General features: G+C 31.6%; 4 protein-coding genes and 1 pseudogene across 4 annotated transcripts; 2 read left to right on the plus strand and 3 right to left on the minus strand.

The window, feature by feature from the left end:
* Window positions 1-10246: 10246 nt before the first annotated feature.
* LOC107896425 (adenine/guanine permease AZG1) lies at window positions 10247-13138 on the minus strand. Its single transcript, XM_016821589.2, has one exon. It carries the CDS (start codon window positions 12116-12118, stop codon window positions 10388-10390), a length of 1731 nt encoding a protein of 576 aa, XP_016677078.2. The 5' UTR covers window positions 12119-13138; the 3' UTR covers window positions 10247-10387.
* On the plus strand, window positions 12867-26116 carry LOC107895444 (5-formyltetrahydrofolate cyclo-ligase, mitochondrial). The gene is made up of 10 exons (XM_016820723.2): window positions 12867-13006; window positions 13219-13225; window positions 23239-23443; window positions 23523-23660; window positions 23782-23943; window positions 24607-24648; window positions 24733-24778; window positions 25216-25286; window positions 25402-25528; window positions 25905-26116. The coding sequence occupies exons 1-10, from the start codon at window positions 12867-12869 to the stop codon at window positions 25918-25920; spliced, it is 954 nt and encodes a 317-aa protein (XP_016676212.2). The 3' UTR covers window positions 25921-26116.
* A 1070-nt stretch (window positions 26117-27186) lies between these two features.
* On the plus strand, window positions 27187-27959 carry LOC107896426 (germin-like protein subfamily T member 2). Its single transcript, XM_041077905.1, has one exon. It carries the CDS (start codon window positions 27187-27189, stop codon window positions 27847-27849), a length of 663 nt encoding a protein of 220 aa, XP_040933839.1. The 3' UTR covers window positions 27850-27959.
* A 785-nt stretch (window positions 27960-28744) lies between these two features.
* LOC107896427 (CBL-interacting protein kinase 18-like) lies at window positions 28745-31745 on the minus strand (annotated as a pseudogene).
* Window positions 31746-32924: 1179 nt separating this feature from the next.
* Window positions 32925-35236, minus strand: LOC107896428 (WEB family protein At2g40480). The gene is made up of 2 exons (XM_016821594.2): window positions 34841-35236; window positions 32925-34559 (listed from the first exon to the last, which is right to left on the minus strand). The coding sequence occupies exons 1-2, from the start codon at window positions 35105-35107 to the stop codon at window positions 33135-33137; spliced, it is 1692 nt and encodes a 563-aa protein (XP_016677083.2). The 5' UTR covers window positions 35108-35236; the 3' UTR covers window positions 32925-33134.
* Window positions 35237-72089: the final 36853 nt, after the last annotated feature.

Genomic DNA, 72089 nt, shown 5'->3' on the forward strand with positions numbered 1-72089 from the left:
CCTAAATTGATTAGTTATCGAAAGGTAGTTTTGGGGTTACTTGAGGAATTTGATAGCATCACCTTCAATTATCTCCCACGAGACAAAAATCAAATGACAGATGCTTTAGCAACCTTGGCCTCAATGATCAAGGCAAATAAAGAAGAAGAAATGAAGCCAATTCAAATGAGTGTTTACGAGGCTCCAGCTCATTGTTGTAACATTGAGAGGGAGGGAAATGACAATAACCCCTGGTATCAAGATATATTACGATACGTGAGAGATCGTAAATACCCTGAACAGGCCAGTGAAAATGACAAACGAACCTTAAGGAGGTTAGCTTGCGACTATGTTTTAGACGGAGATATCCTATACAAAAGACGAAAAGACCAAGTACTTTTTAGATGTGTCGATACTGTGGAAGCTAAGTTAATTCTAGAAGAAGTTCACGAAGGTGTATGCGGGACGCATGCAAATGGGTTCACGATGGCAAGGAAAATCATGAGGTTTGGCTATTATTGGGCCACTATGGAAGGGGATTGCATCAGTTACACCAAAAAATGCCATAAGTGCCAGATTTATGGGGATAAAATTCATGTACCACCTTCACCTTTGCATGTTATGACTTCTCCATGGCCCTTTTCCATGTGGGGCATGGATGTTATTGGACCAATATCACCGAGAGCTTCGAATAGACATCGGTTTATCTTTGTAGTAATTGACTACTTCACAAAATGGGTAGAGGTTGCTTCTTATGCGAATGTTACTAAGTCAGCTGTGAGTCGATTCTTGAAGAAGGAGATCATTTGTCGGCATGGAATGCTTGAGAAGATCATATCCAACAATGCATTGAACTTAAATAACAAAACGATAGCAGAAATTTACGACCAGTTCAAGATTAAGCATCACAATTCTTCCCCCTATCATCCAAAAATGAATGGGGCGGTAGCTAACAAGAACATTAAGAAACTAGTGGGGAAGATGACTGAGACCTATAGAGATTGGCATGAGAAGTTACCGTTTGCACTCCTGGCCTATCGAACATCTGTCAGAACCTCTACTGGGGCAACTCCATTCTCGTTAGTTTACGGGATGGAAGCAGTATTACCTATTGAAGTAGAAATACCTTCTCTTCGAATTTTGACAGAAGTAAAGTTGGATGAAGCTGAGTGGGTTCAATCCCGGTATGACCAGTTGAACTTGATTGAAGAAAAGAGGTTAAAAGCCATTCGACATGGTCAGATGTATCAGAAGCGAATGATGCAAGCTTATGACAAGAAAGTTCGACCAAGAGAATTCCATGAGGGAGACCTTGTACTGAAAAAGACCCTTCCTATTCAAAAGGATTTTAGAGAAAAATGGATGCCGAATTGGGAAGGGCCGTATGTTGTGAAGAAAGCTTTCTCCGGTGGTGCATTGATCTTAGCAGAAATGGATGGGAAAAATTTACCTAATCCAGTGAACTCGGACTCAATTAAAAAATACTTTGTCTAAAGAAGAAGAGAATCTAAGGTGAAAACCCGCAAAGGGCGCATTGAAAAAAAAAATCAAAAACGGAGAGGCCAAGGTGAAAACCCGCAAAAGGCACCTTGTGACCAAAAGGTTTTTGAGTTGAAAACCTGTAAGGGCAGCTCAAATTTTGAAGAGTACACAGTGATCTTGTTACAAAGAGCGAATAATGCTACAAACTGGGGCATCAACAGAGTACTTAGGATCTTTTAAACACATTTTGAACTCAAGAAAGACTTCATGGAGCTAGTGTATAGACACTCAAGCGGTGATATCTGGAGGATCTAACTTCTATCTTGTTTTCCATCTTTAGATTCTATTCCTTCCTAAAGATAGACCTTCAGATTAGTTTCCTTTGTATTCTTTCTTCTTAATTCATTCAAATCCAATTATTCTTAAAGATTTATTCATCTTCCATGTTGCATTGAAATAATGGTAGATGAACTAAATATGTTTACAAACGAAGTTTTGTGCATTACTCTGAAATTTCTAGACAATACAAGAAACTAAAACAGGACAATTGTTCGAGAAATTCACGTAAGTAAAGGATGAAGGAACTCGAGGAATTTTTTTCATCCAGTCTAAAGGGAAAATGAACAAAATCAATGATTCAATTTTAAGAAAAGATTGTTTTACAAACATCCTCAGTGAATCGTAGCATTGGAGGAAGGGTACAGGCCTACGGGCTGAGCGTAAATGAAGCTTTGAGAAAAGAAAGGCAAATGAAAGAATGAATGATGACGTCTAGGATAGGGGTCATATTCATGACATTTTGCATCATAACATGTTTAATTAGGAACATTTGACTCACTTCGAGCATGGCATCCTAATTATCAAGCATAATCATTCTACAGGATGACGCGCCTTAATCCCTTAGGCAGTAGGGTAATAGGCCTCAGCATAACAGATCTGGCCTTCAGATGTTATACTGAAGCAGATCTAAGATGGTTTGGCATTCTTGTGTTTACAATGAGCAAATCGAAGACATAGCTGATTTGGCTTTCACGTGATTACGATGAAGCAAATCTAAGATGATTTGTCGTCTCTGTATTGTCAGAGAACGAATCGAAGTTTGGCATCTTCACTTTGATGGAGAGCAGACACATAGCAGATCTCGCCTTCAGATGATTTCACTGAAGCAAATCCAAGATGGTTTGGCATCCTTATGTTTACAAGGAGCAAATCGAAGACATAGCTGATTTGGCTTTCACGTGATTACGATAAAGCAAATCTAAGATGATTTGTCGTCTCTGTATTGTCAGAGAAAGAATCGAAGTTTGGCATCTTCACTTTGATGGAGAGCAGACACATAGCAGATCTCGCATTTAGATGATTTCACTGAAGCAGATCCAAGACGGTTTGGCATCCTTGTGTTTACAAGGAAAAAATCGAAGACATAGCTGATTTGGCTTTCACGTGATTACGAGAAAGCAAATCTAAGATGATTTGTCGTCTCTGTATCGTCAGAGAACGAATCGAAGTTTGGCATCTTCACTTTGATGGAGAGCAGACACATAGCAGATCTCACCTTCGGATGTTTATGCTGAAGCGGATCCAAGATGGTTTAGCATCCTTATGCTTACAAGGAGGAAATCGAATCATAGTTGTTTTGGCTTTCACGTGCTTACGTTAAAGCAAATCTAAGATGATTTGGCATCTCTGTATTGTCAGGGAACAAATCGAAGAAATAGATTTGGCGTCTCTGTAGTAGACGAAGGGCAGATCAAAGATAACAGATATCGCTTTCCTGAGTTATAGTGAAGCAGATCGAAGATTTCAGCATGGCATCCCTATGCTTATAGGGAACAGATCGAAGATAGCAGATCTGACATTCTTGTGCTTAGAGTGAAGCAGATCGAAGATTTCGCATGGCATCCCTGTGCTTATAGGGAACAAGTTGAAAACAGCAGATTTGGCATCCCTGTGCTTATAGGGAACAGATCGAAGATAGCAGATCTGACATTCCTGTGCTTACAGTAAAGCAGATCGAAGATTTCAGCATGGCATCCCTGTGCTTATAGGGAACAAGTTGAAAAACAGCAGATTTGGCATCCTTGTGCTTATAGGGAACAGATCGAAGATAGCAGATCTGACATTCCTGTGCTTACAGTGAAGCAGATCGAAGATTTCAGCATGGCATCCCTGTGTTTATAGGGAACAAGTTGAAGATAGCAGATTTGGCATCCCTATGTTTATAGGGAACAAGTTGAAGACAGCAGATTTGGCATCCCTGTGTTTATAGGGAACAGATCGAAGAAGTAGATCGAAGAACTCAAAACTCGGCAAGCCCGAGCAAAATTGGGTCTTTTTAGTCTTTGCTCTATTCCTGTTAACACAACAATGAGCAAAGAGGGGCAGCTGTAGAACCCATATTTTGCCCGGGCCTTAAAATAAATAAACCAAATTTTGAAAAAAAAATAAAAAAAATCAAAATACCCATTAAAAGTCCATTTACAAACAAAGCTACCAACCCAATTACAACCTAAAAATTAAAACCTAAAAGAAGCCCAAAAGCTTAGAAACCCTAGCCTACAACCTATTTTCGGAAATTAGAAACTCTAGCCGCAAGCCTCAACCACCCACTTCCAACCACTACCAAGTGGCACATGCCTCCACCACCGTTTGCTTGCCATACAAGAAGAAGAAAAGATAACAAATATATATAATAAAGTTTGTAAATGGCTATAAAGGCCATACTAGAACCGATTGTAAGGGAGGGGGATCGATGGTATTTTAAGGAAGAATCGATTGTATTTTGGGGAGAGAAGAGATTGTATTAGAGGGGGTTGTATTACAGAGACTTTTGGGAGAAATCAAAAGGAGAAAACAAGTTCAAAAGGCGTGTTTGTCCTTATTTTTATTTTTTTGATCTTCTTTCTATTCATTCGTTTTATCTATTTTACAAATATTTTTAACAAAGAAAAAACTTGTAAAAAATATAAAAAAAAGGGAAAGAGGGAAGGATCTTACCGGTGTTCAGTTTTCCAACATCGTGGACGACCGAGGAAGCCACCGCTGAGGATCGGTGGCTAGAAACTGAATGGATTCTTGAGTTCTAGGGTGCTTCTCATTAATTTTTGAAGGTTTTTGGGTCATTTTAACCCCAAATCCGGGCTCTACTCGAGAAGAGAAGCGAAAAAGGGCCTCGGAAGATTTTTCGGTCACCGTGGACGGCGCCGCCGCCGTCGGTGGCCGGTGACCGGCGTGACGGTTGATGGCCGGTCTGATGACCGGAGGAGGGGAAGGGTTGAGAGATTTGAGAGCCTTCTCTCTATTTTGAAAAATGAATGTAGGGTTGTAAGGTGGTGTTTTAACTCTCTTTTTTTGTTGTTTTTTTCTTTAAAAAAAAGTTTTTTTATGATAAAAAAAAAAGAGAAAATAAAGTATGGTTTTAATTAATAATAAAAACAAAATAGTATGGGGGAATGATTTTAATTAATAATAAAAACAAAATAGTATGGGGGAATAGTTTTAATTAATAATAAAACAAAATAGTATGGGGGAGTAGTTTTAATTAATAATAAAACAAAGTAGCATGGGGGGAGTGGAATCAACTTTTTTGCTTGGGACCATGCATGTTACCTTTAATTGGGTAATTTGCGCAATTGGTCCCCTCCTTTGTGCTAGCCTTCAATCGGGCCATATTTAAGTTTTATATTATTTTAAATTGGCCCTGCAGTCTGTGTGCTATTTCAATTTGCCCCCTTTGCGCGGTATTTTAAGATTTGGGGCATTTTTAATTTTAGATCTCGGACATTTATACGCAATTAATTTTAGCTCAAAATTTTGTTTCAATAATTTGTTTTACTTGTAAGTTATCTCTTGGATTTTATTTCTTCTCTCAATTAAGTTTCAGTTATTCTTTTTAGAATAAACATGTTTCTACGTATTATTTTGATTTCATACTTTTGTAATTATTATTTTTCTCTTTTTTTTTTCACGTGCATACCTGTTTATATGAAATACCTTTATATTATTATTACTACTATATGTATATATTTATAATATTACTAATAGTTTATTTTTTACATTATTATGTATATACCATGTAAATATTTTAATATTATATTATGTATACATTATATATATATATATATCTTTTAATATTGTATTTTTATTGTTTTGTATATGCCCTAATATTATATCGTTTATATATTTTTTTTATTTCCCATATTATCTTACTTTATATATTTTTTAACTATATCATGTATATGCTACTACTATATATCTATTTATATAGTATTATTAATAGTTGTTTCTAATAGTATGATTATTTCTAATATGTATATAGTATGTATTTACCTTCAATATTATATATTGTATATTTCTAATACTATTACGTTATTACTACTATTACACTATTATTATATTTTTACCCATTACTCTTTAAATACACTTGTTTTACCTTTTACTCTTCACTCACTATATATATTGTTTACTTATCTATATATTCACATACATATATATAATTTCACACATCATTCCAAAATTTTTATTTGTATTATTACTATTAATATTATTATTATCTTCACTATACTATCATTCTTTAGTCTTACATAATGATTGTTTATTTATTACTAGTTTTTTTTAATCTCGAATATTTCCTAGCTTATTTGTTATTATCTTTTTATTCGTTTTATTTATTTATTTGTTACCTCGAAATAAGATTTTTTGCAAATAAGGCAATGCTTGGTGTTTGAAATTTCGAGAAAGCAGTGCCCTAACTTATTGGGTTGCCACTTTTCTCGTTGAATTCGAATAATTAAGTACCCTTCTAAGTTTTTAGAGGTTTTCTAAATGCAAGCCACTATCTTGGAATTTCAAAGCAATATGTCCTAACTTATTGGATATAGCGTTTTGTTGTTTCAAGATAGGAATTTCAAAAAAGGGATAACTTAATGTCAATACTTTGACGCTAGTGAATCCCAATTTTCAAAGTTAAAATATTTTAAAGAGGATTACATCTTAAATTTTTTTTTTCTTTCGACATTAAAGACATTTGATAATCAATTAGGTACCAATTTTTGGGCGTTACGAGGGTGCTAATCATTCCTCGTATGTAACTGACTCCCGAACCCGTTCTTTTATTTCGTGGACCAAAACTAATGATTTTAAAACAAAATGTTTTAAAGGTGATCCAATCACACCCAAAAAGATTGGTGGCGACTCCCGTTTTCGTTTTTTAAAATCGATTCCCATTTTCCAAAACTCGATCTGATAATGGTTTCGACAAGTAAATTTGATCAAATTACATCGTGTCCAAGTTTTGAGTGTTGAAATCTAAGCTCAACCCGTATTTTAAACGAGTCTACTTTTTATCTAAATACTTTATTCAAAATTTCTCAAATATAGAATAAAATTTGATGTTGAAGTGCATATGAAATATAAAAATATAAAACTCAAACGACGGTGGAAATGATAATTTTATTTTACTTTAACCAGACTTTTATTATTTTATTTTGTCTTTTTAGAGTCGGGTTGGATACGTATGCTGTTAACATGCAAAATTAACCTCGAAATTATAATCTAATTTGGATTACAGCTGATGACTGAGTAAAAAAAAAAAAAGAAATACCTTGAATCTTATCTAGTGGCCAATTTATTAATTTTAATGTTGCCATTGTTTAACAGATGTGCAAAAAGAATCATAAATAAAAATAAAAAGCAACTAAAACGACCTTTTGTGACAACGACAGATCTTAAATTACATCATACCAAAACCAAACACATTTCATATTTTTTTAATTCCATTATTTTATACAATTTATTTCTCATCAAAATTTATATTTAATTTTCTAATAATAATGAATTGGAAATAACTTGGATGGTGTAACGAAAAAAAGAAGAAAAGTTGAAAATAATGTGAGTAGGTTGAAAAGTATGTAAAAAAGTAGTAGTAGTAGGTGGATGAATTGGGGCCAAGAAAATGAAGGTGGAAGGCATCAAATGTTCACTTCAAATAGTCTCCTCCTATCTCCAAACTCTTAGCCCATCCTTTTCCTTTTCATAAATGGGAGCATTATTTTGAGGAAAGAAAGTGACTACCACTTTTCAAAAACACTTTGACATTCAATTTACTTCCATCAATAATCTCATAATCCATGTGCTCATGTATTTTGTTGTGTTGCAATTGATTTTAAAATATTTTGTAGTAATTAGTTTTAAGATTGTCTTTGTATTGTATATGGTGCATCAAAATTGTTTTTTAGTACGGTATAATATTATTAGAGGACTGGTGTATTTGTACTGCACACGTATGTTCTATATTCAAATGGAATTTTCTAAATAAAGACTTATCACTTACTTCCCAAAGATTTGAACTTGAATATATTTTATGGATAAACAATCCTTAACTATTAAACTATCATAGGAGTTCTTCAGGAGAACCTTAATTACAAGGTAGCGCCAATGATGTTCTACACTGTTAAAAGAGTATTGATGATAAAACGTTATTAACTATCACATTTAAGCTCTTACTTTTAACAAATCCTTAACTGTTTAGTTTGTATTCTAATAAACCTCTAAACTTTAATTAATACTAAGATAAAGCCTTCTAGGGCTTTGTTAGGTTTAATGAAAAGCAAAATTACCTATTTGGATGTAAAAGATTATTTAAATAAAATGGAAAATTTTAAGATTTTTTTTTTGAGATTAAGTATTTAATGTTTTTCGCGTGTTCTCTAAAAATATAAATGATTGATTAAAAAATGTACTCTATTCCCATGAGCAAAGATCTAACCACATAATTAAAAAACGATGTGAAAAATTACCATGCTACACTTGATGATTAAAATTTAGAATTTTTTTTTAAAATAGAAATAAGCACCAAATAATTTACATTTATATACATGTGAAAAATATCATTTTCATTTTGGTTAGGAAGTATTCATTTATTATGGTGCTATTAATCATATAAAATTGATACATAAAATGATAAAATTAATTATGAATATACTTTCAATTATCTCTTTCATGTTAACGTAGTAGATGTTAATGTTCCTACACCTCCTGTTCGGAAATTACTTATAGAAGACAGATTAGACGATTCACATGTACAAATAATTTGATTGTAGGTAGTGTGTAACCCTCTTTTATCTATAAAAAAAAATCAAGTTACGGTTTAACTCAATCTCTATAATTGATTATAAATATTAGAATCTCAATCATATATTTCTATAAACATTATTTTAAAATCTCAATCATATATTTCTGTAATAGAAGTTATTGGGGGATCAAACATCAAGTCTTGAGTGTGGGAGTGATATGAAAAAGTGGTAATTGCCCCACTTTTGATGCTTTGAGCTTCTTCATACGACACATGGGTAATGATTCTAACACCATGGAACATGAAAAACAATCCCTTATCTACAAGTAACAATAAATATTGGTCCCAATTTGTTTAGAATCAAGCTTCTCTGCTCCTTCTTTCAATCACTCTTAGGAATCCTTTAATATGAGGTGTATAATTAAATAACTTTTGCATGCATTTTTATGTAGTGAGTAGTACAGTGTAAAATTAAATGGAGTAATGCGCAGTTGACCTATTCATAAATTGATTTCTCGAACAAAAAATGATGTTAGTAGCTTGACTAAATAACAGCCACAGAGCTATTTTGCATCATTATAATCGAGACATTTTATTTCTATTTCAGTGGATGAAAATTCTATTTAGAATGGAAATTATCATTTCAATAGTGGCCCTATCATGTGTCTAATTTTCAATGGAAGATAACAAAATAGAAAGCTGCTCTTTTATGCTCTTCTTTAATTAATTTGTTCACAAAGTTTTCTAGAAGAATATTTTAAAAGATAAAAGAAAAAAACAATAATTATTATTTCATTTTTTTCTTCTAATTCACGGTTAAAATGTTCGTGATATAAATTCTAATCCTATTAATTTTATTTTTATTATTATTTATTTTGAAATTATTGAATGATAGATTATTATCCCCATAGTATGGGGTCATTTTATTTTTTAAATTATAGAATAATTTTTTTGAGTTTTTTAATGATAGATTATATTTGTAAAGCTTGTTGAAGTGTATTTTATATTAGAGATTTATTTATCTAATTATTTAATATTTTTAAATATTTTTAAATTTTAATGATAAATTCAAAACAGTACATTAAAGCAATCTGACACAAATATTTATCAATATCAATAGAAAAATAATATATTCATACTAACTATGTTACTTCAAACTTGACACTTTTCACGAGTCAAAACTTATATTAAATTTTATTTAGGTATAAGGGAAAAGTACATATACTTCATATAGGTAAAAACTCCTTGAATAAACTCTTATCATAAACCAACATTTTGATTAAAATAAGAGTTTATTTAGGTACAGAGGAAAGACCATTTTATTTGAGTGTCAGAAATAAATTATAATATTTTCAGAGGATAAAGGAAAATTTTATGTAAAATTTTTTTTAAAGTGAATTAATAATTTTTTAAAGGATTAAATTTATAATATATTTTTGAGAGGGATGAAAATGTAATATTTAAAGAACCTATTTCCATTTTTGGATTTGCTCTTGCATTAGTACAATTGAAAGGATTAAATGCTTATTTAAGTAGAATAATTAAAATATGTGTCTTAACTATGAGATTAGAGGTTTGCTTACTTCAGATACTGTTATCAGGAGAAATATCTTAATTTTAATTAAAAAAATATAAATATATTTAAGAAAATAAAAAAAATTAAAAGTTTGGTTTAATAATTTAGCAAAAAAGAATTACTATCAATAGTGTTTGTAAGTGAAAAGGGAATCCATTTGTTATCCTACTTCTTCAGCTTGTTTTTTGGTTCTTTACAAATATTGAAGACTACAAAGATATTGTCCAAAAGAGACAAAACAAAAGACCGAAATTCGTTTCAATCAGAGCGCTCTAGTTCTAGACATGATCCACTTCAACTGCTTTCACACTTCCGCCCTCAATTGCTGCCTCATGTGCTCCGTTGACCGCATTCCCTCTCCTTTTCACCACCCCTTTTCTCACCATTAGTTCCGCCGCCCAATCCCCTGCGTGCAACACTATGTATGTTCCGATCCCACCTATTAATCCATATGCTATCGAATATGTCAACGGCATCATTATCAATGTCACAAATGCAGGGATTGCCTGCCTCATGTCCTCCCACTCTATCTCCACCACCGCCCTCATCATCAACACTCCCACCAATATCAACGGCGGCCCCACCGCCCACGCTGGTATCGACGCCAACAACGGCGTGAAGAAAAACGCTAGGAAAAAGTAACCCGCCACCGTCAACGCCGTTAATCCCGTCCGTCCACCTTCTCGTATCCCCGTTGATGATTCGATGAATGCCGTCACTGGGGATGTCCCCAGCAATGATCCCACCACGATCGACGTTGCATCCGACATGAAAGCGAAATATTGACCCTCGAAATCGCCGTTTTGTTCGGTGGAACCGGCGAATCTCGCCATGGAATACAATGTACCGGTTGTATCCAATATGTCAACGTATAAAAAGGTGACCAAAGCCTCCCAAAAGTAACCTTTACCTAAATTTTTAAAACTTAATGCCCCGGCTGTGGTTTCGATTAAATGGACGTCAACGACTTGCTTGAAATACTTGTAAGCAGAATTCCCGGCGTCGGTGTTCGGAAAAGCCGTCACCCTAGTGTTACGAAACCAAGACACGGCCGTCACGAATACTATACCATAAATCATAGCACCTTTTATATTTTTCACCAAACAATATGCTATGATCACAAACCCCACGATTCCAAGCCATAATGTGGGATTCTCCATTCTGTCACGTAAACATAATATATCACCTGAGACGGTGCCGCCGGGTATCAGAGTGACGGTTCCGTTAACCGCCGCTAGAACAGGGGCGACTGAAACCCGAGATGAACTTGGGCACCCGCCTAGAGTAACAAGGGTCGACGGATTATACCCGATTAACCCAATTCCTTGGTTATTTTGTAACCCGATAAAGGCGAGAAAAAGTCCGATACCCGCGGAAGAACTGATCCGAACCGGTTTAGGTACCAACTTAGCTAACTTGGCCCGGAACCCAATTGCTGAAATGAACAGAAAAATTAAGCCTTCTATAAAAACTGCCGCTAAAGCACTTTCATATGGAACATTACCCGACCCGTGAAACCCGACAACTGTATAGGCAAAATACGCATTTGCCCCCATACCTGGAGCCAAGGCGAGGGGCAAATTCGCGAAAGTACCCATAATTAAACAGCCAATAAGAGAAGAAGCAACGGTGGCGACTATGAGATCTTTACGTACTGTTTCCAAGCACGAAGCGTAACCCGGGTTGACCGGGTCGAATTTGCATGACGAATCGGGCTGGATGATTCGGAGAGTCGACCCGGTGCAGTTGGACAACAGAACGGATGGGTTGGAACATAAAGGAAGACAATCTGAGACGCCGCAAGGGCCGCCTGAGTCGGCGAGGATGGAAGCGTTGACGGCTAAGATGTAAGCCATGGTGAGGAAAGTGGCGGTGCCGGCACGTAACTCGGTGGTGAAAGTAGAGTTCCTTTCCGCTAGTTTGAAACGTTTCCCCACCCGGCTATTGGCTAAGGCTGAATTGAGTCGAGTTAAAAAGTTTTTCGGTGGTGAATGATGATCCATAACCATGGGAAAGGAAAAAAAGAAAAAAGAAAGAAACTAGGTTCAGAATGTAAGAAGAAAATAGTATTTATATATAATACATATGGATATTTACCGAAAGAATAGTGAAATTTTATGGGAAAATTTGATGGCAAAAGATGATTAGAGGAAAAAGGGAAGAGATTCTATAGAAAGAAAGTGAGAAGAAAGGATCTCTTTTTATAAGGAAAAAGTATCTGAGAATTTACACAACAAATTAATATAGATTACGACCGCGACCATGATGATGATGATCATCATCAAACTTTTTTATTTTGCAGACAGGTTTTATTTCTTTAGTTTGAACCACGACCAGATTTATTCACGCTTACTTGCTACTATTTGTTCCTCTTTTCTAATCTATAAAAAGGTTTAATTTTCTCTCGGTCTCTTCTGTATTGTCTAGACTTTTCAAATTAGTCCCCATGCTTTTATTTTTAGAATTTATGCTTTGATGTGAAAGGTAAAGTCCGCATGTTGGGATTTAAAATTTTCTAGAATTATAAGTAGAAGAAGTAAATATTAAAAAAGTATAGGGAGTGAAAGAAAAATTAAACCAGGAAGAAAATAAAACATGGCCAACGTAAAAAACCATAAATATTGCGACTAACCCACGTAGGCTTGTCATATATAGGGTTTTTTGTCAAAATAGTACAGAAAAAAAAAAAGAAAAATACGAAAATAATATGGGGAAAATATTATGTACCAAAATGGTACGTCAGGGGTGGAACCGCCTATGTCAGAGGTGGCACCGGTGGTGCCTTTGGCAGAGGCGGCACTGAAGGTGGAGATGTCACAGGCGGCACCAAGGATGCACAGGACGAGAAGGAGAAGAAGAAGGAGAGGGGGCACTAGTGAGAAGCAGCAGCAGCTCAGGTGAAGCAAGAAGGAAGGAGAAGAAGAGAAAAAGAAAGAAAAAGAGAAGGAGAGGGGGTGAGAGAAAAAGAAGAAAGAAAAAGAAAAAGAGAAGTAGAGAACAGAGAGGAAGAAGGTAGGAGAAAGAGAAGAGAAAAAATATAATAGAGAATATATTTTTTTTTAACAGCTTTTTTTTATAGCTTTTTTGTTTTCTTTAAATTTTTTGTCAGATTTGGGGTGATCATGCCCCTGACATAGTACATATTATTTTTCCTACCCTATTTTGGTTTTTTTTGTATTAATTTGATAAAAAACCCTCATATATATATATAAATATTTTATGTTTTTGATCAGAATAAGAACGTGAAGAAATTACAAGTGTACCCCACTTTTTTATTTTTATTATTTTTTTATTTTAGTGCAGAAGAATCCAATTAATTAAGCAAATTGAAATTTGGCAGTCTGAAATATGAAAACATATATATAGTTTTTATTTGATTTAACATTGGCCTTTTTCTTCAAAAAAAAAAACCTATCATTATTATATATTTTGTTTGTTTCTTAAAAGAGAAACCACATTCCACCTTTTGCATTTGTTTTGATTTACTTAATTACATTCATAATGTACATATTTATTTTAAATTTGTTTGGTGTCTTTTATTAAGATGATTATGATATTTATTTTAAACCATGAAACTTAAATTGGAAAAAATGGTTTGAAATTTGGAACAATTGTCGGCAAGCAGCAACCAATATCTTTGCTAATAACTTTCAAACATGTTGCCTAATTTGAAAGAAAATTAGAGGGAGAGATTGACAATAATATTACCATTAAACACCTAAAGTTGACTTTCGTTTACAAGGTGTACTTTTTCTTCTTCTTTTAATTAAAAGTCATAATTAAGACTTCCCATCCCAAATATTTCATTTAACTTTTTTTTTAAATGTTTTTGGTTTCACACCTTATTTATCTTACTTTTTTTATTTTCATATTTTTCAATAATAAATCAAAAAAAAATGTTTTGCTTCTTAATCACCAATTAAATGCTAATCACACTTTTGAATATCTGTTTTTTATGAATTATTCATTAAATAAGAAATAATATATTTTAATATACTTAAATTATATTATGTCCTTTTATATTAATAATAATATTTATATTAATCGAGTTAAGGAAGAATGAATTACTTAAAATTGTAAGAATTTAAAGCCTTACATCCTTTGCACATTTTCCAAGCTAATCTTAGTCAGTAACAAAGCTGTCATTGTTAGTTCATCTACCTGTTTCCTTTTTTGGTCAATTAGTCAGTATTTATTTTTCTTTTTTTTTTTAATTATTAAAATTACCATTGATATAACTTTTAACTTCAAACAGTATATTCCAATGCAAATGTAACGTTAAACGAGTTAGCATTTTTGAGTTTTATAATCAAAATCATAAAATTATAACTCAAACCCCAAAAAAAAAGAAAAAATAAAAGAAAAGAAGAAGCAGTTCTAGTTTGAAAAATCTACTTTGAATAAAATAATTCATAATTTTAAAAAAATAATTCATATCTGCATGTTTCACCTTGTTCTCATGGGTTAAAGATTTTGTGTGGTTTAATTTTGAGAAGTATGGTGGATAGAAAAAATATTTTTTTAATAATTGGAAAAAATGAGTCAAATCATCAATTTTTAATTTTAATTAATTTTATTGATATAATAATCGATTCCGTAATAATTAAATAATTAATTAAAATTTTATAAAAATAATAAATTATTAATCTTAACTTCCAATTTTATCGATTTCAAGCCGTTCATTCAATAGTTAATTCAATCTTTATATTCTAAATATTAAACAATTCTCAATTCAATTAATTGATTCAGTTTAATTCAAATAACACTAATAACTAAAGAATATATTGAAAATTTTTATTCCTCATCTGAAAATCCGACATCCAAAATATATTAAATATGATGACCGGAAGTGACCCTATTTAGCAGAGATGTTTTAGGCTGATTTTTCAATATATGCCGGAAAAATACCATTTGAGTATGTGTTGTTTTTTTTTTAAATTTATCAATATATGTTATTTTTTGGAAAGAAAATTGAAAACGTATTTTTATTATCATGCCAGTGAAAACACATCTTACAAAGTGCACTTTGAGCCACATAAGCTAAAAACATGTTCTATAGGGCATGTTTTTACTAAAAATTAACAATTTAATTCTTTTAATTAAATGGCTAAATATTAGTGTTTTTGTTATTGAGTCTCGAGTTTAATTCCTCTCCTACTCACATTTGTGTTTTTTTTTATTTCATGTTGTTTTAAGTTTTTTTAAATTTAAATTAATATTTTCGACACATTAGTTCTTCTGGTTAGATAGTTAGATAATTGTGATTGCATCTTTAAGTCCTAAGTTTAATTCCTCTTATAAGTATTTTATTATGTATTTTTTATTTTATGTTGTTTCAAGCTCTTTTATTATTTTTAATTAAGGTTTATAATTAATAAATATATTGTTTTCAAGTTTTTTTATTTTTAATTCATCTTTTTAATTAATAAACTCTTTTATTTATAAAATCAAATAATTATTACAAATATCATTATTTTTTATAAATATAATTTTTATATGTGTAATATTTATCTTTCAATCCATATCTTGAGTGTAGTTAATTGACATATTATATATTTTTGTATGTGTATTCAAAATAATTAATTGAAACATTTCACATATAAAAGTATTTGAAATATCATACTCACAAGGCAGATGAAAAAACAATAATATCAGAAATATTTTATATATTTGAAATAATTATTTGATTTTATAATATTAGAAATCACCATACCCCATAGTATAGGTGGAGAAAATTAATATTTGATATATAAATATTATATATAAAGAAAAATATATCTAAATAATTACTTAATATTTTTAAAAAATAATTACATATTTATTATTTGATTTTATAGATAAAAGATAGATGAATTAAAAATAAAAAAAACTTGAAAAATATATTTATAAATTATAAACCTTAATTGAAAATAATAAAAAAGCTTGAAATAATATGAAATAAAAAATACAAATTAAAATGCTTATAAGAGAAATCAAATTTAAGACTCAATGATAAAATAATAATTATTAACTATTTAGCCAAAAGAGCTAATATGTTAAATCTAGGACTTAAAGACAAAAACACTAAGATTTAATTATAAGACTAAAATACTATATTTTTATTTCTCTCAAATTTTAAAAAAAAAAAACAGAACATATATTTTTTAAAAAAAAAAGTCAGCCATTGTTTTAAGGAAATAAAAAAATGAAGAGGCAAAGGGGTGGCAGGCAGGCAGACAGGCAAAGCACCAGACATCGATGCCCTCACTCGCCTGACATTGTACCTTTATTTATTTATTTTTTAATTCAATGTTTCATCTGCTCCCACTGCATCATTATTAATATCATACCATCAATTCTTACTTAGGGCTAGTTTGGATGGGCGATGTGTTTACCACCGGTGAGATTAAAAACAGCGGTGGCGGTGAGATTAGTTACTGTAGCGGTGAGATTAGAAACAATAGTGGAGTGTGTGTTTGGATTCAAACGCAGCTGTAGCAGTGAGGTGAGAATGAAAAATGACTATTAAGGACATCAGATTAGAATTGATATATAATAGAATGAAAAATCGGCAAGAACTATTGGTTCACGTTTATTGCTTAAAAATCTATCTACAATACAATTTCTTCATGTTTCTGTCAAATAAAATTAACAAATGCTAATTTTTTTATCTATTTTAGAATGATTTGACAAAAACTATAAATTAAAATACTCAAATAAATTTTCTTCTAAAGTTGGAGGACTAAAAAGGTTATTATGCCGAAAAAGAATAATAATAAAACAGATAAACGTGTAATTCACAGGAAAGATAATGGAAGGCTATTTTGGTCTGTTATAATGTCAACTGCACTGAAAGCCTCTAACTGCTGCTATTTGCTCCAGCTGAAAATCAGCTGATTAGTGTGGTTGAAAATGAACCTCACTGCACTGATACCCCCAACCAAACACAAATGCAGTGAGTTTGGCACCATCTTTTTCTTTCAAACGTGACTCACTGCCTCACTGCCTCAATCCAAAGGAGCACTTACTAAACCAAAATCTATCCTTTTCAATTTACTTCTATTTTGTTTTTTTAAAATATAATTAAATTTCAATAATTAAATTAATTTTTTAATTATTAAATGAATTAATTTAGTTCTAAATCAAATATGTTTAAAGAGTTAATATTTATTGTATCATACATGTCTTAAAAATTATATTTTTCTAATTTTAAACAAAAAATTTTATTTATAAAATTATAAAAACTTTAAAAATATATATTAACTCAATTCTATTTAATCTTATTTAATTATTTTTAATAATATAAAAATTAAATTAATCCATTTAAATCTAAAATCTTAAAATTTTGAATATTTCAATCTCCTCATCAATAATATTACCTATCAGTCGGTCACACATAAGTTGGTCTAAAAATAATAAAATGGTATACTCAGAGGGGTTTCTATAAATTATCATAGGACCAAAATGGGACCAAAATTTTGGCATACCTCCCCTATATACTTAAATAAATAAAATCCAGATATTATAACACCTGCACCCTATTTTTCTTAGTTTTCTACCCTACCCTACCCTCCAGCAGCGTATGTTGGAGAGTTCTTATTAGGTATAATGATCTTTTGGTCCTTTAACTTTAAATAAAAATCATTTTTGTCCTTTATTTAATTTTTTTATCTACTTTGAGATGATTTGATAAAAAATACAAGTTCAAAAGTTAAAAGAGACAGAAAATTAAAAAATAGACTAAAATGATTTTTCTATAAAGTTGAAGAGTCAAATAAGTCACTATGCCTTTTATTATTCAAAATAATATTAAAATTTTCTGTATATTTTACATTTTATAATTAAATCAGATTAATATAAAGTCATTATAATAAAAATATTTGTCCAAGATATAATTCGAATGTGATTATTGGGAAAGTTTTACTTGAATATCACACTTTATCTAAACAGTGCAATGAAAGGGCCAGAGATGAATCACAAATTTTGGAAACCATTATACCAACTTATAATTTCATAAATTTCAAAGGAACTAACAAGTATATTTACCATTTTTTGGGTTGTTAAAGTTACTATATGCGGTATTCTCTACGCCCTTACGGAACATGTCTAGCCTTACAGTAAATAAAAAAAAAAGACATCTCGAATCATACTACAGAAAGGTCGAACCAGCCAACGGAGCAAAGTGGTGGAATAGATAGCATGATTACAAAGATCAGACAGCACCATTCATTGTGGAAATTATAAATTAGTAAGGAGTAATTGATGTTGAAATTTGCTTTCCATGATAAGGACAAGCACAAATGAAATGAATAAATGTAGATAAAATTTGATATAAAGGAGTGATTGGTTTGTTTGGGTGAAAAGGAAAAGGTTTGGCCAAAACAACCTTACCATCTAAGGAAGTTTTGGTTTTTCTTTTAAGAAAAAAGAAAAGGGGATTGCAATTCAATGAATATGTATATCTATAGTTTAGTCTTACTTCCCTACCATTTGTCTCATACTTTCTTTTGAATATCCATCTCATCCATGAGATAAGAAAGCAATGTTTATATGGTGAATTATGGGGTTGGGTTTTTCTATACATCACATCTTTTTGGACCCCCACTTTCCTTACCATTTTATCTTATTATATTATATGTATATTTCAAAGTTTGTAGAATATAAGATATGTAATTATTGTCGATTGAGTCTTAGTTTAATTAATATAGATATTGTTGTCAATACAGGAGAATGTAGGTTCAACTGTGCTAAAGTACATTATCCTCTTATTTATGAGTTGAGAAGAGATTATAGATAGTTTTGAGTATTGTGTTAAAAATAACAATGTTTAAAAGAAAGATGTGTAATTATTAAGATAGTAATTATATTCTTTAATAATTATAAAGATTTTAAGATTGCGTTTGGTTTTTTAAAATATTTTTTTTCAATTTTTTAAATTAAATACATTTGGTAAATAAAAATAAAAATTTGTTTTTAATAATGAAATTATGAAAAACATGCTTCTTATACTATTTTCTTATATCTAAAAGAAAACAAAAAATTCTTGGTTTCAACTTTCTCAATTTTACAAAATATTGTTAGTGAAAATAACTTTTTTTTTTAATTTTTATGTATTTTTATTTTTTTCGAAATTATTTTTCAAAAGTTTTAACTAAACACATATTCCTTTGTGTTTCACTTTCTAACGAAAATGGTCTTAATTTATTAAAACTAAACAGAGCCTAATTCTCTATATATGGTTAATAAAGCGTATTTACGCATTAATTTCTTATTCTATCTCTAGTAATACAAATTATAATTATGCAATTGTATACTTAGAAGAAGTAAAAAAAAAAAGTGGAAAGTCATCATGACTCATAACTTGCAAATTCTCCCGATCCTTTTAAGAATTAGAGCAAATTTTTCATTCCTTTAATTACATTCAATTTAGTAAAATCCATAAATTATTATAATTATCCAAACGTTCAATACATGTATAATCACAAGTAATTATATTTATATTCAATCCGATTAAGTTTGAACTATGATATTTTAAGGTTGGTCTTATATAAAAGTTTTAAATTTATTTATAAAAATATAAAAATTAATATAATAATATATTTTAGTATTCTAATATTTCTACACAATAAAGGAATATATATATATCATATAGATTTAATTGACTACCTTTAATGCATAATTAAGTGGGCTAAGAGTAGTTTTTGCAATAATTTTCTTATTCCTTAATCATAAGGTCTCATTGAATCACAACTAGGTTTAGACAAAATGATGAAAAGGATTTGCAATTCAAATGATGGCACAATTAGAAGAAAACAGTAGGGAATAGGAAAAAAAAAGTGAATTATGGACCCCCACACAACTACAAATAGTAGGTCTTTGGATGGTTTTAAGGCAATCAAAGGTGTTTCTAGCTCCTTTGCATTATAAGTTCCAAAGCATGAATATCTAGCTTTTTTAACAGTGAGTGCGGAAGGGCGATTAGGCACGATATAATATATTTTGTTTACTTTTTGTCTTATATTACAGTATATAATATTAGAGTTATCGTTATTTTTACACTAATCACAGGTAAACGCATTGTCCATCTAAATCCACCTTAAAATAACTCTTCATGACATTTAATAATTTTTTTGTTCAACATATTCTCCTTGAAAAAACTTGAAATTTTAGTGATACTCTCGTGAAATATTATAAACTTGGGTTTAATCAATAGTGATTTCACACTTAAAAATGTCCTAAATTAATATTATTATAATTTATCTGATTGAGTTTATTGTCATGAATTGAGTGAGACGAATCCAAATGATGAAATTTCAATAAAATTAATCAAGTTTAAAAATAATATAAGGTTAAATATTTTGTTTTTATGAAAAAAATAGGTATAATGATTTTTTTGGCCCTCTACTTTACAAAAAAAATATTTTAACTCTCTATTTAATTTTTTTTTCTTTTTTAGCCCTTAAACTTACATTATTTGTCAAATCATCCAAAAATAACGGAAAAGTTAATGTATATTAACTTTGGCATATGTTATGATAGCAATTACTTAATTTTAAAAAAATATATATTAAAAAATATTTTTTATATTTTTAATACTTTTTAAACAATTTTAATATTTTTTAATTTTTAAAAATAGTTTTTATAAATTTTAATTTTTAAAAAATTAATTGTTGACTTGTATGCCACATCAATAAAGTTAATAAATATCATTCTTTTTAGAGTGACTTGATAAATAATACAAGTTCAAGAATTGGAATAGACGAAAAATTAAATAGAGGGTTAAAATAATTTTTTTATAAAATTTGAGGGGAAAAATATTATTCTTAAAACTCTTCCAACTTTTTTTAAAAAATTTTAGAAAAAATAAGCATCTTCTCATTAATAAATTTTTTTTATCATAACTCAAATTGTGCTTTCATATCATATTTGCATATTTTATCATATCATAAATATGGTTAACATATATATATAGAAAATCCTTATTATAAAAATTTCAAAACTTAATCATATTAATTATGAAATTAGAAAAAAATCTATTCATTGGGTAAGTAAAAGAAGGATAAAGAATGTGCATGAAACCAAAGGAATGTGGAAATTGGTGGCACGCATGAAATAGTTATCAATTAAATGTTGGGCCCACAGCCCAAGTGGGCATAAATGTTCATGCACTTAAAAATAATAAATAAAAGTGAAAACCAAAATACCTAGATTATGAAATTAAGTCATTTATAATGCTTACTGCATTTACAATTGGTATCTAATATCAGTTGAATTCAATGCAATTATTTTTAATTTTGAATGAAGTTTTTGAATTATAAATAAAATATTCACATAATATAAAAGAATATTTAACATAATTCAAATAAAAAATATATGTGAAATTTACCAAACATAAGTTAATAACACTTGATTATGGCACATCCATAATAACGTGGGTAAAAAAAAATCTATGTAAAATTTATATTTATAACTATTTTATATTAAAATCATGTGAATTTTTAGTTGAAATGGTAAAGTTAAAAATTTAAAATTTATGCGTCTTTAAGTTTAATTATTTTCATGCCGATTGAGGTTTAACTCGATTAACATCGACATTGTTGTTAGTGCAAGAGGACGTGGGTTTGAATACGTTGAAGTGTATTATCTTCCTATTTAAGGGTTGAGGATAGGGTATGGATAGTTCTAAGCATTGTATAAAAAAAAAGCATATATGATAAGAACCTATAATGAGATTAAAGTTAAAAAAAAAAACTTCAATTATTATCATAGTATTACAGTTATTAAAAGATATGAAAAGACGAAAGTATTCTTGTATTAATATTGTTTTGGTCGAAAAGGGAACGATCTTTAATAAAAAACTAAGATAGAGTTCGATACATAACTGACCCTTGGGCATTATCTAGAAGTAGAAGAATTAAGCTACTGGGGGGATTAGACCAAATACAAAACAAGTCATTAAAGGAAAGAAAATCCAAAGGAGAAAAAGGTTAAAAATTACTCCCCAAATGAGCTAGAGCATTCACACATTTGTTCCCTTAACAAAAGACTTGCCTCATCAAGTTAAAAGTCATAAAGGGAAGGAGCATCCTACATTCATCAATCAAAGAGGAGAGCAAAATATTACAGAGAAGTTTTTTTGAGTATTGTTTGGTCAATCTAAATGGTGAAAGAGAAGTTTATAGAAGAGAAGAATATACTGAAATTTGAAGACAATCCGATGGTGAAAACCACCTAAATTTGGTGTCGAATTCTTGAGATTTATTTATAGATCTATAAAAATATAATGTTCTTTTGAAAAAAAATAAACACTGAAAATGAAACGAGAAGATAAAAAACAAGAGAATGATGAAAATTAAACTCAAACAACTATCGGTGAGTGACAATTGACGGTGGAGAATGGTAGCCAATGATAGTAATTGAAGTAAGAATCTAAAAATTCTCTAGGCTTAGTTTGAGTTTTTATTTGAAACTTTAAAAAAAAATTATTTGAATTTTAAATTAATTAAAGAAAATGTAATTAAACAAAATTTTAATTTAAGGAAATTGTAAATAATCTTGATTTTTTTTTGTTTAGATTGTTGTGAACAAAAATATATGAGTTCTTAATTTTTTTTTCTCACATAAAGAACACAATACTCACTTAGAAAAATTGTTAGAATTTTTTAGGTTAGAAATATTTAAAAAGAGAGCACCTCACAAATTTTTGAGGTTACTTGTAAAAAAAAAAAGAAGAAGAGTAAACTATCATTGTACTAAATACTAACCATTAATGAATTTTTATTTTTATATATATTTGAATTATTTATATATTTATTTCTATTTTTTATAATTTTTTAAAATTGATATATAAATATATGATAAAAATATAACTTCTAAGTAAAAACACCACATGTTTTTGTTGCCCACCTATTTTTTTTATGACGTTAAAAATTGGACTAAAATGTACAACGGAATGGTACTTTAGGTACCTAATTTGTGAAAAAAAGTTTATGTACTAAAGTGGGAAAACGAGTATATTTCGGGGGCCAAATTGTGAATTAAACCTAAAAAGAAATAGAGGGATCGAACGTCAAACTTTGGATGAATAGATGGACTGTGAGCAAAATTAGACCAGTTAAATTCTTGAAAGACTGTGTAAGGTCTATCGTAGTATCGTTTCAAACCAATTAGACTCAAAAAAACCCCTCTTGCAGAAAAACTCAGTAGCTGTAGCCAGCCAACCTTTATCGTAGCAATGTCCAACAACGATCAAGAAGCTGACAATCTTGAATCGGTTTTCAAGCAGAAGCGGATCATCCGCTCCAATGTTCGCCAGACCCTCAAGTCCATGGATCCCTCCCTCCGATCCCAAGAAGGTAACCCCCATCTATTTTCTCCTCATTTTCGATTTTATCAATATATTTCGAATTCTAATTCCTGGGTCTTTCTTTTTAGATGATATAATCCAGAGTATAGTTTTGGAAGCTCCATGGTTCAAATCAAGTAAGAGATTATGTGCCTATATAAGTTGCAGTGCTTTACGAGAAGTTGATACCTCTAAGTTGTTATCTCAAATTCTATCACCTGCCCCAGGTTCTTCTATATACCAAAATTTCAGTATTGAAGTAGTCATTGTTCTTTATCTTTGTGTGGTTTATTGTGTTGTTTTTAGCTTTTTTTTTAACCTATTTTTTGTCTCTGTGCTAGATGGTAGTAAGCTTCAGACTGCAAAAAAAACTTTATGTTCCTCGCGTGGAGGATAAGAATAGTAACATGAGGATGTTCAATATCTCGCGCATCGATGATTTAGTTGCGAATTCCATGAACATTTTGGAACCTGCTTCAGTTGATGCTGATGGAAATACTCGTGAAGATGGTATACAAGTTGATCTCTATATATTTTTATTCTATGTTACTATGATCTTTTTTTTCCTGGTTCCAGTGTGACTCATTCCTTGCACGTATTTAGATATGGGTTCGATGATGTGATACTCTAACTCACTAAATATATGAAAAAGAAAAAAAGAAAAAAAGAAAAAAAGAAAATTGGGCATACCCATCTCAGATATATATCGCTCTTCGACACTCACACCTGAGTTTGAGTAACTTGGTTTTGATCCTTTTGCCTCTCACCATTAAATAATTTTCCAGTTGTTGTTTCTCACCATTTACTTTTTGCTTGCTAAAAGAATTGCTTTCATTGTTTTTCTATAATTGCCTATTGTGCTTTCATCTCTTACCTCTATGATAGAATAAATCTTTAAGTTTTTGTTTGTATAATCTTATTTGTTACAACAACTATGTTAATATTTGTTAAGGTAACTTCCTTGCTCTCTTTACCCTAATCTAAGCTGAACCAAATCATTCTCGCAATCCAAGGCAAATCATTGTTTATGTTAATGCTGTTACATTTTCATCTTAGTTTTGGTCTTACATTTGAGTTATTCTCCAGGAAAGTAAATTAGATGGCTATTGTTTGTTTCTCATTTTTGCTTTCATATTTATGTTTTCTAATGTTGAATTGTATTTCTTGATGCAGTGATGCATGCGAATGATCCAGTTGATTTGTTCATTTTGCCTGGTAGATGTTTTTGTCCTGTTTTCTGCTCGGTTTCTCTTTCTTTTCTCTTTGCTTTCTTTAACATTCTTCTTGCAATGTTGCTAGGACTTGCTTTTGACAGATCTGGAAGACGGTTAGGCCGTGGTGGAGGGTGTGTTTACCATTCTTATTGAAATTTAGCCTATCTTCTGCGTTTTGTTATTCTTTCATAATTCAGAGATACTTTATATTTGTGAGCGTCTGGCAGGTTTTTTACCTAAGTTCTTAGTCTCAAGTTATTGCGCTTCCAACTACGAAGCAATTGAAACATTATCTAACGCCATGGCCCTGGGTTATCTTGGTTAATAAATCATTATCAAATATCTACAGGCAATTACATTTGTTGAACTTTATGTTGTCTTGTCCCTAAAACAATTCATAATCAACTATTGCGAAGACATCCATGAGTTGTATGCGCTTATCTGTAGGTTTGCGCACTTTGTCTTTGCCTCGGTTTATCTGTGCTTTTAGTGCATGTCTCATTGTCATCGCTTAACTCTTACTTGATAATTTCTGCTTTTATTTTTGTGGACATGTGGGATCGAAAAGATATTATGATACATTCTTGAAGAACTACAAGGAGCTTGCCAAGGAAAAGAATTGGAGGCTCCCACTCTTTGGTATTTGCTAGTTTTGTTTCTTAGTCTACTTTCATGCTATATTACATGCTCTAGGTTGTTCTGTTCTGCTTTAGTTTTTCAGATTCTTATCTTCAACAATTGCTGTGGTTTGCAGTTGCACTGTCTTATTCTGTGCAGATAATGGATGAAGAAGTAATACCAGTCACCCCAAATGATGTACTGGTGGATGCTTTGGTTTCCCCCACTGGAGTGATTCCCATTACCTCAGCTGCCTTAGGGAGGTATTATTTTTTAGATTGCTCCTATGTTATACGACTGTTCATTTTTTCATGAAGTAACTGTGTCCGACTCAGAAATGGTCATTGTGGTACAGTCATCCAAATTTATGAAAAAACTAAGAAAATATTGAACATACATAATACATATATGCGTCCAAGACTTGCACCTAAGTAACATAGGATCTCTCTCACACACATAGAGTTTTTATACTTTTTCTTGTCATATAACTTATATAACCCTTGCAGAATGAAGCCTTAATGCTGTGCTCCTCTGAGTCAGATCCAAGTGCTTTTCTTCAATAGGATTCTTCTGAAATTGCAGTTTGAATAGCCTGCAAATTTTGATAGGATTGTCTTTTCCACAATGTATGAGATGCAGGGGCTTGTGTTATTGAATAATGGGATACAGTTCTGCTGTGCAATTTCTCGGAGGCCATGAATGCCTGTCCACCAGTGAATTGTCATGACCTTTGCCTGCTCAAAGCAGAGATTGTAATTGTGGTATGGATTCGGGATATTTTATTGTATTTGACTGATCTCGCTATATGCAACCATGTTGGAATTCTCATGGAGAGAAAATTTTTACTCCAATTTGCTTCACGTTTCTTATATTTTCTTTAAATATGAAATGCTGGAATTACAATTTTTTTTCTTTCTGCATCATTTGACAATAATATCCCGTCAGTTGTAACTTCATGCTTTAAGAAATTCCTTCTCTTTGACAATATCAAAGTGTAAGCATCTTACAACATCTTTTTGGTTTCACACTGTGTGTTCTCATGTCATATCTAAGAGTTAATTTACTTGGTCAATTCAGTGTTCTCTTGGTGATACCTTGAAACTTCACTTGAAAGAGATCCTTATGTGAACAAATTGGAAAATCAACAGGATTAGTTAACTGTTACTTTTTGCTCAGATTGGGACACATTTGTACTAGGTTCCTTCTTTGTTTCTCTGAGTCAGGTGTGAATATCAGATGCGGATGTGTCTAGCACGAGGTTCAATTTTTTTCTTGAAGATCTGCTCTATGTTTGGAGGGTTTTCAAAGGATTATATTCCCATACCCCTTTCCAGATATACATCAAACACGGGTTCTTCAAGAAATATGAAAAGTTGGAATAACATAGAGGTCCAATATACCTATATGCATTTTCACATAAAGTTTAGTTTTTGAAGTCGCATTGAGATTGAAGTTTGGTTGAGTTGCCGCCTTTAAGACCACGCTAAAACCCTTATGAGAGTGGATATATGGGCAATGGAATTTGTCATTGTGAATATGGTTCATTGACTAGTGTCTCATAAAGCTAGCTATGTAACTGTATTCAATTCAGTTTGACCGAGTCAAGTTAAACTCGGTCCAGTTATTGGTTGCAAATGTCTTCATAAATGTTGTAGACTTTGTCTTCTCTGCCCCATTTGCAATTTCTATTAGGATTAGGTGTTGATTTTCTGCCGCTGTCATTTTCTTGATTATTTCTCTGTAGTCTTTAAGAATTACATGGCCTTTTGCGTGTCATCTTTATAGTTTGATTTAAGTATGCACCCTTAAAAGCCAACTAACATTTACCAAGTTCGTATATTTTGGCATTGTTTTACAGACTTGTAATATCTTTATACTCCATTTTTATCTTCATTAGCTGTAATCTCAGGAAGAGAAATTCATGTCTGCCATGGTTTCCTTGTTATTCCACCTACTGTGTTGCCTCACAGTTTTCTGGCTTCTTCCTCTTCCTTCTCATTCAGCTGACCCTGATCCATTACAAGACTTTTGTGTAGCAAACCTGAGTGCCTCTATATCTGTTAACGGTTTTCCTTGCAAACCAGCATCCGAGGTGACTTCGGATGACTTTTTCTTTGATGGGTTCACCCAGGAAGGTAACACCACAAACGCCTTTTCGTCATTCCTCACACCTGGAAATGTCCTCTCATTCCCAGGGCTGAATACTCTTGGGATTTCAATGAACCGGGTGGACTTTGCCCCGGGTGGAATCAACCCTCCTCATTCGCATCCACGTGCGAGCGAGGTCGGTGTAGTCATTGAAGGGAAGCTCCTCGTAGGTTTTGTGACTACTAACAATGTGTATTACTCGAAAGTCTTGACTGCAGGGCATATGTTTGCCATCCCTCGAGGACTGGTGCACTTCCAACTCAACGTCGGAGATGGGGAGGCACTAGCTTACACGGCTTTCAACAGCCACTTGCCCGGTGCTGCGATTGTTCCCCTAAATCTCTTCGCTTCTTCTATCCCTAATGAAGTGTTAACCAAGACCTTCCAAGTCGATGCGGATCTTATCAATACCATAAAATCCAAGTTTAGGTCGTAAGATACTCGAAAACCCTGCTCTGCTACTTGGGGAACTGGCTTGTTATGCTATTTATCCACATCTGTATCTTTCCATGTTCTTTTATAATAATCATTGAGTATTTTAGCTTTGATTTATGAATAAAAGATTTTCCGGAAAAATGTTGAGATTTTTTAATCCAAAAAATGTCTTTGGTTATACTCTGCTCCAAATAATAATATTTACATAAATATTGAAATATTTATTAAGAAAACATTAGGACTTTAATATTATTATTTCATTATTTAAATGAAAGAAACTAAATCCTCAAGTTGAGTATGACAAATCATAATTTAACCTTATGGAAACTTATGAAAATTATTCTTCTATTTACAATAATCAATAATAAATAATTAGTTAAAATCTCTTTGGACAAAATTAATTTATAATATGGAAAGATTAAGCACTTCAATTTAATATTTATGCTATGAAATATCAATAAATTTATTTCTTTTAAATAGCAACCAATTATTTAAATTATTTTTTACGTAATATGAAAAATTAAAATATAAATTAATTAAAAATCAAAGTGATAGAAAAAATATCAAAATATAAATTAATTTAAAAACATAATAAGAATCTATCCTCTAAAAAATTAATCAACTAAATCTATAAAAATAAAATTAATTCTACTGGATATACATAATAAATTCTAAAGTAAAACCAGAACAAATAAAATCATAATTTATTTTCGCCACTCAACTATAATTTTTTATAAAAATTTCTTCATCAATATTATTCACACTCCTCGGTTAAATCATTAATGGAAGAATAACATAGTGACAAAATAAAAAAATTTAGCTTTTGGTATGAATACATTTTATTTATTTGATCTTAATTCTAAAAAATTCAAAAAAATTATTTTAAAAAATAAAAATAAAAATAAAAATAAAAAATACATAAACTTTCAATCAAGAAAAATAGTATAATGCACCTTGAAAGATGTGGATATTGTAGAACCATAGTGTTATTCATACATTAACTACAAAAGCCAAGTATTTGATCATTCACTCATTGAGTGACCATAGATCACAACTCAAGAAACATGCTAGCTATTGCTATTACATCACTATTTCCGGTTTCAGCTTTTACTGTCACCTGTATTTACCGCAGTTTAACACGATATAGCATCCAACACCCTCCACGATATAGCATCCAACACCCTCCGGGGACGAACACAGTTAGCACGACTGCACTGTATTACCTTGCCATGCCCAAACTATATCCTTGAGAGCTGGTTTAACATCCTCTTGCAGCTTGTTTCGAAACTCCAATGTATCACCACTGCACTTCCTTATCTCTACTAAATGAAAAGAAGGGGTGAACTCAAATATCTCTGCATCAATTGCCAATGCACCTTTTCTACCTCTATTTGAACCTTCCATTTTCAACAATCCTCCATCTTTCATCTTAACTTTTAGCTTCAAACTCTCAGCAATGTCCTCTAGTTTAGATGTAATAGCAGAGGCCGAATGCATGGAAGTGAACTGTATTTCCTTCTTTTTCTCGTCGTTTTTTGTAAACAATCCCGACAAATCGAACCCGCTTGATGACGAAATGATGTCGAAGGCATTCAAATTAGTGAGCTTCTTTGCTTCAAATGCATTGTATTTAGTCTCAGAACCCAAAACCGCAGCCAAATCGCGAGGGGCCTGTTCTGTTTCGTGTTTTCTCTCAACTGGTTTGGGGTTAAACCCCTTTCTGAACCATGGGGTTGCCATGATTCTCGCAATCGGGATTCTAGCTTTCGGATTAGGATTGAAGATTCTTGACAGCAACTTGGTCACTTCTGGTGAAAACCAGTTAGGAATTTTGTAGTTTGCCGTGCTTATTTTCCGATACATGGCTATAAGATTTGAGTCATTAAATGGCAGATAACCAGCTAAAAGAACAAATAAGATCACCCCACAAGACCAGATATCAGCTTTGGCTCCATCATACCCCTTTCTGTTTATAACTTCAGGAGCCACATATGCTGGTGTTCCACAACTTGTGTGTAGTAACCCATCTTGATGCTTGACTCAGCAAGCGCACTCAAACCGAAATCCGAAACTTTCAGATCACCGTTTTCATCGAGCAGCAAGTTTTCAGGCTTTAAATCACGGTGATAAACACCTCTGCTATGGCAGAAATCGACTGCACTGATCAATTGCTGAAAATACTTCCTTGCCAAGTCTTCTCTCAACTTTCTTTTGAACACCTTCTTGAAGAGCTCACCACCTTTGGCATATTCCATAACAAAATAAATCTTGGTTTTGCTTGCCATAACTTCATAAAGCTCCAAGATATTAGGGTGTTTAACAAGGTTCATAATTGATATTTCCCTCTTGGTATGATCAATCAACCCTACTTTCAAAACCTTCTCTTTATGAATCACTTTAATTGCCACACTTTGGCTTGTTTCAATGTTCCTTGCATAGTAAACTTTAGCAAAGTTACCTTGCCCTAACAATCTCCCTAGTTCATACTTTTTCATCACAATTTTCCCCTTAGTTTCCATTCTTTGAACAACCCTATCACCCTGCGATGTACTACTATCTTATATACAGCAGAAATCAACCGTCTTCAACAAGGTCATGCATTTCGAGATGGGACATGAATTGCTTCTCTGTTGTCGAGTATCCAAGCTCAAGGAGAATGAATATGGGTGATTCAGAAATGGAGACAAGCTTATGGGGTTCAGATGAAGAGTTCACAGCGTGCAAACACATCTTGCTGCATTCCCTGGTACTGTTGGTTGCTGTCTGAAACCACACAAATCAGTGTTAGAACCGAACAAAGATCCAAAAATATTCAATGATGCACAAACATGAGACGGTAACCGATGGCTATGTTTCTCCGACTCTTCATTTGTTTTTAAATTATGTATATTTGTGCGTGAGATACACTCCGATTTCGAGTAACATAGATGAATGTTACCATTTTAGCCAGAAAACATAAGAACATCAAGTAAAAGTTCTCAACTTTATTTCTAGAAATTATAGTCTAAAGATCTAAAACTACAAATTATTATATGATACACACGGCATCAAAATAAACCTGCATGTGAATCAGCTTGTTTTAGAGGTATATTTTTTTCGGCCAACTAAACTAAAAAAATAATGCATCAAATGCCAAAACCAGATCCACCAACATCTCCCAGAATCAAATTCATTAATTTTATATGATCTTTTATTCACAGATTCAAAATGCTGGTGATATTTAACAAAGAAAAAGGAATCAACAACATTACTAATGACTTGTAGATGTAAATCTTGAAAGAACTAAGAAAAAAAAAAAGAAAACTTTTTGAGCAAACACAGCAAAGAACACAATGTTGCTTAGATTAGATTTACCCAGAAATAAACATTTAAAATCTACCAAAAAATAATAATAAATTGAGAAAGAAAGACTTACTTTTTGAAATGAAAATAGAAAGAGATAGTCCTTTTGAGTGGAAAGATGGCTCCTTTGAGTTGGGACGGGATAATAAAGATGAAAGGCTCGATTTTTTTTTTTCAATCAATAAAAAGGCACAAATGTTGAAACTATTAAATGTATGAATATAATGAAATTTGTGGTGTAATAATTGGCATTACAGCTTTTGAACTATATTTAGAATTAAGAATCATGCACAGCTTCTGCAGTTACAAAACAATGAATAAAACAAAAAACCTGGCAAAAAAAGAACTAAAAAAGAGCATGTGATATGAGGAGAGGCCCTAAACAATAAGGGCACTTTGGGAAATTAGTATATATATATTTGTTACAATAACCCTCAAATATTCTGCTTTTGCTTCAAACAAACTGTGTTTAATATTGAAAAAGGAAACAAGTTGAACCCAATTTTATTCTTGTTCCAAAAACAAAAGATCACCCCTGAAAGGGTGGGGGAAAACCTAAACAAGGAAACCAATATGGATATATTCAAAGTTTTTAAGGTTTTTTAAGGTTTTCAAATATTTAGATCGATGTGAAGCATTATATTTCATTCTCATATTCGAATATGTATTAAACAAAGTATTTATAACAGGATTTTGACTTTAATATAGGTGTAAGGTCTTGCAAATGGTAGAGTACTTCGGATGTTCCATGATATTTGCTTGGAACTTCCATTATAATAAAGATTTGGGTATACTTTTGTGTGGTTTATGGTAGGTAAGTTGGTAACCTCCATTTTTGGCCCCATTGTTTTTCCAACTTCTCATAAAAAAATGTAAGTCTTTTTTAGCTCTCTGTCCAAGAACTAGTAAAAATTGTTCAAGTTGATCCAGGATTTGGAGTTCTACATGGAGTCTTAGTTTTTTGAAGCTTGAATGTATACAAAATGTACAGATAGACCTGACCAATAATGCCACAGGTTACTAGAAAATTCAGAATGGTTAGGTCTGATATCATTTATTCTGAAAAAGACAAAATCATAGAGACCATTTTTAGATCTCTCAAACAGACAATACCTCATAATAACGGACATAGTCCGACGATTTTTGCATCAACAATGGGAGGGGTTACCCTTTTGATGTGTTTTTGAAAGCCTAAAATTTCATATTTAAGAAGCATCATTAGTAGAAGATAAGCCAGGAGGCAATCAACTTGCAAATTAAGAGGTAAAATCCAAAAGATAAATGAAGGGCAGATTCAATTACTGACCTATTTGACATTTTTTATAAATAAGCTAAGCTGAATGTGGAATCAGCAATTCTTTGGGCAATTGACATCATTTTAAACATTATATGGCTAAAAAAAAAACACAGAGTTTGATCCATCTTTTCCGCTGTAGAGAAGTCCAAAGTTGCCAATCTGATGATCTAATTTTGTTTGTCTATATTAATATGGGGAAAAAAGATTGTGATTCCTGTTACAGAGTTGAATCTTATGATCTAATTATATGACTGGTCGTTGTTTAGCTAAGTTCAAACTCGAGTAACTCCATTGATTGAGTCAGCTGAAATCGAGTCACCCTCGAGCATAATTGAGCTTTTATTTAAGAAGATTCAAGAGAAAAGATTTCCAAAAGCTAATATATAACAAGAGATTCTATTTCTACCCCCCCCCCCCAATTAAATATCTCAGGGCTGTTTGCATAATACATTATTGCAAATTATAGAACACATTTACAGCACAGGGAGATTTCAAAACAAATATCCATAGATAGCAACAACATTTAAAAAACAGAAATGATCACCCAGAAGACAACACAAACAAATGAGGCAAACTGAATAAAACATGTTACTATATTTGAACACAGAATTACCACTGTTCAATAATTACCATGCATCCAAATGGTATCACATTGTGTTTACAGCTTGTGGTTTCTTCTTGTTTTGCTTTGGCAATGGAAGAGATATGTGGATAAACCCAAACTTTCTTCTCTGGTTCAAATACTGCTTTTGGTCATCTTTTTGATCAGGTTTTGGAGAAAATGCCAGATGTTCTTCCCTTAGTTCATGAAGCATTTGGCTCAAAGCTACCTTTTTCCTTTCAGTCTGGCCTTTAGTAGGGACTTGTTTCCTGCTGAGGATATCTCCCATTGAAACTGTTGGCCTTAAAGCAGGATTTGCTCCATCATCCACTGTTGGGTTTTGGTTGTTTAGATCATGTAATGGAGATCGAGGAATATGCTGATGCTGATGAGGATGAGGATGAGGGAGAGGGAAATTGTTGATCTTGTTAGCATTGCAAAAGGCCTGTTTTTTCTGTTCTTGATCTGGAATCATTCTCCTAAGAGCCTCTTCAGCATCAAGTTGCTTCCTGTTTGCAAATTCCACTCTATTAAGAGCCTCTTCCAATGCTTCTTTACTATGTTTAACTTCCTCTGAAGCTTCCTCCAGTTTCCTCAGGATTGTACGCTTGGAGATGTTTGCTTCAGCCAATTTGTTCATTGCATGAATTGCTTCCCTGCTAGAAACCTCTTCCGCCCGTTGGACTTTCGGGGTTCGAGGAGACTGCTCTGGTTCCGGCAAGGAAAATCCTGATGAGTTCTCATTGCTTGACAAACCCTTCATTTCAATAACAGCAAGGGCCTTTGCTGCCATGGCAGCTTCCTCCATCTTCTTAGCTGCAATCCACCTCATTTCAGCAGTTCTAATACAAGGCTTGTTATGTTCATTCCCTGGCAATGGCATTGATCTTGGAACTTCATTCATTGTAGGATCAACCATTTGCTTAAACTGCTCAGGCTTGCCATTGTTGTGAAAAGCACCCTTTGGAACATTCAAAGAATGCTCAACATTGCCATTGTTGCCAACCTGTGGCTTCAATGCCAACCCTGCAAATTTATAAGTTAGTCTCTCACGGGTCATTTCAAGTAAACTTTTTTCTTTCTTCATTTTCTTATTTAGACGCTCAACAGAAGCTTGAATCACCCCAAGATCATTGATAGTTTTACCAAGGTTCAACTTAGCTTGCTTCAACTCCATCAAGATCGAATCTGGAGATGAAATCGAGCACGGTTTCGAATACCCAATTCTCACCTGTCCATAGTACTCCTTGTTCATTTCTTTGATATCATCTGAATCCAAGCCTGGACCAGTACTGTTCATACATTTCATAGCTTCACTTTGCAGCTGTCTCTTTAACTCTTCAACAATCTTTTTTGTAGTCCCCAGTTCTTCAAGCACATCAAGGGTCTCTAATTCTTTCACAATCAGATCTTTCTCCAATTCTGCTGCTTGTTCCTCCACTTTCTTTAAATCAAACTCTTCAATTCCATGCTGTGTTCATAACAAAATTCCTTTTTATACATTCATACAGGAATAAATACAAGCAATTTGCAAACAAAAAATGATGATAACATGTTGAAATTTGATGATTGCCGTTGTTTTTTTTCTCCTCAGAATCTATGAACATACAAGTTAAAGTAGAAAATAACATATTAAACCAAGAATTTTGGGGCTGCATGCAAATTACACAACAAAACAAAGAATACCTTTATTGTTACATTATATTATAAATATATAAATATAGTCAAACCAAAAAAGCTGAAAATACTTACATATTCTCCAAACTTGTTCAATGGCACCCAATGTCCGTTGCCACCAAACCGGGTCACAGCCTCCTTAACCGATCCGAAAGGAGGTGAAGTGTCAATCTCAGCCCTCAAACTCACTCTTCTTATTCCCGGGTTGGGTTCACCGCCCGGGACACGACAGGGGTCAGTGCAAAACCCGAAATTCTCAAAACCGGACTCAGGCCTCACTTCCCGGATCTTAGGTGTAGCCGGGAACCCTTCCATGGGGGAGTTTTGAGGATCAACTGCCATTGCATAGGCACACAAATAAGCTTAGGTAGAGAGTAAATAAATAAAATGTGAAAATGTCAATGTAACTTGTGAGTATAATGCAAAGACAAAGGTCTCAATTTAAAAAGGGTGTGTGTAATTTCAGCTTTAATGGCGAAAAAGAGAAAAGATACATTGGTGTAGTATCATATTAATTATGCTTATTTCAAGTCCTTAAAAGTATATTTATTTTTCTATTTTAGTACTTAATTTTTATTCTATTTTTGGTCCATTTTGTAATGGGTTAAAAAAATCAATAATTAGGTTTATTTAAAATAAAAATAAAAATAAAAAATAAAAATAAAAAATAAAAAATGTAATATTAAATGTTTTAATATTTAAAAATATTTTGACTTTGACTGATCGACTGTTGATCAGCATTGATCGACCATTGATCAACCACGTGATGTTATTAGAACACACCACGTGTCCTTTTTTTTTTGGTATTATATATATGATATCCATTAAAAATGTAAAAAAAAATCATATATAATATATATAATTTTTTTAAATAAAAATAAATTTTATAAAATCCAAAAATATATAATTATATTTTTTTAAAAATTAAAATAATATATAAAATTTGAAAAAATTATAAAATCAAATATATAATTATATATTTTTTAATTTTATGAAAAATATTTTTAACTTTTTTTAAAAAATTATATATATTATATTTGATTTTTTACATTTTTAATCAATATAATATATAATATTAAAAAATAAAAAAAGATACATGATATGTTTTAATAGCACCACATGGCCGGCCAATTTAATATTTAAATATTTAATATGATATTTTTTAATTTTTTAATTTAAATTTTATATTTTTATTTTAAATAAACTTAATTGTCACTTGGCATTTTTTATTGGTCAAAAGATGCCAAGTAGTGTTTTTTCATTGGCCAAAGTTGTTTAACGGATTTTGTTAACGATCCTTACAAAATGGGCTAAAATATAAGAAATTAATACTTTAAGTATTAAATTAGGACAAAAAAATTAAATACCAAAGTGAAAAAAAAATGAGTATATTTAGGGGTCAAATTGTAACTTAAGCCTATTAATTGTACATATCCATTATGTGGATAGGTAAGAATTTAATTATAAATAATTTTTTTACAAGTTTGAGATAGACTCAACTCAAATTGTTATTTAATAATAAAATCTTCTTTAAATTTAATTATAAAACATATATAATTTTTTAAATAATTTTTAAATAATTTTTTAAACTCGTGCATGAGTTAATAAAAAAAAAGTAAAAAAAGATTGATACGGATTTAATGTACTTTTTTTTCAAATGAAAATTTTTATACATGAAAGAAGATTACAAACAATCGAGGGTTGAAATTCTTAACAAGACAAAACAAAGGCTGTAGAGGCTAGTGATCCTAAAACCCAAATTGGACAGAGCAAAAGCATCCTTCATTGTAATCAGACCTCCATCATTTGATAAAGAGGAAGTAAGGGAGGACTCAGAGCTGAAAACTTTGGTGATCAAAGTGAGCAAAGTCATCTTGATGCAAAAGTCACTTTCTAACTTCTCACTTCTATGGTAATTAAATTTTCATTACTAATTTTAAACAACAATTGTGAAGAAGCTAAAAATGAACCATTATCGACTTATTGAAATGATTTAATTTTCACCATCGAGTGCATACCATGTCCCAAACAAAACAAACAGGTGAAAAGGTCATAGAGCAAGCCTCTTGACATTGGAAAAATGACTAGTAGTCAACAAATGAGGCAAGAGTAAAGGAGATTAGTGGGGCTAAGGGTGATACTGGTTTAGTTGAGTAAAGTTTTTTTAAAATTTTCAAATTTATCCATTATAATTTAGTTTGGTTCGTTTTTCATATTATTTGATATGATTTCAAAATTATTTTTATAAAATTTTTTAAAAAATAATAAATTTTAAAGTAACTAATAAATAATCAGTAACTTTTCTATGGGTTTTTAAAAATATTTCTATATAGAATATTTAAATTATTTTTTAAATATTTTAAATATAAAATATTTAATTTTTATAATAAAAATAAAAATAAAAATAAAAATGGGTTAAGATTCATGGTATAAAACATTTAAGATGGTGAGAAAAAAGAGAGAGGTTTGAATTAGTGGAGATTTAGATGTGGAATTATAAACAGTTGTAAATGTAATTGCATCCAATTATGATGAGAAATCAGGACCATCATGATGTCGCATGGGAGAGAAAAGTGATTTTCTTTTGTTGGGATGTGTTAGTGACGTGTTCAGTGGTAATTGGTTGGCGGAGAAGGATTTTGAGTTGGGGCCAATGGTAAAATGAGATGCGGAATTTGCATTTGGCCGTTGATTGCGGTTTTAAGGAAAGGAATATTGGGAATTGCAGTTTGGTAAGGAAAGCCCAGGTCTAATCAAAATCATTCAAAACTAAACGACAACGTTCGCGTAAATTTGAAGATAATCTGTGTTGGTGCTGATATAGATGGTGGAATCATTTGTACCATGGGAAATAAAAATAAATTGCTAACAAAAAATATATTTTTTTTAATGAATAATTATTTGATAGAGAAATCTTTATAAATAAAATTGAGATTTTATCAAATATCATATTTATTTATTTATAGTAAAATCTCAACCCTCTATTTTATTATAAGCAGATTATTTTGTTTGAGATTAGTCTCCTCTTTGTTTAGACTTAGTTTTATAATTGGATTTAGCTCACATTTACACTAAATATAGCTCCAACATTTAAAACCGAATGGTTTTAGGTCATACTGCTTGTGTTCTGTCCTGGTTATTGTGTGTTTTTTTTTGTTTTTATTCTCCAAAATTATACATAAATTCTTATTCAATATAATTATACATATAAAATTTTAATTTGATTCAATTATACACATTTAAATAAATACATTAAATTAGGGGTGAACATTCTATCGGATCGAGTATAAAAATTTCGAGTTAATGAGTCATATTTAATCATCCTAATTTGATTTGAAATCTTTTTGAATTGAATTGAGTGAAATGAAAATCGAGTCGAATCGAATTGAGTAAAATCGTTCGAGTTAACTTAAAAAATTAAACATGTCAATTTGAAATATTATTACAGTATAACTAATTATTAGACCATATAAATTTGAAAACTTATTTAAAGCAAAATAATAATAATACTTTAGTATAATAAACTTGAATAACTAATTAACTTATTTATGTCCCAAAATTATTATTTTAGAAAAATTTTAAAATTTTAACTTTCTTTATATATTCTTTAGAATTTTTTATTTTTATAATTTTTTAAAAATATAAATTTTAGAATTTTTATAAAAATTATTTTCGTTGAAAGAGACTAGTTTGCTCATTTTCAAAATTGATAGGGACCAAAGAGATATTTACACCAATCTATTATTTGAATTATTTGAATTGTAAAATTTAACTCCACTCAAACTCGAATTACTTATTTCAGTTGACTCGAATAACTCAAAATTTAATCTTTTTTAATTTTTCCAAATCGAATCAAGTTTTGTTTATCTCTACATCAAATATTTTTTTATATTATAGAAATATAATATTTGTGTATGTAATATAAAAAATATAAAATAATATTATATAAATAATTATATTAAATCAAAATTTTATATATAAAAAAGATATTGTACCAAAATTCGTATATATTTTTAAGATGAAAGGTGATTTTTAGCTTTATCTCATATAGAAATAAATAAATCTAAAAATGAAACAAGGGTTTCCGAATATTTTTTTCTTTCGATATTGTCGTTGCCTAGTAAGTCATACCGCAGACAAACAAACAGAGAATGCATTTTGTCAGGATTTTGAAAATAACATCAGCATTAAGAATGTATTAATATTAATATATTAAAACTTATACTATTTATATTATTAATAAAGTTTATGATTAGATCAGTGTCACAAATTAATTGAATATCAATTTAATTAAAAAATTATAAAAATATCGTTTCATAATTAAAATAAATTATATTATTCATTGACTTTTTAGTCTTTTCATTTTGAATTCCATGCCATTTGAATTAGTAAAATTTTAAATTTACCACTCAATTAAAGCTTCATTTTGATGTATTTTATATAATTTTATTTTAATATGCACAACTTATTATCTCCATCAGTTGTATTGTTAAATCTAGTATTGTTTATTTGATGTATTTATGTGCTTAAATTTTGTTTTACTCATAATTTTATCTATCTATCTATCTTTTTATGTTAATATGGTACACATTCATGTGTTATTATGATTACTTAGTTTCAAACCATATGTTTGTTGTTTATTATATATTATTTTTAAAACACAAATATGTACTCTAATTCTAGTTTCCACACACATACGCGTGTAATATAATTTTTAGTACTAATTATTGATTTTTGCGAGACAAATATATATAAATTAATTTTTTTTGAAGTGCCTGATAATCAAATTACAAATACAAATACAAGTTCAAGTAACCACAAGTATCAAACTATTATAAATAGATTGTCCAAATAACTATAAAATAGAATCAAATTATTGTAACAAAAATGAATTAAAAACTAATACAATCCAAACTAAAGCAAACAAACTAGACTAAAATCTACATATATATATATATATATAATAACATTTAGAGACTGACACATATAATTACATATTATAAATCTCAAACATAGACATTTACCTTTGCTAGCGGAGTTAAAGTCTTATTGTTCATAAATTAATATATTTTAATTACAAAGGAAACCCCTTTCTAAAAAGTGGTTTATATGGTTGGAGGAGTAAAGTGAAAAAGGGCCCTGCAATGCATCACCATAATTACCATGATGCGACACTTTCCAACCCATCATTTCTCATCATGTCGCCTGCTCACTCACCCTTTCAAAAACTTGCATTATTTTCTTTTCTCATTACCAACCACCTATTCCATGATTTTCATATTTGACCCCCCTCCCCCCTTCAAAATATCTATGGTTTTCATATCTAATGTATAAAGTAATATCACACAAATGACCATAAAGGTGAAAGTTCTGCAGGAAAATATTTTAAGATGCATTTGGTTTCCAAAAAGTAAATCTTATTTTTTAAAAAATGAAAAATAATAAAGAAAATTTTATTTGATTGAAAACTTAAAAAAAATGAAAATATGTGAAAATTAAGAAGATAAATATTTTTTTCTCACTTAAATTTGTATTGTAACCTTAGAAAACTTGAAGATAATGGTATTTTTTTAATTTTAAATTTAATTGATAAATTGACTTTAATTCATGTTCATATAAATTCAGAAATATTATATATTTTAATAAATTTTAAATTAAAAATTTTGACCTTGATTCAAATTCATATAATTGTAGATTTCTTTTATTTCTCATGTTCCTATTATAAAAAAATAAGTATTAATTATTGAATCTATTTGCATAATTTCATTTTTGGGAATGTATTTCATTTTCATTTTCATATCAACGGCGAATATTTAATATAATGGTAGTGTATAATTTCATACATTGTTTCCGAATTAGATTATAATATAACATTCAAGATAAAGTTAAAATTTATTTAATAAAAAAATACTAATATGTTATAGTATGATTCATTGATAAGGTATAAAATTATACATAATCATTATATTAAATATAAATTCTAATATGAATAAAAAAAAAGGTAACATTGGACATTAGTAGCAAAAATTGATGCTAAATATGTAACATGCTTTAGTCATAGATAGTGATAGTCACTAAATCTTTGTAGCAAAAAGTTTGCTTAATAATTTTTAAAAAAAATTGATATAATGATTAATTATGATTTTAGTTAAAATGGTTTGAATTTAATCATGTTCAAGTATTTGTTTATATAAAAAGATAAATTTGTCTTTAAAATAATAATTATTGCTTTATAAAAATGAGGTGATTTTAGTAACTTTATAACTATGTTGAGACCTAGTTGATGGAAAAATTATTTTATGAACTCTTTCCACCACAACATTTATGGTATCTTTTCAATTATATAACGATATTTTAGCAACTTTTTCCATGTCGTTGACACATTATTTCCGTAATTTTTTTACCCTAAATCTCGAACCATAAACCCTAAATCTCAAACTCAAACCCTAAATCCCAAAATTTGAACCCCAAACTTATTCAAGGTTCAAGATTTTTGATTTGAGATTTAAGGTTCAAGATTTAGGGTTTTTGAATTTAAGATTCGAGTTTAGGGTTTGAGGTTTGAGTTTTGAGTTTAGGGATCTAGATTTAGGTTTAGGTTTTAAGATTCAAGGTTCGGGATTCAGAATAAAAAAAAAACTACCAAAATTATGTGTCAATGATATGAAAAAAATTACTAAAATATTATTATATAATTGAGAAGGGATCATGGATAATGTGGTGGGAACAATCCATATAATAATTTCTTAAGTTAATGGGTTATATCAATTTAATCAAAATTTTAAATATAATATAAATAGATATAATATAATAAGGTAGGAATTTCTCAGTATAATATTATTATGAATCAATAATTGTATTTATAATAATAATATAATAATTATATATATTTCAGACTTATTATTTCCTCATCAAAAGTGAATAACATATTAAATACATCATACATGGGGTGGTCAGAAATACTACTTACACAATATAATAATGGCTGATGTCTCTTTAAGGATTCCTTTTTAAAAAAAAATAAATTTATTGGCCGTAAAATTATTAATTTTATAAATAGTGCGTATCTTCATGCTCAAATTCTTAAATTCTCTTGTCCTTAAAATAAATAAAAAAACATAATTTTGTTACTTTCTTATGAATTGATAATAGATAATTATTTAATGCATTCATTGCTAAGTTTCTTTAATTTCACATTTTCTATTTAATATTTTAAAAATAAAATATATGTCAAATTTTTAAGCAAAAAAATTCATACTTAATATATCTTGATAATAATATTATGATTATTAAAAATGATTCATTAAATACAATGATTTGGGTCAAAGCATCATAATATAATTCAAAGTTAAAAAGTCAAAACAGTATACATGCGAAAGTTTTGAAACAATAATTGGCCCAATATTTCATATGTACAAAATATGATGATACGTCGTGCCCAAATTATAGTGGTCCATTAATTAATCATAGTGATCCTAATTCCTTTTTTCCTATAGCTACCCACTTGCGGACCTAATCAAGAACATTCATTTACCCATGCTTTTTTTTTCTTTTTAATTTTTTTTAAAGATTATGTGATTTGTTATATCATAATTTAACTTTTTAATTTTATAAATAAGTTTGGTTGACTTAAATAATTAATTGAGCTAAAATCCAAACTCTTGATATGGTGTATAAATTTTAAAACTTTTTTTAAAGACATTTTAAAACTAGCATATATGTTTATTTACGGTACAAAGTATTAGGGAGGACTTTGTATTAGGATTTAAAAATGTACTTAAAAAATAGATAAATTAATCTATATACTTTAAATCAAAGAGTAAATTTGTTCTTTTTATTAAAAAAAATAATTTATTTTTACTATTAAAAACTAGTCTTTATACGTCAACACGAGATATTATGCTAACACTTTAGAATTGTGCTACGGTTTTGTTGAGGGAGAAAAGGAGAACAAATAGGATGGCAATTAATATGATAGTGAGGTATTGAGAGTTGTTGAGTGGAAAGATAGGGCAAGAATGGGGCATAAAGAGGAGATTGAAGAAGGTTCCGTTAAGGTAAAGGAAGCTATGTTTTTGGCATTAGATCTTGTCATAATCGGTCCTTTAGAGAACATAATAATCATTTTAACTAGGCGATTATGAAACTGATATAGATTTGATTAACCCTACGTATACTTCTTATAAAGAGGAGGCTTAACACTCCTTGACCAAATAAACTGGAAGCATTCCACATAAGAATATGCATGTATCAGTGAAGAGTATAACTGGTGAAATGCGGCTGGTGGGCGAAATTGTGATTGAGGAGGTGAAGGTGATGAAGCATCTTCTGGTGAGGCATAATAACAATGAAAAAAGAATATAATAAAATAGTTAAAACAAAATTAATAATTTACGTAACTTATTCATATAATTAAAGTTAGCCAACATCTCAACTGTTTTTATTTATTTAGATTAAAATGGAGAGTCCACAGCGACATCAATTCTACCTAATCAATGCTTCAGATTTTTCAAGAAAAGTCTTAGTAAGGTATAGCTACCATATTAATTATTTCTCCCTCTCTCCCTCTCTCTCCACCATAAATCAGTATTAGATCTCAATTAGGCCTTTTGATCCTTAACCAAATTTTGGTTACCAAGATAGTAATTAATTGAACCAAGTCCCACTTCATTAAAATAAGGGTAGCATGTCACAAACTTAATTTGCTTTGGGTCAATTTTGTTTATAGAATTAATGCATTCATGATTTTGTTTATAAAAATGTGCATTTGATTTTGGTACAAAATCTTGAAAAAAACGAAGGAAAACCATTGTTTAAAAACAAATTAGATCATAACGATATAAAAATAAATTAATAAACATAAATAAATAATAATGAAAATATAATAAATATTCATTTTATGAATTATAAAAATAAAATTAGATATTTAAACCCAGTTTTAAGATTTTTATCTTGTTGGATTTTTTTTTGTTGATTCACTTTTTTCGAGTGTATGGTATTAGGTGAATCTCTGGTAGGGATGGGTATTCAATTGAGTCGAGTTGAATCGAGTCAAAAAATTTTAAGTTTGTCGAGTTGAGTCGAATTACCAAATCTTATTATTTATACTCAATGTTCTGTTTACATGGACCGATTATTTTACTAGTAGACGAAGTACAAGCTTTTAGATTAAATTTGAGTAAAGGAAAAAAGGAGAATGGGGTGATTCGGGAAGGAAAGTAAGACTAATGGGTAAACATTTCTCAAAACAACGTAGTTTTACCTTTTAACTTGATAGTTTTGACTTTTAACTTTAGAAAACGTAAGCATTTATCAAAATGATGTAGTTTTATCTTTTCTTATTTGGATTTTCAGATAACTTGAATTAGAGTTGAGTGTTCGATCGAACCGAGTGAAATTGTTCGAGTTAAATTAGGAAAATTAATAATGTTAAATTAAAATCTTATACAATATAACTATTTCCATGTTAGAACACATAAATTTGAAACAATATATATTTGAAAACTCTTTTAAGGCGAAATAATAAAAAAAAAGATTTTGTAGTATGATAAACTTGAATCATTAATCAATTATTTAGATTCCAAAATTATTATTTTATAAAATTTTAAATTTTATATATATATTTTTATATTTTTTAAAAATTTGTAATTTTTTTTAAAAATACAAATTTTAGAATTTTTATAAATATTTTAAATTTTAAAAATTATTTTCAAAATTTGAAAATTACTTTGATTTTTTTTGTAATTTTTGTTAAGACAAAGACCAATTTGCTTATTTTCAAAATTGACAGGGACCAAAATGGTATTTATACTAATTTGTTATTGGAATTATTTGAGCTATTCAAATTGTAAAAATTCAACTTGACTCGAACTCGAAATCCGAAATTTCTTATTTGAGTTGACTCGAATAATTTGAATAGCTCGATTCGATTAACTCAAAATTTGATTTTTTTTTCAAATCAAATCAAATTTTGCTCACCCTTAATCTCTTGGCCTATTGGTTTTGTAAAAGCCTGTTTTCAGTGAAATTAGAATAGTTATTTTGGGACCACAAATCCGAGTTCAAAAGGAAAATTATTTTTATATTATTGCATGGTCTGCATTATGATAGAAATGTCGTATAAAAATTTCGTTAAGAAAAGTTTACCGATTACATGTTTAATTGATAAAAGGACCAAATTGTATAGAATGCAAAAGTTAAATTCTAATAGCTAAAGGGATCAAATAGCTATGGAATTCAAAATTTGAGGTCCTTATATAGCATATAAACCATTAAGAGGAGTTAATAGATAAGTATGATGATTCATCAATGGAAAATTAATTAAAGAAAATGACTAAATTGGAAATAGAGATAATTAAAGATGATAAAATAATATCATTTTATTTCATCATCTTTCCCAAACTTAAAACATGGAAACCCTAGCCATGGAAATTGGGTTTTGAGCAAACTTATTTGGCTCAATTAGATCCGGAAGACCAAATACGGAGTTAGAACGAGGAAAAGAGAAAGTAGCAGATTAGTAACTTTTGTGTGCATGAACATTATCAAGGTAAGTTCGTGTAATTAAATTGTATATTTATATGTTTCAAATTGAATGTTGTGTATGTGTATTATATAATTGACATGTATGAAAATTAGTAACATACCTGATAATGCTCGATAAGTATTAAGTCCCATATTGAATAAATGAAATTCGATAGATACAAGGTTCTGGAATTGGTTGTGGTCCTGCATATGTTGCGGACACACCACAGCTCGAAAGAGCGTCCCGTTATTAGCTTTCATGAGCATCCCGACATATGACCCTCTTGAACTTTTAGTTATATGGTTCTTGCTAGCTTCCCGTTAATAGCTCTTTGGAGTATACCGATTGGTTGCGATTCTATATGTGTTGTAGACACACCACAGCTCTTATGAGTGCCCCAATATATGGCTCTTCGTGAGCTTCCCGATTAAAGGCTATTTGTGAGCTTCCTGATTAATGGCTCTCCGGAGCTTCCAAATATGGCTTGCTTGAAATTCTCGATATATGGCTATCCAGAGCTTCGTGATTAATGGCTCTTTGGAGCTACCCGTTATTGGCTCACATGAGTTTTCTGATTATAGCTCTTATGAGTTTCCCGTTATATAGCCCGGGTAAGCTTCCATTACATGGCTCACATGAGCTTCTCATTATATGGCTTAAGAAAGAGCTTCCCGTTTATGTGCTCGTATGAGCATTCCTGAATATGAATTGACAGTTTACAGCTTTGTACACTTTATGTGTACTACCCTTGTATCCATCGATATTTTAAATGATTCAACGGGTAAGGTTTCGATATGAGATGATATGAATTCAAGATTAATTATTATGAGAAATACTTGAAATACAAAGATATGATATGTACATGTTCATGGACACTTGAAATGATAAAAACATGTATGTGGAAATTGAATATTGATAAATTCATTCATGTTTCTTGGTATTTATGTGAATTACATGACTAACAAACTTGATAAGGATATGTGTTTAGGCAATTGACCAAATTGGTTTGAGCATGTTTATTTGTTTACCTTAAATGCAAATTAATTGGTAAGTTAATTTCCTGTTATACAAACTTACTAAGTATTAAATGCTTACTCTGTTTCATTTCTTCTGTTTTATAGTAACTCGGAAGCTCGTTAAGGTTGGAAGCTGGTCGGAGCCACATCACACTATCAATCACCTTTTTTGGTATATTTATTAAATCAACTTTGGTATAATGACATGTATAGGTTAATTTTGCCATTGATGGCATGTAAATGTTTTGTTGTGATTAGCCATTTGAATGACTTATGTTTGATACATTTTGATATATATAAGTATATGACCTTATCATGGTTAATATGTGTCTTGGTATAATTGATTGATGATTAACTAAAAGGAAAATTGTAACATGGTTTGAGTTGGTATAGTTGGTACAAATATGAATATATATATGTAAGTGATCAAATTGTTAAGTATGAATACTTGGTTATATATGATGATATGATATGCATAAGACTTGGTTTTGGCTTGATTTAAATGTTTTATATTGGATTGAGAATTTATTTAAGTGTTATTATAGGTGGAAGACAAGTTTGGGTGAGAAATATAGCTAGGAAATGACCTTATTTTTTCTACACGAAAAGATACACGGACGTGTGTCTCAGCCGTATGTGACACGACCTAGCACATGGGCATGTGTTTTGGCTATGTATCCTTTGCATCTTAAAAATTTCAAAACAGAATGCTCAAAATTGATCACACGGCCTGGCACACGGGTATATGGCTTGGCTGTGTGACCCCTGCACCTATTTAATGCAAATTTTCATGTTCATACGGCCTAGTACATGGGCGTGTGGCTTGGCCGTGTGACCCAAGTCAGAGAGTTACACGAGTATGCACACGGGCTAGGACACGACTATGTGCCTTATTTTGAATACCTACACGGCCTAAGACATGGGCGTGTCTCTTGGCCGTGTGAGCATACGGCCTGACCACACGGACGTGTGTCCTTACACCTTTGAAAAATTTTAAGATTTTTTGAAAAGTTTTTTGAGTACTTGGTTTAGTTCCGACTTGTTTTTAATGTATGTTTTGGGCCTCGAGGACTCATATAAGTGACTTTATGAATAATATCTAACATTAATGTTAAATAATATGAAATGCCTGTATTTAATCTGTTTATTTTAGTAATGCTTATAACCCTATTCTGGCGACGAATATAGGTTAGGGGTGTTACATTTATTAGTATTAGAGCTATGGTTTAGCTGATTTTTGGACTAACATAGCAAGTACGAGTATAGCTATACATGCTATTATATAACTTGTGATAGTGTGATATCTCCTGACCATTTTAAACATGTTTTTCATATAATAATGTAATCCAACCGAGTTGAATCCAAAGAAGCTGAAAGCAATGCTCAAGCTTCAGTACAAAGAGCTGCCTCGAGTAGTAGAAGGCCCGTATCTGAGGGCCAATGAGGAGAGGCTAAATAAGCCTTCTTCCAAATGATGAACGAATGGTTTACAAAATTTGTAAGAACAAATCTGGTTGTACAACAACCTCCATACCCTCCTGTTTCTCAACCGATTCTCGAAATGCCTTAAGGTACAAAACTTGTTAGAACTGGGAAGCCTCCTATAGATAAAATTCGTAAATATGAAGCTGAATAATTCAAAGCAACAGCTGAAAATGATCTTGAAATGGTTGAATTTTGGCTAGAAAACATTATCAGGGTTTTGGATAAATTCTCTTGTTCACTAGATAAATGTCTGAAATGTGTTGTATCTCTACTGAAAGACTCAGCTTACCAGTGGTGGAATACATTTATTTTTGTTGTACCGAAAGAAAGTGTCACTTGGGAATATTTCCAAATTGAATTAAAAAAAAGTATATCAGTCAGAAATTCCTTGATCAAAAGAGAAAAGAATTTCTAGAGCTTAAATAGGGGCATATGACAGTACCTGAATATGAACGAGAATTTTTCCGACTAAATAAATATGCCAGAGAATGTATCCTGACTGAAATCGCAATGTGTAAGCTGTTTGAAGAAGGTTTAAATGAAGACATAAAATTGTTAGTCGGAATCTTGAATTAAAAGAATTTGTTGTACTTGTTGATTGGGCACATAAAGTAGAAGAGCTTAGTAAAGAAAAGAGACAAGCTGAGATGAAAGCTAGAATTTCGAGTAAAAGATTTATGGGAAAGTCACAACAGTCGGCTTCAAATAAATTTAAGAAATATCATGACCATTTTATCATCTTTACGGGGTATTTTGGGAGAGAGAAGTATTCAACGCTCTAATTCGAGATCTCAGGTTACATTTATAGCAAGTGTAGGTAGTGTTGGAAACCCCAAACCCAGATGCAAACATTGTAATAAACTGCATTTTGGTAAATGCTGCATGAGAAGTTAAGCCTGTTTTAGACGTGGTTTCTTTAACCACTATCTAAGAGACTGCCTAGAAAAGCCTGAGAAAGACACTGTCCAAACTTCAAGGCTAAGCAACCCCACTACAAGAGGTAGATCACCCCGTAATCCTGGAAATATGAGTGGTAGTCGAGGTACGGCAAAAGATTCAACTGTCAAATCTGAAGCACGAGCACCAGCCAAAAAATATGCTGTTCGTGCACTTGAGGATGCTACTGCATCCGATGCTATTACTGGTACGTTTTCTCTTCTTGATACTTATATAACTGCTTTAGTTGATCTTGGTTCTACCCATTCATACATTTACACGAATTTAGTGTCTAATAAAAAATTATCTATTTAGTCCACTGAATTCATGGTTAAAGTATCAAACCCCCTAGGCCAGTATGTGATGGTGGATAAAATTTGCAAAAATTGTCCGTTAATAGTACAGAATTATTGTTTCCCAGCTGATTTGATGTCATTTCCATTTGATGAATTTGATGTGATATTGGGTATGGATTGGTTAACTTAGCATGATGCAGCGGTAAATTGCAAACAAAAGCATATTGTATTAAAATGTCTGAATAGTGAAATGCTCTGTATTGAATCTGATAAAGTGGATGGGTTATCTAATGTGATATCAGCCATATTAGCGCAGAAATATATCAGAAAAGGGTATGACACTGATCTTGCTTATGTGTTGGACATTCAAGTATCTGAGTCAAAGATTAAGTTAGTGCCAGTAGTCTGTGAGTATTCTGATGTATTTCTAGAGGAATTACTCGGATTACTGCCGGTCAGAGAAGTGGAATTTTCTATAGATCTTGTACCAGGAACAACACTTACATTTATAACACCATATAAAATGACTCCTACTGAATTAAAAGAGTTAAAAGCACAGTTGCAAGAACTGACTGACAGAGGTTTTGCTCGACCTAGTTTTTCACCATGAGATGCACCGGTTCTGTTTGTTAAGAAAAATGATGGATCCTTGAGATTGTACATTGATTACTGATAGCTCAAAAAAGGCACAATGAAGAATAAGTATCCACTACCTTGCATTGATGTCTTGTTTGACCAATTGAAAGGTTTTACAGTATTTTCAAAGATAGATCTTCATTTTGGTTACTATCAGTTACGAGTGAAAGACTTGGATGTACCAAAAATAGCCTTCAGAACTAGGTACGAGCATTATGAATTCCTTGTGATGTCGTTTGGCCTAACAAATGTACCTGCAGTATTTAGGATTCAATGAATAGAATTTTCAGACCGTATCTGGATAGATTTATTATTGTATTCATTAATGATATTTTGGTATATCCCCGAGATGAAAAGGAACATGCTGATCATTTGAGAATTGTTTTGCAAACTTTGTGTGAGAAACAACTATATGCTAAATTCAGTAAATGTGAATTCTGGCTTCATGAAGTTGGTTTTCTAGGACATATAGTGTTTGTTGAAGGCATTAGAGTGGATCCGAATAAAATATCAGTAATTGTTAACTGGAAACCACCGAAAAATGTATCGAAAATCAAAACTTTTTTTAGATTAGCCAGTTATTATCGGAGATTTGTACAAGGATTTTCAATGATTGCTTTGCCAATAACACGACTATTATAGAAAGATGTAAAGTTTGAATGGTTGAAAGCCTTATTAACTGAAGCACTAGTTCTAGTTCAACCTGAATCGGGTAAGGAATTTGTAATATATAGTGATGCGTCATCGACTAGCCTATACTTTTAGATATCTTAAACCACATGAAAAGAATTACTCGATACATGATTTAGAACTAGCAACTATTGTATTTGCACTGAAAATCTAGCGACACTATCAGTTTGGTGAAAAATGTCATATATTTACCGACCATAAAAGTTTAAAGTATCTGATGTCGCAAAAAGATTTGAATTTGAGACAATGCACGTAACTTGCATTGTTGAAAAATTATGATTTGATTATCAATTATCAATCAGGAAAAGAAAATGTGGTTGCAGATGCTTTGAGCAGAAAGTCTCTATTTACTTTGTGAACAATGAATACCCAATTTTCATTGACATATGATGGCTCAATCTTAGCTGAGTTAAAAGCTAAACCAATGTTTCTGTAGCAGATCTGTGAAGCTCAGAAAAGTGATAATGAGTTACAAGCTAAACGGGTAAAATGTGGAACAACTTCTGATTCGGAATTTCAAATAGGACCTGATGATTGTCTACTATTCCAACGTAGAGTTTGTGCACCGAAGAGTTCGGAGCTTATTCAGAATATTTTGCACGAAGCTCATAATGGTACTATGTCTGTTCATCCGGGGAGTAATAAAATATATAATGACTTGAAAAGATTTACTGGTGGCTAGGAATGAAGCATGATATTTCTAAATTAGTATCTAGATGTTTGATATTTCAGCAAGTTAAAGCTGAAAATCAGGCACCTTTGGGGCTATTACAGCCAGTTACGATTTTGTGTTAGGATTACTCCTATCTCCGAAAAAGAAAGATGCCATTTAGGTAATCGTTGATCACTTGAAAAAGTCTACACATTTTATTTCGGTACGTATGGATTTCTCCCTGGATAGATTGGTTGAATTGTATGTTTCAGAGATTGTCAGGTTACAAGGAGTGCTAATCTCCATTATTTCTAATAGAGATCCACAGTTTACATCTAGATTCTAGAATAAGTTACAAGAGGCATTGGGTACTCAATTACATTTTAGTACCGCATTTCTGATGGCCAGTCTAAACGTGTGATTCAAATTCTTGAAGATATGTTTCGGTGCTGTGGATTAGAATTCGAAGGAAATTGGGAAAAATATTTGTCGATAGTCTCATTCGCATATAATAATAGTTATCAGTCAATTATAAAGATGGCACTGTATGAAGCTCTGTATGGTCATAAATGTAGAACTCCGTTGTATTGGATTGAGCTTAGTGAGAAAAACATACATGGAGTTGATTTGATTCGTGAAACCGAAGTAAAAGTGAAAGTGATCAAAGATAGTTTGAAATCAGCTTCTGATCGTCAGAAATCCTATGCGGATCTTAAATGAAAAGAAATAGAATTTCAAGTTGGCGATAAAGTATTTCTAAAAGTTTCACCTTAGAAAAAAGTTCTTCGGTTTGGCCGTAAAGGAAAACTAAGTCCACGATTTATCAGGCCATATAAGATCACTGAAAGAATTGGACTTGTTGCATACCGGTTGGCTTTACCACCAGAATTAGAAAATATTTACAATGTTTTTCATGTGTCTATGCTACGACGGTATCAGTCAGACCTTTTACATGTTATCTCTTTAACAAAGGTTGAGATTTAGGCCGATATAACTTATAGTGAAGAAATGATCAAAATTTTAACACATGAGACGAAAGAGTTAAGAAATAAAAAGGTAGCTTTAGTAAAAGTCCTCTGGCAACGACACGGAGTAGAAGAAGCTACTTAGGAATCAGAGGAAAATATGAGAAAGCAATACCCAAACCTATTTACTGGTAAGATTTTCGAAGACGAAAATTCTATAAGGGGGAGAGAGTTGTAATAGCCCGTTTTCAGTGAAATCGGTACAGTGGTTTAGGGACCACAAATCCGATTTTAGAAGGAAAATTATTTTAATATTATTGCATGGTCTGCATTATGATGGGAATGCCATATAAAAATTTCGTTAAGAAAATTTTACCGATTACATGTTTAATTGATAAAAGGACCAAATTTCATAGAATGCAAAAGTTGAATTCTAGTAGCTAACTGGATCAAATAGCTATGGAATTCAAAATTGGAGGTCCTTATATAGCAAATAGGCCATTAAGAGGAGTTAGTAGATAAGTATGATGATTCATCAATGGAAAATTAACTAAAGAAAAGGATTAAATTGGAAATAAAAATAATTAAAGATGGTAAAAATCTAATATCATCTTATTTCATCATCTTTCCCAAAATTAAAACATGGAAACCCTAGCCATGGAAATTGGGTTTTGAACAAAATTTTTTGGCTCAATTAGATCCGGATAGACCAAATACGGAGTTAGAACGAGGAAAAGAGAAAGTAACAGATTAGTAACTTTTGTGTGCACGAACATTGTCAAGGTAAGTTCATGTAATTAAATTGTATATTTATATGTTTTAAATTGAATGTTGAGTATGTGTATTGTATAATTGACATGTATGAAAATCAGTCACATATCTGATAATGCTCGATAAGTATTAAGTCCTAGATTGAATAAATGAAATTTGATGGATACAAGGTTCCCAAATTGGTTGTAGTCCTGCATATGTTGTGGATACACCACAGCTCGAAAGAGCATCCCGTTATTAGCTCTCATGAGCATCCCGACATTTGGACCTCTCGAGCTTCCCGTTATATGGTTCTTGCGAGCTTCCCATTAATAGCTCTGCAGAGCATTCTGATTGGTTGTGATTCTGCATGTGTTGTAGACACACCACAGCTCTTATGAGCGTCCCGATATATGACTCTTCGTGAGCTTCTCGATTAAAGGTTCTTTGTGAGGTTCCTGATTAACGGCTTTCCAAAGCTTTCCGATATGGCTCGCTTAAACTTCTCGAGATATGGCTATCTGGAGCTTCGTAATTAATGGCTCTTTGGAGCTACCCATTTTGGCTCGTATGAGCTTCCTAATTATGGCTCTTATGAGCTTCCCGTTATACGGCTCAGATAAGCTTTCCATTACTTGGCTCACATGAGCTTCCCATTATATGGCTCGAGAGAGAACTTCCCGTTTATGTGTTTGTATGAGCATTCTCGAATATGAATTGACTGTTTACAACTTTGTACACTTCATGTGTACTACCCTTGTATCCATCGATATTTAAAATGATTCAACGGGTAAAGTTTCGATATGAGATGATATGATTCAAGATGAATTATTATGAGAAATACTTAAAATACAAATATATGATATGTACATGTTCATGGACACTTGAAGTGATAATTGTATGTGAAAATTGAATATTGATAAACTCATTCATGTTTCTTGGTATTTATGTGAATTACATGACTAACAAACTTGATGAGGATATGTGTTTAGGAAATTGGCCAAATTGGTTTGAGTATGTTTATTTGCTTACTTGAAATATGGATTAAGTGGTAAGTTAATTTCCTGTTATACGAACTTACTAAGCATTAAATGCTTACTCTGTTTTATTTCCTCTGTTTTATAGTAACTCGGAAGCTCGTTGAGATTGGAAGCTGGTCGGAGCCACATCAGACAATCAATCACCTTTTTTTGGAATATTTATTAAATCAACTTTGGTATAATGGCATGTATAGGTTAAAATGGCCATTGATTGCATGTGAATGTTTTGTTGTGATTAGCTATTTGAATGACTTATGTTTGATACATTTTGATATATATAAGTATATGGCCTTATCATGGTTAATATATGTGTTGGTATAATTGATTGATGGTTAATTAAAAGGCAAATTGTAACATGGTTTGAGTTGGTATAGTTGGTACAAGTATGAAATATATATAAGTGATCAAATTGTTAAGTATGGATACCTGGTTATATATGATGATATGATATGATATGCATAGACTTGGTTTTGGCTTGATTCAAATATTTTATATTGGTTTGGGAATGTGTTTAAGTGTTATTGTAGGTGGAAGACAAGTTTGGGTGAGAAATATGGCGAGGAAATGGCCTTATTTTGTGCACATGGGTAGAGACACGGGCATGTGTTTCAGTCGTGTGTGACACACGACCTAGCACATGGGCATGTGCTCTGGCCGTGTGTCCCTTACATCTTAAAAATTTCAAATCAGATTGCTCAAAATTGATTACACGGCCTGGCACACAGGCATGTGGCTTGGCCGTATGACCCCTGCACCTATTTAATGAAAGTTTTCATGTTCACACAGCCTAGAACACGGGCGTGTGGCTTAGCCCTCTGACCCAAGTTAGAGAGTTACACGGGTATGCGCACGGGCTGGGACACTACCGTATGCCCTATTTCAAATACCCATGGCCTAATGGCACGGGCGTGTGTCCCCTACTCCTTAAAAAATTTTGAGATTTTGTAAAAAATTTTCTGAGTACCTGGTTTAGTCTGGACTTATTTTTAGTGTATGTTTTGGAATGGAATTTATGAATAATATCTGACATGAATGTTAGATAATATGAAATTTCTGTGTTTGATCTGTTTATTTCAGTAATGCTCCGTAACCCTGTTTGGGCGACGGATATGAGTTAGGTGTGTTATAGTTAGTATGTTCAACCAATTGACCTGGTCTAGTTCTAACATCCATGATTTAGGGAACAAATAAAAAATATAAAAAATCTAGAAATTAGGTTTAAGTCGTTATACCAAGATATTGGCCACACTAGTTGTCTAGCATTAATGAGGCCAATCAATGTAGTATAAAGCTAAACATTATGTGAAGATACTTGGAGACCAATTGTAACACCCTACATGTAACCTAAACAAAGATCTGATATAAGATGCCACATTAGTTGCTAAAACAACCGAAGAACAAATCAAAACATTAAATAATTTCACATTAAATAGATTCAAGTAACAACTATAGATACAAGAGTTGTTAATAAGGGACCTCATATGTATATCAAACATAAATAAGCTTTGGAATGACATTCACAGTCCAAAATACACAAATTATAAACCATGTACCAATACTTGGGACCTGAGTACTGAAACATGTGTCAAAAATTCAATCAGTTAGCTTCACAGACACCATATATCGATACATTAAATTGCATATACCGATACTTGGGTACATGTACCGAAACCTAGAGGCCTTGTACTAATACAAGCCTTTCCTGTTTCAAAATTTTGGTTACTGATTTCTAATGTATCCTAACATGGAAATTGATGTACCGATACATCTTATGAGGTACCAATGGATGGGTTTGAGGTTTCAAAATCTCAACCCAAAAACATAGAAAAATGGCCAATTCAGGTGTTTCAACTTGCACGAAATCATACTTAAACACACATGGAAGAATAGTAAACCAATACCAACATATTTGACATATCAAAGCATGTCTATCACAAGAAAATTCATTATCAAACATACTTTGAATCAAAATTTAGCCATAAGGGTAATTGAAAATAACTTGAACCAATAATGTATCATTCAAAATCCATCATCAAATCACCCAAACAAGAGTGTCAAAGTTTCCATTTGAGTTTAACATATTCCAATATCGTATACCAAATGTCACAATGGCCAAACAATGTGCAATCCTAAAAAAGTAACTCTAAAGACAAATCAAGCTGAAGTACTTGCCAAAACATCTAGAAAACCTAATAGATTTTACAAAATCAAATGACCAGCTGAGATCTTCAAGGTTGATGCTATACAAAATCGAGGATCACTCTCAAAATCCTACAAACATATGCACAAAACAAACATCCACATGTTGAACTTTCCTCAAACCTCAGTGGAGCATTTGCAATTTCCAACGATACAATATATGAAGCTAAAGTTAAAAGCAAGGTCAATATATTTATATCATGCTTTGCTTATTCATATACCCAATTAAAAGATAATTAACGCCAAGAAACGTCCATGTGGCATACAAAAATATAATGACATATCATATCAAGTCTTTCAAAATATTTTGACAAATCCTCTTTCACATTGAATCATTAACGCATACATATAAATCTTTGCCTCGATTAACCAGTTATGAAAATGCAACCAGATAAATGTATATTCATCTATTACGCCAACTATGATACGCAAAGCATTATAATGTTTATGAATAATAGCTATACGTCAATGTGTATAAACCACGACTTATCCAACCGTTCCTTGAAAATGTGCAAAGCACTACTATGCTATACTCTTGGGTGCAAAATTAATCATGAAACCATAATTATATAAGAGCTTTATATCTAATGACATGTCAAGTATACCTAAGAATTTTCCATTATCGTTTAAGAGGCGCTAACAACACAAATTCTCATGTTAACATATATGTATCACACCGTCATATAATTTCATTTAAACAAGAACTTAGCCTTAATCAACACAATATCAACATTTCATCTCGAACAGACCTACTAATACTCAAATACAACTCCAACTCAAGCAACAATTCAAACAAACATCTCATATGCCAACTAAACAAATTAATATGCAAACCAAACATATTAATCTTAAGCATTTAATTTGAGCAAACATATCGAGTGTGTCAAAAATTGAAATGCACAAACTGAAAACCCATCTATTCTTCCAAATCTTAGACTTTCCCCTAACTTTAGAACTTTCAACCACCTCTATCACTTCAATGATCACATCAAAAGCTAAATAAGTTAGATTATTAATAAACAACATTCAAGATCCTATATCTCTAATGAAATCATGTAATACGATAAATCCAGACTCTACTTTCACTTCCAAAGCTAGTTATTATTGGAATCTAATGCCCTTAGTGTAGTTTTTGTCATATGTATTTATAATTATTTTCGGACAGACTAGTTAAATAAAATTTTGTCATTTACGTTGTGAAAAATAGAATGTCGATAATGATAATGTATCACAAAGAAAAAGAAAGAAAAATAAAGAACACACAGATTTTTACGTGGAAAGTCTTTTGAGAAAAAAAACCACGAGCAAAAGAGAAGTAATTCACTATGTCGAATTCAAATGAATACAAGAAGAGTAGACTATGTCTATTTATAGGTGTGTAAAACCATATTTTAATCAAAATAAAATAAAGTAATGCAACAAGGTTAAAACACCTTATTCAAATCAACATTAAATTGAGGAATATACTTCTATTCGAACTTCTCTTGCACACTTGTATTTTATTTTCTCATGAATTTGGGTCACATCTCTAACAATCTCTACCTTGACACAAATTCTTCAACAAACAAGTTCTTCACCGCGAACTCTCAATGGATAAGTTCTCCACCTCTTCCATAAAACCCCTTAAGGGTTTAACTTCAACAATGAACACCAACCAAGTCTAAGCAATGCTCAAACTTAGTTATGGGAAGTAACTTAGTCATCATATCTGTAGGATTTTCAGGAGTACTAATTTTGCTCACAACAATATCCCCACGAGTAATAATATCACGAAAAAAATGATACCGAACATCAATGTGTTTTGTTCTCTCATGAAACATTTGAGATTTTGTAAGGAAGATGACACTTTGATTGTCACAAAATACTATACGGTAACATCCCGTTGTCAATGGAATCAGAATTATGGTTTTGGGACTACAAATTTGATGAGTAAATTATTATTTTATCATTATTTAAATTTTTATGGGATGTTATTAAGGTCATATTAAAATTTCATTAAGAAATTTTGATGTTTACATGATTAATTAAGTTAAAAGGACTAAATCGTAAAAGGTGCAAAAATGGAGTTCTATTTGTAAAAAGGGTTAAATGGCTATGAAACTTTAAAGTGAATGGACTTAAATGGTAATTATACCATTCATAATATTAGTGGACAAAGATGGGCATGAATTTGGTGTTTTATTTAGTTAATAGCCAAGGGATAAAATAGTCATTAATTAAATTAATAAAACTAAAATAAAGTAAAATAATTGTATCATCTTCTTTAGATTATTTATCCACCAAAATTAGGGTTATTAAACTTCATTTTTGATGTTTTAAGGTTCAAACAAGTCCCTTACTTGCAGGATCAAGATAGACCACGTACGGATTTAGATTGGGGAAAAGCTAAATCCTCAGATTAGTCGATTTCATTTCTATGCCTAGTTGTCGAGGTAAGTTCGTATGTACGGATTACTATATTCATGTTATTCACTTTTATATTATTATGTATTTATAATGTTATTGAATAATGTATATCCAAAGCAATGTTATGACGGTTATTAAGTCCTGATTGAACCTTAGGAATTCGTAGGATACAAATGACATGTTATTAGGGATTTCATGTTTTGAGTGCTGTTCTTGAATGTCCAACCAATGGCTGAGGTCCTGCATTTGTTGCGGATACTCCACAGCTCGTGTGAGTAGCATCGTGTAGCTTACATTCTGACCCACAACTCGTGTGAGCATGTAATAGCCCGTTTTTAGGGTTAATCAAAATAGTGGTTTTGGGACCACAATTTGAATTCTAAATATTTATTTTATTATATTAATAAGGTCTAAAGCATGATAGATTAATTGTGTGAAAATTTCGTTAAGAAATTTTACTGTTTAAATGCTTAATTCGATAAAAAGAACTAAATCGCGTAACGCGTAAAAGTTGAGTTCTATTGTTTAAAAGTATCAAATAGCTATAGAATATTAAAGTAAAGGTTCTTAAGTGATAGGCCAATTGTGGTTAGTGGATGATGATATCATGGCAAATGGTGTAATTTTTAATATTTTTAAAGGTTAATTTAGTAAATTGGTAAATAAGGTTAATAAAATAAAAAAAATAATTTTAAGCTTATTTTTCATCATCTTCCACCGAAATTGAAAAAATAAAATAGCCATGGAAGAGTTCTTGGGTTCGGCACACATTGGGCTTAATTAAGATACTGTTTGAGCTCGATTTTTAATGATTTCTACGTTTTTGAGCTTGTTGCAACTTAATCTAGCTAGCCCATACCTTTATTTTTGAAACTGCTATAGATTTTGAATGATTCCATTGTTGAATGCTTGGTTGTTTAGATGTTTTATGATAGATTATTAATGTTTGAAGCTAGATTAAAAAGTTTTATAAAGTGATTTCTTAATTAAGGACTAAATTGAGAAAAGTGTAAAATTCATGGTTAGATGTGTGATTAAATTGAAAATATGGGCTGCTAGTAGTATGGGTAAAATTTGTCTAGCATGGGTTGTCCTTAAATTGCATGAATTTGCAATATTACATGATAAGGACTAAATTGTAAAAATGTAAAATATTAGGGGTAAAAGCATAATTTTCTTAAAATGTGAACTATATGTTAAATTGAAAAATTTGGAAGTTAATATATTGAATTTGATACTATATCTAGATCAAGATAAGCAATTACTGAAACTAGATCGGGGAAAACTAAAAGTAGACGAATAGCCAATAGTTTTATTCGAGCAACTCGAGGTAAGTTTGTATAGCTAGAACCGAATTATTAAATACATGAAATTGTTTAAAATTTATGTGTATAAGTTGAATGAATAATCCACTTGAAATTTGAATTATCAGTTACATGATTGTATTACTATTTACATGAATGGAAGTGAAATGTTACAAATGTTATGTAGGTTACATGGATTCAGTATGATCATATGCATTGAGTATGCAAATTGAGTATTTAAATGTATATATTTAATTGAATTGAATATATATGGTTTAATAAATTGAATTGTTGATCAATAAATGTTTAAACGATGAAGTTGGATATTACCGAGCCCCGTTCGAACTTTAGAAAATCGTAGAGTACGAGTGCATGTCACTAGGGTTACCGTTTTGGTCGAGCTCCTCCATTTGTTGCGAACTCACCACAGCTCGTATGAATTTACCGATATATCCGCTTGTAAGAGCTTACTGTTTTCAGCTCATTGGAGCTTATCGTTTCAACTTGTTTGAGCTTATTGTTCAGCTCAATAGAGCTTACCGTTTCAGCTCAATAGAGCTTACTATTCACCAGATCACGATGAGCTTACCGATCATGGCTTGAAAGAGCATAAATGATAATGAATTGATAGATTACTGAGTAATACACTTAGAGTGTATCACCCGAGTATTCTTCGATATTCTAATAGGTTCAACGGACATAATTACTGTTACTGATCATATGAATAAGATATGTGTTTATATGGATGAATTATTGTTGATACGGATGAATTGCTGTTATTACTGATGAACTACTGTTTATACGGATGAACTACTGGTTATATGAATGAATTATAGTTTATTCGAATAAAAATGAATTCCCATAATATTGTGTGAATTACATGGTATTGATGATTTTATATGATTATGCATTTGGAAAATTTGGTTGGATTGTATTGAAATGGTAATATAGGTTATAATGACGTATGAACAAATGATATATATGTGAATGAGATATAGGTGGTTTAACCACATATATGCCCATTAGAGTACAAGATACAGAATATTCGATGTTATTTCCATGATTCAACGGAGAATATAACGCTACGTGGATTGAAATGATGATATGAATCAGTTCAAGTATACGTGACACGCTCAACAAGTAAGTGATATTTAATAATTTCATATGATATGTAAGTGAAAACCCATGAATACATACAGGAATTTCCAGGTTGTTATTGTATTACGTATTGATTTTGATGGAGCTGATTTATATGTCTTCATGCTTCTCTAATTCTGAAGTAATTGTTAAATTGTATATAGTACATACTAGTCATACGAGCTTACTAAGTTTATTAGCTTACTCTGTTTATTTTCTATATTTTACAGTGATTTGAAAGCTTACTCGGGTTGGAAGTCATCAAAGATTTCATCACACTATCCATGAGTTGATTTGGTATTTTTAAACTCTTTAAAATTGGTAATATGACATGTCTAGCCTAGTTGATGATATGAGATGTATGAGTTATTTTAGCTATTGGAGCTTATATGCATTGATGTGTTTAAGCCATGTGATTTGGCTTAACTTGGTTAAATATTGCTTATGTATATGTGTATTAAATATGTCATGTTTTGGCAAGTAGTTGATGAGATAAAGATATGCAAACTGTTTAAATTATTGAATAGATTATATGCATATATTAGCTTACAAGTCATATTGGTTTGGTATGTGTTTGATGGTACAAATGGTATTAATTTGAGTACACAGATGCTTACATTCTTTCTGAAATGGCATATAATGTGGTTTTGAAATGGTTGTTTTGGCTACCAAATTGAATGAGAGTATGGTGTTATATGTATGCTTATAGGTGATTGAATTTGAGTGAGGAAAAGTGGCTTAAATAAGCTTATTTCTCGTCCACACGGTTGAGCACACGAGTGTATGACTTGACCTTGTGTTTGCTGAAGCTTAGTTAAAATAAGTTAGTGAGTTACACGGCCTAGACACACAGGCGTGTCTATTGGTCTTGTGTGGCACACGAGCTGACACATGGGCGTGTGGTCAGCCATGTGACCCAAGTCAATATGTATGTCTTGTTTCTACATGGCCTATGACACGGACGTGTCTGGTGGCCGTGTGCCTGGGCATACCGGCGTGTGACCTCTGTATTCAAGAAAATTTTTTAAGTTTCAGAAAGTTTCCAAATGTTATCGGTTTAGTCCCGAACCTCTTCCAAGCATGTTTTAAGATCTCATAGAGCCTTACAAGGGACATTATGATTGTATATGAATGATGTATGTGTTTGAATGTTTAAATGTATGAGATATGTAAATGTTATGATGTGAATGTTCAGTAATACCTCATAACCCTATTCTGGCAACGGATACGGGTTTGGAGTGTTACAGAGCATGCCCATTTCACAGCTCGTATGAGCAATGATGTAAAGGAAATGTTACAGTTATATGTTTAAGCACACTTCGTGTGACGTTTTCGAGTATCCGGGGATATTCTAGATGGTTCAAGGGGCAAGAAAAGGTTTTGAAATGGTAAGCTTCCAAATAGAATTATGCACATGCTCATGAAAATGATGAACGAATCAAATGATATATGTTCATATGGAAATGAATTATCATATGTTTAATTCAAGTGAATTATGTATAAACGCACTAACTTGTATATTTGATGATGATGAATAGGCTTGTGCCAAGCTTGTGGTTGGATTATATTATACTTATAATTTTTCATGTTTTACGAACTTACTAAGCATTATTTGCTTACATAGTTTCTTTCTTATGTTTTGTAGATTATTGAAAGCTTGATCGGTTTGGAAGCTCGTCAGAGACCTATCACACTATCCAGCCTAAATATCGATAGTTTTTGAATGTTTTGGCCAAGGTTATAATGGTATGTATAGTTGACCTATAATGATGTTTAGTTGAATATTTAGTGGATGATTTGGTATGTATAAGTTATTTTGGTATGGTACATTTGATGCCTTGCTAATTTGTGTCAAGTGGCTATGTTATGTTGCATGTTTGAATGGCTCAAATGCATGTGTTGAATTGGTTTGAATATGGTCAGGATATGGTATGTTTTAGTAAAGTATTGAGCTAGATGTGGATGATCGAAATATGGTAACATATACATGTTTAGGTAAGTTTTGGATGAATGTATTTGAAGTGCCTTGAAGGGCATATTGGTTGGTTGATTTTGGACTCTTGAATTGATCATTATATGTAAGTTTTGATAAGGTTTTGATGTCTTGGTTATGTGCACAAAAGGACTATAGGCATATACATGATTTGGTGTTGGAAATGGCTTGATTTTGGACAAATTTATGTCCACACGGCCTAAGACACGGGTGTGTGACAGCCGTGTGTTACACACTGCCTGGCAACACGGTTGTATGTCTCCTGTAGGTTCTTTTGTATGCAAGTCAGTTAGTTACACAACCTAGCACATAGACTGGCACATGGGCATGTTGGACTATTACGAGAGTTACACGGCCGTGTGACCTAACTCAGAAAGTTACACGGGTGAGGACACAGGCTAGGACACGACCGTGTGTCCCTAGTTCAAAGGTTACACGGCTTGAGACACGGACATGTGTCTCTTCCGTGTGAGGCACACGGCCTAGCCACATGGCCGTGTGACCCCTACAATCAAAATGTTGAAACTTTTTCTTAAACCTTCTAAATGTTTACGATTTAGTCCCGAATTGTTTTTAAGGTATTTTTAGGGCCTTGAGGGCTCGATTTAGGGACGATATGTATGTGAATGATTGTTTTATATTATGTTTATAATGATGTATGAAATGTATGTTTAAATGTTTCGTTTGTTTATTAATGCTCTGTAACCTTAATTCGGTGACGAATATGGGTTAGAGGTGTTACATGTACTGATTTGAAAGTCTTCATTGAGTTCACTAACAAGTCACTTCAACCAAATGGCTTCTTTACAAGCCTTAGTAATCACCATGTACTCAGCTTTAGTGGTAGACAAAACGACTATAGTTTGCAAAGTGGCTTTCCAATTGATTGCACAACCTCTGATTGTAAAGACATAACCTGTGAGAGATTTTCTTCTATCAAGGTCTCCAACAAAATCAGCATTAACAGACCCGATGATTCCATATCTAATTCTTCCAAATTGTGAGCAAACATCAGTAGTATCTCGTAAGTATCTTAAAATCCACTAAACTACTTTCCAGTGTTCTTTATTGAGATTTGCCATGTATCTATTAACTGCACTGACTGTATATGATAAAGCTGGATGTGAACAAACCATTGCATACATAAGAGATCTCACTGTACTAGAATATGAAACATGTGACATGTGCTCTATTTGATCATCTGATTGTGGAGACAAAGCCAATGAAAGTCTGAAATGGGTTATTAAAAGAGTACTAACAGGTTTAGCACTCTGCATATTGAACCTGCAAAGAACTTTCTCAATGTACCTTTTCTAACTTATGTATAATTTACTTTCTTTTCTATTTCTGAGAATCTCCATACCAAGTATCTTCTTTGTTGGCCCCGAATCTTTCATCTCAAATTCTTCATTAAGCTAGGCTTTGACCTTTCTTATCTCTTATTTATTTTTCATTACTATTAACATGTCATCAATATAGAGGAGTAGATACACAAAAGAACCATCACTATTTTTCTTAAAGTAAACATAACTATCAAAGCTACTTCTTTTGAAATCATGAGAAGTTATAAAGGAATCAAACCTCTTGTACTATTGTTTTGGTGATTGCTTCAAACTGTAAAGGGATTTTTTTGCAAGCAAACATAGTCCTCTTGTTCTATTACTGTAAAACCCTTTGGTTGTTGCATGTAAATATCCCCCTCAAGTTCTCCATGCAAAAATAAAGTTTTTACATCTAATTTCTTAAGATCCAAATCATGTATGACCACAATACCAAGCAAAGCTCAAATTGAACTATGCTTCACAATTGGGGAGAACGTATCTGTGAAGTCCACACCTGGAATTTGTCTATAACCTATTGCAACAAGCCTTGTTTTATATTTGGGTTCCTCAACTCTTGGAGTCCCTTCTTTCTTTTTAAACACCCATTTACAATGAACAACCTTTTTGCCTTTAGAAAGTTTCACAAGATCCCATGTTCTGTTTTTGTGGAGTGATTCCATCTCCTCTTGCATAGCAAACATCCATTTTTGTAAGTCTTCACAACTAACCACCTTAGAATAATTAGACGACTATTGGTTTACATCTATATCTTCAGCCATATTTAAAGCATAAGTAACTAGATCAGCCTCGAAATACTTCTTTGGAGGTTTAATCTCTCTTCTAGTTTTGCTTTTGGCGAGGGAGTATTGTGGTGAATAAGTAACTCTATTTTAAATTTTTTTACTGGCTTGAGGAGTTGACTCTAGTGTAGATTCTGGATTAATCTGATGCTCCACCTGCTTTTGTTTTTCTTTATTGGAAGAGTCTTTAAAAGATAAGGTAGGTAGCATAGTAGTTTCATAAAAAACAACATCTCTGCTAATAACAACTTTTCTATTTTTAGAACACCATAACTTATACCCTTTTACACTAGCTTTATAACCAAGAAAAACACATTTAATGGATATCAGTTCCAATTTTCTATTATCAACATAAGCATACGCAGGATACCCAAAGATTTTTAAATCAGAATAATCAGCAGGATTACTAGACCATACCTCTTGTGGAGTTTTTCTCTCAATGGCAATGGATGGAGATCGGTTGATCCAAAAACATGCAATAGAGACTGCTTTGGCCCAAAACAAATTCGGTAAGTTAGCGTTCGACAACATACATTGAATCTTCTACATGATTATTCTGTTCATTCGTTCTGCAATGCCATTTTGCTGTGGAGTATGACGAACTGTCAAGTGTCTCACAATCCCTTCTGACTTGCATAGTTCATTAAAATCATTAGAACAGAACTCTAAGCAGTTTTCTATGTGGAGGTGTTTTGTTTGTTTTCCCGTCTGTTTTTCAATAATAGTTTTTCAAGACTTAAATGTGGAAAACACATGCTTTTTTGCTTCAAGAAAAACACTGAAATTTTTCTAGAAAAATCATAAATAAGTGTTAGCATATAATTAGCTCCACCTCTCGAAGGCACTCTGGATGACCCCCACAAATCAGAAAGAATATACTCCAATGTTCCCTTCATGTTATGGATTCTTCTAGTGAATCAAACTCTCTTTTGCTTCTCAAAAATGCAGTGTTCACAAATCTCCAGTTTGCAAATTACTTGCCTATCAAGAAGTCCTCTTTGACTCAATTCTTCCATTCCCTTCTCATTCATATACCTTAGGTGCATATGGCAAAGTCGAGTAATATCATCATCTGATAAGGAAGAGTAAGCAACAACTGCATCACTAGTAACCGTAGAACCTTGCAAACATATAACTTGGCAGTCTTTCTCTGCCCTTTCATCATAATGAGGGAACCTTTGAAAATCTTTAAACTCTACTTTCAGTTGTGTATTTGTACCCTTTTGAATCAAAAGTACTCAACGAAATCAAATTTCTCTTTAATTTTGGAACATGTCACACGTCACTAAGTGTTTTGATAACTTCGTCAAACATCTTAACTTTAATCGTTCCAACACCTGTGATTTTAAACGAAGCATTATTTCTCATTAAAACAACACCTTCAAACATTGTTTCGTAAGTTGTAAACCAATCTCGATTGGGGACGCGTGTAGAAGGTGCAGCCTGAATTAAGGATTCACTCTCCACTTACTTTAGAATTGTTGACAGAAACGACTAGAAGTTCACTGTCACTGTAGTCTTCTACAACATTAGCTTCATTGGATTTTTCTGATTGTTTGATCTTTTATTTTGTAGCCTCCCTTTTGATTTTGTTTTGTAGCTTAAAACATTCAGATTTAATGTGCCCTTTCTTTTTACAGAAGTTACAAGTTTTACTTCTGTTTGAAGACTTCGATCTTCCCTTAGATTTACAGCGAGGATTCTGTTCCTGTGTCCTTCCATGATCATCATCAACATTCCAATCTTATCTTTCACGAAAAATGAGACCCTCTCATTGAGAGTCAGGTTTAACTACAAGATACTTCATCTTATCATATGAGGTCAAAGAATCATAAATCTCATCAACTATGAGAGACTTGTGGCTATACAAAATAGTGTCTCTAAAGGTTGAATAAGACGTGGGCAATGCACAAAGCAGAATCAACCCTAGACTTTCTTTTAAACACTGTTAAGTGTTTGTGCACAGACACCCCTAGACCTCCATGGCCTCAAGATCTGAGAGAATTCCCTTAAACACTGTTAAGTGTTCGTGCACAGACACACCTTCCTCCAAACAATGAGCATAAAGACGTTGCTTCATATACAACTTGCTAGTTAGAGTTTTTGACATATGTAGTTGCTTCAGCCTTTTCTAAAATGCAGCCACGGTATTCTCCTTTATCACATCCTATAAAATTTCGTTAGAAAAATGTAGATGTAATTGCGTCAAAGCCTTTCAATCCTTACGCTTCTTCTTTTCATCTGTCAATGTCGAAGGCATCTTATCTATCCCTAGTAAGGCATCTTCCAGATCCATCTGCGCAAGAACTTTAACACCTCTAACCCATATTCGTTGCTGAATTATGGTGACAGAGCATTAGAGTACAAATAGAACATTAAAACATACATTTCATACATTATTACAAACATAAAATAAAATAACTATTCACTTATATATAGTCTCTAAATCAAGCCCTCGAGGCCCTAAAAAATACCTTAGAAATGATTCGAGACCAATTTGAAATCATTTCGAAAGTTTATGAAAAAGTTAGAAATTCTGGAATACAGAGGTCACACGACTGTGTGCCTCACATGGATGAGACACACTCCCATGTCTCAGGTTGTGTAACCTTCGAACTAGGGACATACAACCATATCCCAACCCGTGTCCTCACCCGTGTAACTCTCTAAGTAAGCTCACACGGTTGTGTCACACGCTCGTGTGCCAGGCCGTATAACTCTCAAAATAGCCTTACACGCCTGTGTACCAGGTCGTGTGCTAAGCCATGTAATTGACTAACTTAGAAATACCTTAGAAATGATTCGAGACCAATTTGAAATCATTTCGAAAGTTTATGAAAAAGTTAGAAATTCTGGAATACAGAGGTCACACGACTGTGTGCCTCACATGGATGAGACACACTCCCATGTCTCAGGTTGTGTAACCTTCGAACTAGGGACATACAACCATATCCCAACCCGTGTCCTCACCCGTGTAACTCTCTAAGTAAGCTCACACGGTTGTGTCACACGCTCGTGTGCCAGGCCGTATAACTCTCAAAATAGCCTTACACGCCTGTGTACCAGGTCGTGTGCTAAGCCATGTAATTGACTAACTTGCATACAAAGAAACCAACAGGGGACACACGGCTATTTCACCAGGCTATGTGTCACACACGATTGAGTCACACCCCCGTATCTTAGACCGTGTGGACTGTCGACTTAAATTTTCCCGAAATCAAGCCATTTCCAACACCATAACATGTATAAACCTCTAGGCCTTTTGTGCACATAATCAAGGCATCAAAATCCTGTCAAAACATACATATAATGACCAATTCAGGTGTCCTAAAATCAACTAACCAATATGCCATTCAAGGCACCTCAAATGCAAACATCCAAAACTTACCTAAACATGCACATTTTACCACTTTTCATTCATCAACTACTAGCTTACCAAACATGCCTCAATTCGACCATTACCATTCCATTACAAAAACATGTCATTTGAGCCGTCCAAAACATGCAACATGATATAGTCACTATGTCACAAACTAGCAAGGCATCAAGAGGCATCAACTAAGATAACTTATAAATACCAAAACATCAACTAATCATTCAACTAAATTCCATTACAAGTCCACCTATACATGCTATTATAACCTTGACCAAAACATTCAAAAACTATCGATATTTATGCTGGATAGTGTGGTAGATCTTCAACGAGCTTCCGATTATCTATAAAACATAGGAAAGAAGCTACGTTGCACATAATGCTTAGTAAGTTCGTAAAACATGAAACATAACTTACCATTTCATTGCATAACAATAATTAATAATATAATGTAATCCAAACCACAAGCTTGGCACAATCCTAAACATCATCATCAATACACAGGCTAGTGCATTTATACATAACTCTTTTGGATTAACCACATGGTAAGCCATTTTCATAAGAAAATATATCATTGATTCATATATCCTTTTCATAAGCATATGCATTATTCCATTTGGAAACTTACCTTTTTAGTTCTTTTTCATGCCCGTTGAACCATCTAGAATATCATTGGATACTCGGGAAAGCTAACACGAAGTGTACTTAAACATATAATCATAACATTTCCTTTACATTGTTGCTCACACGATTTGTGAAATGGGCCCGCTCACACGAGCTGTGGGTTGGAATGTAAGCTACACGATGCTGTTCACATGAGCTGTGGAGTATAACAAAAAATGCAGGACCTCAGCCATCGGTAGGAAATTCAATACCAACACCCGAAACATGAAATCCCTAATGACATGTCATTTGTATCCTACGAATTCCTAAGGTTCAACTGGGACTCAGTAACCGTCATAACATTGCCTTGGATATACATTGTTCAATAGAATTATAAATACAAAATACTATACAATTAAATAACATGAATATAGTAATCCGTACATACGAACTTACCTCGATGAATAGGGCGTAGAAACGAAATGGGCTAATATGAGGCTTTAGCTTTTCCCAATCTAAATTCGTGCATAGTCTATCTTGATCTAAATAGACAAATTCAATTCATTTAATATCCCTAGTATCCAATTTAATCCACATTTCATATTTATGCAAAATTATTATTTTGCCTCTAACATTTTAACTTTTCACAATTTAGTCTTGAAGCTCATAAATTGAAATCTAAGCATTTTAATCCTCCTGTCAAGCTAATAGATTTCACTAGGGACTTAAGCCAACCCATAATAATCATCGCTTCATAAACTTAACATGAAATTTTAATATTTTTACAAATAAATCCCTATATGTAAATTTCATCAAAAATCTCTTTACAAAACTTTTGTGTTTATCAACAAGGATTCATAACCTACAATTTAACCTCAAGAATCACACAAAATCATTCATGGAATAACCCTCAATCTTTTACAATTTTCCAAATTGATCTCCGGGCTAGCCAGGTTAAGCTACAACGATCCTGAAAAAATAAAAATTATTAAAAAGGGGACAAAATTACATACCATGCAACTGAAACTAACTTGGACGAACCCTAGCTTTCTCCCATGGTGATTTTTGATTTTGAATAAGATGATATGAATATGACACCATCTTTTCTTTACTTTTGTTTTATGTTTTATTTACTATTTTACCATTTTACCCTTTAGAAACATTAATAATTTCAATGAAACCATGTTCATAAACATTCACTATCAACCCAATTGGTCTATTTACCATCCAAGTCCTTTAGCTTAAAATTTCATAGCTATTTGACACATTTAACTAGTAGAACTCTACTTTTGTACTTTTTATGATTTACTCATTTTCACTTAATTAATCATGCAAACGTCAAAATTTCTTAATGAAATTTTAATATGACCTTATTAGCATCCCATAGACATTAAAATAAAAATAAAGTAATAATTTACTCATCGGATTTGTGGTCTCAAAATCACTATTCCGATTTCACTGAAAGCGGGCTATTACAAAAATTGTTCGCATCTTAATCTGCCACAATGCGAATCTGGTGTTGCGATCCAACAATAGAATTTTTTACTTTAGCGATGTCATTACTGTGATCGAGATAAGCAACCCGAAAATCTCTAATACAAATTTGTAAAAAAATAGAACGTCGATAATGACAATGTATCGCAAAGAAAAAGAAAGAAAAATAAAGAACATAGATTTTTACATGGAAACCCTGTCAGGAAAAAACCCATGGGTAGAGGAGAAGATAATTCACTATGTTGAATTCGAATGAATACAAGAGGATTAGACTAAGTTTATTTATAGGTGTGTAAAACCATATTCTAATCAAAATAAAATAAAAGTAATACAGTAAGGTTAAAACATCTTATTCAAATCAACATTAAACAGTGGAAGTATACTTCTATTTGAACTTCTTTTGCACACTTGTATTTTACCATTTGTATTTTATTTTATCATGAATTTGGATCACATCTCTAACATACATTAATATCATTTGTATTTTTTCTCAATAGCTTTTTCACCAAAGCAAAATGAACAAGCATATATTGACTCACTGGTTACTTAACATTTAACTAATATTAAGTTGCATTATGTGATCGGATCATAATGCAAGAAGACAAATTATATTAGTAGGTAATATAAATGATCCATAGTCTAATGAATTAAAATTGAGCAAATTGATTCAATGAATATATGTCGTTTATCATATACAATTGGGGAGATACCTTGTCTTGGATATCAGAGCGAATGACTCCTACAAGATAGAAATATAGGTGTGTTTGTCTGGATTGTCAATACATTGGGCAAGACCCAAGTAGAATAAATCTTAGATTCATTTATGGATTTATTCACTTGTGACATTCATAGTGTGACTTACCTTAATCATGAGTAAGCGAATAACTATGTGTGTGTGGCTCGTATACTTTGATGTGTTGAAAGTCTGAGTTCAATTGGTAACAGAGTTGAAAGTTGGTATGTTGGATATACGACTTTTACATGTCATAACTTCATTTACTAAATTGGATTTCATAACACAATAAACGGTAAATGATATCCTCTAATAGGCATTACATGATAAGTGAAAAAGTATTATGCCATGAGTAATTTTTCTAAGACAAATGATTTAATTACTATTTGTTAGTAATTGACTTTTTCATGAGTAAACGAATATGTGTGTGCGACTCGTATACTTTGATGTGTTGATAGTCTGAGTTCAATTAGTAATAGAGTCAAAAGTTAGTATGTTGGATAGACTACTTTCGCAAGGCATAACTTCGTTTACTAAAGTGGATTTCATAGCTCAATAAATGGTAAATGGTATCTTTTCATAGGCATTACATGATAGATGAAAAAATAATGTGGCCACGAGTCATTTATCTAGGACGAATGATTTAATTATTATTGGTGGGTAATTGATTTTTTTATGAAGAAAGATGTAATGATTACCATGACAATTTGCATTTGAACCAATACAATGAATAAATGGCAACGACAAATTAGAGAAATAGGTCACATGTAGCATTATCTATAGTAAATATATTTTCTCACTATAAACAAAAGATGACTTAGAAATTAAATTAATTTCTCTGAGTTTTTATTTAATTAATTATAATTAATAATAGAAGTTCAAAGTGAAAATTAAATAATTAGTCATCGTAGTTTTGCTGAACAAGATAATTAAATTTATTTACTCATATATTCTAGTAAGAAAAAAGTT

The sequence above is a fragment of the Gossypium hirsutum genome, chromosome A10 (assembly GCF_007990345.1).
Source record: "Gossypium hirsutum isolate 1008001.06 chromosome A10, Gossypium_hirsutum_v2.1, whole genome shotgun sequence".
NCBI classification, from domain to species: domain Eukaryota; kingdom Viridiplantae; phylum Streptophyta; class Magnoliopsida; order Malvales; family Malvaceae; genus Gossypium; species Gossypium hirsutum.

Coding starts and splice junctions, on each gene's coding strand:
- LOC107896426 (XM_041077905.1), top strand. CDS start 27,187: ATGTCTGCCATGGTTTCCTTGTTATTCCACCTACTGTGTTGCCTCACA.
- LOC107895444 (XM_016820723.2), top strand. CDS start 12,867: ATGTCAGAGGTGGCACCGGTGGTGCCTTTGGCAGAGGCGGCACTGAAG. Junction 23,661..23,781: donor AATTCTATCACCTGCCCCAG/GTTCTTCTATAT, acceptor GCTAGATGGTAG/TAAGCTTCAGACTGCAAAAA. Junction 25,287..25,401: donor TTGGAGGCTCCCACTCTTTG/GTATTTGCTAGT, acceptor TGTGGTTTGCAG/TTGCACTGTCTTATTCTGTG.
- LOC107896425 (XM_016821589.2), bottom strand. CDS start 12,118: ATGGTTATGGATCATCATTCACCACCGAAAAACTTTTTAACTCGACTC.
- LOC107896428 (XM_016821594.2), bottom strand. CDS start 35,107: ATGGCAGTTGATCCTCAAAACTCCCCCATGGAAGGGTTCCCGGCTACA. Junction 34,560..34,840: donor TGAACAAGTTTGGAGAATAT/GTAAGTATTTTC, acceptor TTATGAACACAG/CATGGAATTGAAGAGTTTGA.